The sequence below is a fragment of the Sorex fumeus genome, unplaced genomic scaffold (assembly GCF_029834395.1).
Source record: "Sorex fumeus unplaced genomic scaffold, SorFum_2.1 ptg000014l, whole genome shotgun sequence".
Lineage (NCBI taxonomy): Eukaryota > Metazoa > Chordata > Mammalia > Eulipotyphla > Soricidae > Sorex > Sorex fumeus.
Window position 1 is genome coordinate 11,817,783 of NW_026606071.1, and position 72,089 is coordinate 11,889,871.

A 72,089-nucleotide genomic window follows, 5' to 3' on the forward strand; every position below is an offset into this window, starting at 1 on the left:
ACTCATTTTGCTTAACATGATATTTTCCATGTAGTACCACTTGTATGTAAATTTCATGACTTTATTTTTTCTAACTGCTACATAGTACTCCATTGTGTAGATGTACCAAAGTTTCTTTAACCAGTCATCTGTTCTCGGGCACTCAGGATTTTTCCATAATCTAGCTAATGTAAACAGGGCTGCAATGAACAAACAAGTGCATATATCACTTCGACTATACTTCTTGGCCTCTCTGGGGTACATTCCCAGGAGTGGTATTGCTGGGTCAAATGGGAGCTCAATTTCTAATTTTTTGAGAATCGTCCATGCTGTTTTCCAAAAGGGTTGAAACGGTCAGCATTCCCACCAGCAATGAAGAAAGGTCCTATTCTTGCCACATCCACGCCAGCACTGGTTGCTTTTGTTCTTTTGAATGTGGGTCAGTATCTGTGGTGTGAAATGATATCTCATTGTTGTTTTGATCTGCATTTCCCTGATGATTAATGATGTAGAACATTTTCTCATGTGCCTTTTAGCCATTAGGATTTCTTCTTTGAGAAAGTCTTTGTTCATTTCGTCGTCCCACTTTTTGATGGGGTTGTATGTTTTCTTCTTGTGGAGTTCAACCAGTACTTTGTATATCCTTGATATCAACACCTTGTCTGATGTGTATTTGGAGAATATCCTTTCACATTCTGTAGACTGTCTTTGTATTTTGGACACTGTTTCTTTGGAGGTGCAGAAGCTTCTTAGTTTAAGATAGTCCCATTCGTCTATCCCTGTTTTCACTTGCTTGGCCAGTGGCGTGACATCTTTGAATATACCATTAGCTTTAATGTCATGGACGGTTTTGCCAACTTTGTCTTCAATGTACCTTAAGGATTCCGGTCTGATGTTGAGGTTTTTGATCCATTTTGATCTTACTTTTGTACCTGGTGTTAGGCAGAGATCTAAGCCCAGTTTTTTGGATGTAGTCATCCAGTTTTGCCAGCACCGTTTGTTAAAAAGGCTTTCCTTACTCCACTTCACATTTCTTGCTCCTTTATCAAAGATTAGGTGATCATATGTTTGAGGGGAGATGTCAGTATATTCAACCCTATTCCATAAGTCTGCAGCTCTGCCTTTGTTCCAGTACCATGCTGTTTTAATTATTACTGCTTTGTAGTAGAGTTTGATGTTCGGGAGGTTAATTCCTCCCATTTTCTATTTCCCAAGAATTGCTTTAGCTATTCATGGCAGCTTATTGTTCTATATAAATTTCAGGAGTGTTTGCTCCATATCTTTAAAGAATGTCATGGGTATCCTAATAGGGATCACATTGAATTTGTACAGTGCTTTGGGAAGTATTGCCATTTTGACAATATTAATTCTCCCAATCCATGAACAGGGGATATTTTTCCATTTCCTCACATCCTCTTTTATTTCCAGAAAGAGCGTTTTGTAGTTTTCTTTGTACAGATTTTTTACTTCCTTAGTTCAACTAACTCCTAGGTAGTTGATTTTCTGGTGTACAATTGTGAATGGGAATGTTTTCTTCATGTCATTTTCTTCTCTCTCACTATTTGCATATAGGAAAGCCATGGACTTTTGGGTATTGATTTTATAGCCTGCAACTTTACTATACAAGAGTCTATCGTTTCTAGGAGTTTCTTGGTAGAGGTTTTAGGGTTCTCTAAGTATAGTATCATATAATCTGCGAATAGTGAGAGCTTGATTTCTTTCTTTCCTATTTTGATGCCCTTAATCTCTTTTTCTTGCCTAATCGCTATTGCTAGTATTTCCAGTACTATGTTGAACAGTAGTGGAGACAGTGGGCATCCTTGTCTCATCCCTGATCTTAGGGGGAAGGCTATCAGTTTTTCCCCATTGAGGATGATGCTTGCTGTAGGTTTATGATAGATGGCTTTAACTATATTGAGGAAAGTCCCCTCTATCCCCAATTTGGTGAGGGTTTTCATCATAAATGGGTGCTGGATCTCGTCAAATATTTTCTCTGCATCTATTGATATGATCATATGATTTTTATCTTTTCTTTTGTTGATATGATGAATTACATTGATTTATTTCCGAATGTTAAACCATCCTTGCATCCCCGGGATGAATCCCACTTGGTCATGGTGCATGATCTTTTTGATGAGTTGTTGAATTCTATTTGCTAGTATTTTGTTCAGAATCCTCTCATCCGTGTTCATCAGGGATATCAGCCTGTAATTTTCTTTTCAGTGGTGTCTTTGTTTCCTTTTGGTATTAGAGAGATATGGGCTTCATAGAAACTGGGAGAGTTTCTGTTTTTTCAATTTCCGGGAAAAGCTTGAGAAGGACTGGCAGTAGGTCCTCTTTAAATATTTGGAAAAATTCACTAGTGAATCCATCTGGACTTCGGCTTTTGTTTTGGGGAAGACTTTTGATTATAGTTTCAATTTCCTTGATGTTAATAGGTCTATTCAGGTATTCTATATCTTCTTGACTCAGCTTTGGGAGATTATAGGAATCCAGGAATTTATCCATTTCTTTTAGGTTCTCTTGTTTCATGGCATACAAACTTTCAAAGTAGTCTCTGATGATCTTTTGAATTTCTTTGGTTTCTCTTGTGATATCTCCATTCTTATTTCTGATTCGGTTTATTAGGGTTCTCTCTCTCTCTCTGTTTCTTTGTGAGTGTTGCTAGTGGTTTATCTATCTTGTTTATTTTCTCAAAGAACCAGCTCTTGGTTTCATTGATCTTTTAGATTGTTTATTTGGTTTCCATGTAGTTGATTTTTGCTCTAAGTCTTATGATCGCTTTCCTTCTGCCCGTTTTGGGCTCCTTCTGTTGATCCTTTTCTAAGATCTTGATCTGTGAAGTCACGTTGCTTATGTGCATCCTTCCTTCCATCCTGAGATATGCTTGCAGGGCTATAAATTTTCCCCTTAATACAGCGTTAGCTGCATCACATAAATTCTGGTAGTTTGTGTCTTCATTCTCATTTGTTTCCAGGTACCTTTTGATTTCGTCCTTGATTTCCTTCCTGACCCACTCATTGTTCAGCAGTGAGTTGTTTAGTTTCCAGGTTTTTTATTTGGTTCTCTGTGTCTGTGTGTGATTCACTTCTATCCTCAGTGCATCGTGGTCTGAAAAGATTGTTGATACTATTTCTATCTTTCTGATTCTATTGAGGCATGTTTTGTGGCCTAGCACATGGTCTATTTTGGAAAATGTTCCATGAGCACTGGAGAAGAATGTGTATTCTTTCTTTTTGGGGTGTAAAGCCATGTATAGTCTATAAGTCCTTTCTCTCCTATTTCTTCATTCAAAGCCAATGTTTCCTTGCTGAGTTTTGTTCTTGTTGATCTATCCAGAGGTGATAAGGCAATGTTGAATTCTCCAATTACTATTGTGTTGCTACCAATGTCCTCTTTAAAGTCTGTTAGCAGTTGTTTTAAGTATCTAACTGTTCCTTTATTAAGTGCACATACATTTAAGAGTGTGATTTCTTCCTGTTGTACGTTTCCCTTGATGAAGAGAAAATGGCCTTTGCTGTCCCTTCTAATCTTTTTCAGCCTGAAATTAATGTTGTCGGATACTAGTATGGCCACCCCAGCTTTTTTGTGGGAGCTGTTTGCTCGAAGGATTGTTTTACATCCTTTCACTTTGAGTCTGTGTTTGCTCTGATTGTTCAGATGAGTTTCTTGTAGACAGCAGAATGTTGATTTCAGTGTCTGGATCCATTTTGCCACTCTGTGTCTCTTGGTAGATGCATTTAGACCATTGACATTAAGGGAGATTATTGTCATGGGGTTCTGTGCCATCCTTCTGTCGTCGTTGGTTGTGTTAATACGTGTTTTCCTTCTTTTCTTACAGGAGCTCCTTTCGTCCTTATTTTAGATTTGGTTTTGAATCTATAAAGTTCCTGAACTTCTGTTTATCTACAAAATGGTGTATATATTACCATTGAATTTGAGTGAGAGTTTAGCTGGATAGAGTATTCTTGGTGAGGCATTCATTTTATTGAGTTATTTCACTATATCCCACCATTGCCTTCGGGTTTGGAGGGTTTCCTCTGATAGGTCTGCTGTGAATCTAATGGGTGCTCCATTGCATGTAATTTCCTTCTTTGACCTTTCTGCTTGTAATATTGTGTCTCTGTCCACAGCATTTTTCGTTCTGACTATGATATGCCTTGGAGTGTTTTTTCTGGGGTCTCTTTATCTGGTACCCTTCTGGCTCCTTGGATCTGTATGTCTGCATTCCTTAACTCTGGGAACTTTTCAGCAATGATTTCTTTGACTGTGGCTTTTTTATTGGGGTTGTCTCCCTGTCCTTCTGGTACTCCAATGATTCTAATGTTGTTTCTCTTGGCATCATCCCCTAGGTCTCTGATTCTCCTTAGGCCATTTTGAGGTCTTTTCCTATTGCTTGTTGTTCCCTATGGGATATCCATTGCTCATCTTCAAGTTCGTTGATCGTCTCTTCAGCTGCACTTATCCTATTGCTAAGGGCACTTACTGAGTTTTTAATTTCATCTACTGAGTCCTTTATTTATGACACTTCTTTTTGCAGCTTTTTTTTATTTCTGCTTTCATTTCTTCCTGTATTTTCTCGACCATCTGTTCTATTGTTTCTCTCATTTCTTCTTTTATTTTTCTGGATATCTATTTTATTGATTCCTTGAGTAGATCCTTGAATATCCTCTGCATTTTGTCCCGGAATTCTTTATCAAAGAGAGCATAATTGTGGACAAGCTCAGTTGAGGATTCAGGATTCTTTTCTTCGTATTCTCCTTGTAGTGGAGATTTGCGCTGTTTCTTCATGTTGTTTTGGTTATCTAGAGGTAGAACCCTGTACTGTTCCCTCTTATCGTGGGGAAGGATTTTGGATAAGGTTGGTCGCTGGTAGTCACCCTTCTCCCTTTCTAGAGTCCTATCTTCTTCTCAATCAGGCATTATTCTTTGTTTTATAAAGGACATTGAATGAAGCTTTGGAGGAGGTGCTCTTTAATATTGAGCTTGTACCGCTTATTTCCTACTGGTCTTTCATTAGAAATGGAGTAGGCGAGTGGAATATTGTCGTATTGTAGTAGAGGTGGTCAGAAATTTTTGGTTGGTAATAGGTGACAAAGGGTGGGATGGGAGTCCTGAGTGCTCAGATTGGGAAATATAACTGCGGCTGCTTAAGCGGCAGCTGGTGCTTGAGAAGGTCACGCCCACTTATAGGAGGCCACGCCCCCTATGTAGTGGCCATGCCCCCTTCCCGATCCAGGGTCACTCCCACCCAGTATCCTGGAATTGAGGGGCCAGTGAGGTAATGGGTCCTCCCACTGTGGAGCTGCAGCTGGTGTCCCTGCTGGAGGGTTTCCGGTTGAGCGGGAGAGGGGCAAGCGGCTCTTGTTCGGGGTTTTGATGAAGAAATCTTACCATCTTGTAGGTGGATGGCCACACGTTCTTTTGAAGTCCAGTGGAATCCAGGCAGCTCTAGTCCAGTGGTTGTCTCTAAATTGCATTATGTGTCTGGACCATCTGATTTTCGATGCCTTGGTGAACAAGAGAGCATGCCTGATTTTTGATCATCAATGGAGGTTGGCACTCCAGATTCCTTCTCTCACTTGAGTGAAGCGTGATACTCCAAGCATAGCTCTTTTAATTCCTTTTTGAGACACCCGAATAATGTTCTCATCCTGTTTTTGAAGGACCCAGGTTTCTGAGGCATATATTAGTGCAGGAAGAACAGTGGATTCAAAAAGATATGCCCATAGCTGGAATTCTTCATCCTCTTCAAAACTTCTTCGAATCTCTTGAGTGAGTTCCACTCCACTCTCTTCCTCCTGTGCAGTTCAGGTTCCAGGTTGTTTGTCATGTCGCGTTCTTGACCCAGGTATACATAACTCCTGCATTCGGAGATGTTTGTTCCATTGAGGGCAAGTGGAATGTCCATTTCTCATAGACTTGGAATAGAGAAATAAATAAAATTCAGAGTAAGCTGAATTTTTAAGTCACTAGTGATAGCACAGTGAGTAGGGTATTTGCCTTGCACACTGCCAACCAGACCTACCCGGGTTTGATTCCTCCGCCCCTCTTAGAGAGCCAGGCAAACGACCAAGGGTATCTCTCCCACACAGCAAAGCCTGGAAAGCTACCCATGACATATTCGATATGCCAAACACAGTAACAACAAGTCTCACAATGGAGATGTTACTGGGTCTGCTGGAGGAAATCAATGAACAATGGGAGGACAGTGACAGTGATTACAAATAATTAGGAAACTAACGTGGTTGATATATTATTATCAAAGTTCAATGTTGAGGGCAAGCCAGAAGTTTGTTACCAAATCAGAGTTCAGGTACTTGCTTGCTGCTGGCAATCCAATGTTCGATAAATAATATTTGTTGCAAGTGAAAAATGGGTTCAGCAAGAACAGGTGCTAATGAACTGAGAATATGGTGGTCTTGTAGCCTCTCTCCCTCCAAAAATGTCTAACACAAAATCAGTTTGGGATGAGTGACTTGTTGGGAAAATAGATGAAAATTTTTTAAAAAGAGGTAGTAATCAAGGGACAGTTAAAAGACCTTTTCTCTATGCAGTCGCTTGAATCAACAATTAAATGAATCATGACATTGATGTCCTTATGAAATTTTGATATAAGTTTGAAAACTGGACCCTGGAAGACAGACCTTAAAGATCTCTACAGAGGACATAACGTTTCCTCTTTCCTTTCCTGCTCTTTCCCCATTCATTGTTAAAGATACAAAGAATGAGAACATCCTTTAGGAGAGGAGAGAGGGCAAAGGCCACAGCAAGTGAGGGGCTATAGGAAATAATATGTGGAGATGAAGATGAAATCTCTCATGCTCGTTTGCTTGCTAATCAAGAACACAGAAGTTGTAGGGTTGCTACAAGGAAGGTTTTCTATTAGAAGTATTTTTATTTTGTTTGTCTCATTTGTTGAGCATTATACTCAATACCAATAAAGAAGTGATATTTTTGCTAGAATTCTAGAACTATTTTTCATTGGTATGATCTCAAGTGGAGTGCTAGGTTCATTTTTAAGCATTTCATCTGGGAAATTTAAATACATGTTGAAGTCAGTAAACTGGAATAGAAAAGGTTGGGAAACAATAAAATGCAAAAATGTTGCAGGAGGTTAAAAGAAGCTAATAAGAATCATATAGTTATTTTCAATATTTGAAGAAGTATCATACAGAAAAAGGATTATCAGAGCTGTTACATGGAATACCACAGCACAAGTAGTTGGTCATTATAGCAAGGTAGATTCTAGCTAAAATAAGGTTGCTTTTCAAAAAATCAGGAACCATATTAATTAGAAGAAATTATATTTAGAAACTGACTTAAATGGAAGAAACTATATTAAGATACTGAATGGCTACATAAAGGCTTACAATAACCCATTAAATTATTAAAGAGGGAATATTTGCATGAGTAGAAACTGGAATAATTTACTACTTGGTACTGGAAACTAAGGACACTCTGAATTCTATAATTTTTCTCAGATATTTTATGAAGTTTTCATAATGGGGTCAGAAAGGTAGTAGAGAAAGCAGATTGGGCACCAGCTTGCATGCGGTTGACACAGGTTTGACCTCCACCAGTGCCTATGGTTCCCAAAACATGGACATGAGTCATCCCTGAGCACAGAGCCAGGAGTAAGCTTTGAGCACAGCTAGGTGAGATCCTTCCCCTCATTTTTTTAAATAATTAAGTAGACAAGAATGAGAGTGGCCCCATGGTAATGAATTTTAAACCAAAATCATGAAGTCAAAATGCTTTCTGACAAGGAGTTTCTACTGTCAGTTCATAGGTGCAGAATGAGGGTACCAGTTCAAAATATAAAGCCAGGACCCTCCAAGACACTTAACCAACATCAGCCAGAACAGAGGCCCTAACAAGAGTGAGAGGCAAAAATGTACACTAGAAATGACATCTTCACTTGTATGTTTATTGCAGCACTATTTACAATAGCCAGAATCTGGAAAAAAAAACAAGTGCCCAAGAAAAAATGACTGGTTAAAGAAACTTTGGTATTATCTACACAATGGAATAGTATGCAGCTGTTAGAAAAGATGAAATCATGAAACTTGATATAAGGGGATCAATATAGAGAGTATCATGCTAAGTGAAATGAGCCAGAAAGAGCAGGACAGTCACAGAATGACTTTACCCATTTGTGGAATATAAAGTAACACATTAGGATAATAACTAACACCTAAGGATAGTAGAGATAAAGGTCAGGAGAATTGCCCCATGGCTTGGAAGCCGATCTCAGTGCTGGGAAAAAGGCAGATGGGAGGGAGATGAGACCACTATTTAAATGATGGTTGGAGGGATGGTTCATGATGGTAGATGCATGCTGAAAGTAGACTATGGACCAAACATGATGGCTGCTTAGTGCTTATATTGCAAACCATAATACCCAAAAGGGGGGGGGGGAGAGACAGAGAGAGAGACAGAGAGACAGAGACAGAGACAGAGACAGAGTGACAGAGAGAGAGAGAGAGAGAGAGAGAGAGAAAGAGTGAGAGAATGTGTCTGTCACAGAGGCAGGGGGAGGGAATGGTGAGGGTGGTGGGAGGAAGGGATACTGAGGACAGTGTTGGTGAAAAAAGGGCACTGGTGGAGGAATGGATACTCAAACGTTGTTTAATTGAAAAATAATCATGAAAATTTGTAAGTCTGTAACTGTATCTCACTGTGATTCACTAAAATAAAAATAAGTAAATAAATAATAAAAATCTAAAATTGGAACCAGAAAAAAGAAAAAAAAGAGTGAGTGATGGATGACTCTAGTTCTTCTGTCTTGATAATAACATGTATGATTCTTATCTAAATAGAATATCTCAACTCTTAGAAGTAGTGAAAAAACTACTTTGCAAAAATCAAATTGTGTATATCCCACAGCTGATTGGCCACATCTCAACCTGGAGTATAGAATTCCTCTTCTTTAGTTTTCTAGGCATTCTTCTCTCTCTGGAAACAACTATGATCTTTCTTACACATATTTCTCTTTGCTTTCTCCTCTAATAATTCCTTCCTCCTAAGTAAAATAATTTTCCTTTTCTATGAGTCTTGAATTTTTTTCTGCAACATACAGACAAAAAGCCTATCTGGATGGTGGCTGATATGGACTGAACTGTGAAGAACAAAACCTCACTTCAGCCTAAGAATACAATACCCTTAAAACTTAGGAGGTAAGCACTGGTTCCCAATCATGAAGACAGCAACCTCTGTGGGGCCGCATAGAATCTCCTACGGATTTTTATCAGTCTCCATGGGCACTAGCAAGGTCAGATGGCCAAGCTGCAGGGAATACCAATTTATCTATTGTGGCTGCCTCTTCTCTCTATGGCTCACCACTCACCTTAGGAGCAACATAAGATTTTGAGCGACTTGTGTTTGTACTCAGTTATTTGATCATAGTTGGATAGCATTCCTTTAATGAAGCAGACAATGCTGATCTAAAAGAAAGTCTATTTCTTTATTTTAACCACCCATACTACATAACTTTGTTGTAAAAGAACCCTCCAACTTGTTATTCAAGGGAAACAAGTGCACAAATCAGTTAGAAACTTGGTTTACACTTATATTTAATTTGACAGCAAGTTTGAGAACAAACAATATGAAAGAAGAACAGTTAGAGAAATTATATGATTTGTTTATATTGGACCTTATGGCAAACAATCTGAATTTCAATTAAAATAAATAAGAATAAATATGTATGCCTTGAATAAGGCTGGACCTTGGTTTAAGTCCCAGCACCACATATGGTCCCCCAAGCATTGCCATTAGTGGTCAGATTAGAGCTAGGAGTTAGCCCTAAGTACAGTTTGGCATCGTCCCAAAACAAAGCCAAACTAAACAAAAAGAAATAAATATGCATCACTTTAAAATAAAGCCTGATAATAAAGCTAAAGAAGTTTATAGACCAACACAAACACAAAACATCTAAAAATAGGCACACGTATACTACTTTATGCATATGTAAAACATCTATACATACATAAATGTATATGCACAGTAATTACTGATATTTAATGAAAAGGCCAAGTAATTCACTAAAGATAGTATTCCATGTGTTATTTGAAAAGCTAAGCATTTATCTTGAAAAAATCCTTTACATTTTTCTTCATTTCATAAAAAATGAGATAAAGTATAGAGCTTAATTTTTCAGATATAACTATAAAACTATTAGAAACATAGGACAAATTTTTGCAACCTATAGTCCAGCTTAGATTTCATAGATTGAATAGAAAAAACACAAGTTACAAAAAATAATAATAATTGAGTTTTAAAAATCTAAGATCTGCTTTTCAAAATAATGTTTTTTTTAAATGAAAAGGCAAACCCTAGACTTGGAATAAGAACATGCATAATAATTTTGATAAAGAAGTTGCATTAAGAATAGTAAAGTTCCTTTATATTTAACAATAAATGTAGTCTGATTAAACAAATGGGCAAAGATCTGAATGCATCTTATTGTAGAAATTGTACTATTGGCAGATAAGTTCATAAAAAGTTGATCAAAATTATTCATTTATAGGTAAATGCTAACAGAAATAATCATTTTAGTACTCCATATCTATTGATGGTGACTCACACACAATCCTTAAGGCTATTAACTCAGCAAGAATTAAAGCAATTAGAGATCTTTATTCTCTTGATTTTCCTGCAAAATAGTAACACTCATGCTTTGGAACTATATACCTAGTTAAACATGCATTTATCAAACAACCTAGAAGTCACTTCTCAGTACTTAAACAGGACATTAACAGACATTCTAGACCAAAAAAATAAAATCTGTAGATGAATATTTGTAGCTGTATTATTCTTAGTTAGCAATGACTGAAGATAATTTAAAAATCCATCAAACAGGAAAAATATAAACACACAGTGGTAGAACCATGTAATGAAATACTGCTTATATAAGTAAAAATAAATGAACCATTTTCGGCTGCAACAGTATGAATAAATTAAAAAAGCGTTATGCTAAGTAAAAGGAGCTACACAACATAACTATATGAAAATGAATCCTTTGTAATGCACACTGTGAAAAAATATAATAGAAAAATAGAAATGAAATAAGTGCCTGGGAAAGCAATGGCATTGAAGATGAGAGTTGACTGTAATGGGAACAAGCTATTTTTTTGGGTAAGTAATAGACATGTTCTGCATTTTGAATTTGGTAGTGTCTATACAAGTATATACTAAAAATCATCAATCTAAATTCCCAAAATTGCTTGTTATGCATATGATATGTCAATAAATCTATAAAAATAAACTGAGAAAATATATACTCTATACAAAATCAATGGATAGAAGCATTGATATATTATGATGAACAATGAATGTATAAAAGTAATAGAATAACATCTCTCAAAATGAAATACACATAAACCTGCAATTATTTAAGCTATCACTTGAGAACGGGGCCATGATATTTAATGTTAGGCAAATAGAAAAGTTTATAAATAGATACCCTCCAATGAAAGAATTACTAAACTGTAACAGCAAGTATAAAACTAAATGCAAGAAGAAGAAATCCGTTCTAAGATAGATATGAATGACCATGGAGAATCACAGAAAGTAAATATTCTAATAAAGATTAGAATTTTCATATAAAAAATAAAATAGATACATTATTGATAGGTGGCATACTTTTTCGTGCATAATTAAGTTATAATGCCAAAACACCTACCAACAAATGAGAGTAAAATTTCTAGAAATACATAGCAATATTGCAATAAATTTAGCAGCTTAAAGCAACACAGATGTTTCAGACTTTCTGTGGGTCAATAGTCTGGGCACAGATTGCATTTTTTACATCACAGTTTTGATAAAAATAATTCAAACTATTATTCAGAACTGGTTTATAACCGAAGACTCAATTAGTATGATATATTCCTTCCCAATATTTTTTCTGTTTTGTTTTGTGGCCACATATGGTGAATGATACTCAGGGACTACTACAGACTTGGGGATCATTCCTGTCTTGTCATGTGGAAACCATGCAGTGTCAGGGATGAAACCTGGCATCACACAGACAAGGCACACACTCAGCTTTGAGATACCTCTGTCATCCAACTGTTATATTGACTCAGGTCTTTGTCCTCAAATAGTGAAGATTGAAAGTAGAGGACTGAAGATGAAACAGTCAAATTCAGTGGCAACTTTATTTGAGAAACTGTAGGAAAAGAATTGTAGGGAAGATGGGAAATGAGTCATCCTTGATGAGGGGTGATAATGGCAATAATGTCAGGTCTTAGTGTTGGACCCTGGCTCTTTAATTCCCAGGTTCATTGATATTTTCAAAACTAAAATTATTTGGTACCAACAAAGCTCATATTCATAGTCAGAGAGACAAAAAAATATTGAAAAGTCAGAAAGAAATACCTAAGCTAGGAAAAAATTTAGTGTAGAATTAATTAAATATGGCCCCCATTTTTTTGTTTGTTTGTTTTCCAAACAGGAAAACTGGGTCTTTGTGTTACTTGTCAAGAGACAAAAACATTACACAGAATGTGAGGATTTTATGGAGTAGTCTGGCTAGTTCAGGCCATTTAGGTGATTTGCTTCACTCTTTGCAGTGTTCCCATTATCTTTGTCTCTTGTGAGCCTAAGGTCTGGAGTTGAATCTTGTGATTCTAGGCAGTTGACTTCTCATTCTCAAAGAGTCCAGGAATTTCAGAACTACAAACTTGTGGACTGGAGACAGCTAAAATGGAGCTACCAGCAGTAGCTGGCAAGGAGAAAAATAAGTTTTCTCTGTCATCCTAAAGTAGAGAGTTTGGAAAATATAGAAAATACCTTGTATATGTTTTCCTTGTGGGAGGGGACGAGGGTAGGGGGCTCGGAGGAAAGTGGGGGGAGAAGTGTTGGGTGGGTTAGCACTCTGCATTAGGCTTAAGATATGCAGGATGAAAGAACCAGAAAGATAGTGCAAAGGGTAGGGTACCATGCAGCTGACCTTGGTTCAGTTCCTGACATCCCATATGGTTCCTTGAACAAGTACCTACTGTACCAAACACAGCCTATGTCCCAAATATATTACATGCATGAGAAATGTGGCTTTCCTCTGGAAAGTGATTGGAAGATTGATTTCTGGTGGTCTTTTCTTGAGTCCTATTGAAACAGGTGCCCCCTCCACAGGTGACTTATGTGATATAGAAGGAGAGAAATGGTCATTTCTCCCTATCTGCCTCTGCCACGTCCAGGACATCTGGGAAGGTTAGGACTGATAAAGTCTACATTGAGCCCCTGGATGACACGGAACAGAGCCCTCTGTGCCCCGTCTACCCCCGCCAGCCCCACCAGGTCAAGCCACACCTGACATCTCCTTGGTATTCTCAGTATGGGAGTTGATCCCCATCACCTGATTTCTCAGGGAACCATGGACTCAGATTGGGGTGAGGATTTGCTCTTTGTGGGAAAGGAGAGTCAGTCCTAAACCTTACCCAGAGTTTTGGAGTTCTTGTTTCACCTTGTAGAAAAAAAAATCTTTCATGAGAAGGAGAGCAGTAAAGTAAAACAGATTTTATTTGGAGGGATTTAGCAAGAAAAAGGAGAAAGTGAGGCAGAGTAATGCACTCAAGAGAGATTGCCCACTACACACATCCATCTCAGCATTAGATATGGAAGCATGAAGTACACATCTCAAGAGGGGAGTTGCAGATGATGCATGTGCTCGGACACCATATGTGCTTGGGCATGTGGGAACAAGCAGCTCATGGACTTGGGCAGCATATTCATGACTTCCTTTGTTCAAGGTGGCTTTTATAGAGTTTTTCCAACTTTCCCCCACATGGGGCTTCTACCTAGGTAAAAGTCAGTTGCTAGGGCAATTGTCAAGGGGGTAGAGTTGGGAATGTAGCCAGTCTTCTTTGACATTCCTTTCCTAATCTTTGATTTCTGCTGATTCTTCTCTTGGGAGGGGAATCTAGCATTCTCTGGATCTTTTACTGGCAACAGGTGAAAATCTTATTAGGCCTAGGAATTTCATTATCATGAGTCCTTCCCTGTCTACTTGCCTACATTAAAAGATGTTCAGGTCTTTGAGCAGTTTTTAGCTTACAGATTTTTTTTCCCAGTATACACCACCAGGGCCCACCTATGGCTCTGCCTACATCAAAGTAAATACATGTAAATAATTTGGACAGATAAAGAACAGAAGATAAAACAAGTACTAAAATGATAGATTATGAATTAAAATACATGGAAATTATTGCATTTTAAATGATGGAAAGAAGATAAAAGGGATAAATATTTTACGGTTCTTATGTTTTTCAGTCCAATAGATACACTGATTTATGTAAGTATAAGAACAGAAGGATGGGAAAATAATGTAAATCCAAAACATTTATAAAGAATACAAATATAATAGCATAATTTATTTCTAATGAGAAATAAATTAAATTTTATTATGATGTACTTGATTGCTACTTCAGAAAGTAAAAATATGATTTTGAATAAAAATACATTACAAAAGTTTATAATCAGGGTGGTGGTTCTGGGAGGTGGGCCACATCCAGTTTGCTTGAAACTGACAAAATGCCAAAGTTAGACAAGGACAATTAACTTCCTTATCTTAGATAACCCTTCCCCACATCTCAGTTTATCCTTCCCAACATTAACTTTGTTTAGATTTGCAGATAAGATGGATTGTGCCTTAGGGCATCAACCCAAAAGGGGATTCATTGTTTATGCTGGTACCTACTGGTCTGTAACCCACCATTTCAAAAAACTTCCATCCCTGTTCTCTTTTTCCTGAAAAGATTAATTCTTATGGTTGAGTGGACAAGATGGTTACTTTGAGGAGATACCTAGTTTGCCATTTTCCAACCTGCTGGCTTGATTCTAATAAGCTCTTCACAGCCTTCATTTTGTCTCTTGACTGATCCTAGAAGCAGCAGCGGAATTAGACTTAGTGATTACATATCTAGAGAATATTTTTTAATAATAGAATTTTAAACCTGGAAATATTCACTTCTCATAAAATTAATGGCTTTATTGGGGGGTATCAAATTTTATAGATTTATATGTATGATTTACTTAAGTCTAATATAACTTTTATAATTATTGAAATTTTCATCTATGTATATGCCATATGTTTGCTAAAAAAAAGAACAGTACGTTGATAGCAAACATTTGTTACTAAAAATGTTTAGTATATATTCCACAAATTGTGTTTTACTACCACTCTCATGTGCTTTTTGGACTATAAAATAAATTTTTAATTTTTCTAATTTTTTTCTATTTGACTTATTTTCATTTGGTACCACAAGCTATATCATCACTAAACCAATGGAAATATATTTGACAGGAAGATTGTATGATATCAATATTTTAAATATATTTCAACATAGAGAGAATTTGAAGTTGATGTACTTCCAAAGAAGGTACATTAGAATGAAAAAAGAGTAATTTTTTATATCTGAGGAGTATACTATCTAGAATACTATAAGCAATAATCTGGAAAATATTTATATAACTATTAGGCTAATAGTGTCCTTAACAAAAAAGAAAAAAAAATGTGAGGTGATAAAGATGAAAGAATAGCCAGGGTGAGATTAAAGATATGGTCTTAAGGGAAATAATTTCTAGCATGGAATGTCAGGAGAGTTGGAGGATGGGAGTCAGAGGTGCCTGATAATCTAGATGACCCAAGCCCTGGGGCCTGAACTTCAGAAGACAATCATCTCAACATCCTATCCCTTGTTGTTAATGGCCTGAGCTCATAGTACTAATAGAGACATGCTCATCCACCAGTTGGATTACAGCTCTAAACACTCTAGGTTTAACATCGGTTTCCCTTTCCCCTCCCTCTTCCCCCATTGCAGCGAGGTAAATTTATTGAGTCATAACCATCAAAGTGCTCCTGAGGCACAACTAATTCCATCAGAAAATCCCAATCCTCTGTGTTTATCTTTAACCTCTTCTTTCTGTTCTTCTTCCCCTATCATAACATCCCCAAATCAGATCTTGTGATTGGGAAAGTCAAATTCTTCTGCAGTCTCTGGATTTTGTATATGTAAGTGAAACATTTCTTTTATCTTTCCTTTATGTCCTTTGCATAGTTTATTTTAGAGCAATGTCCTTTTTTTGGCTGGAGCGATAGTACAGTGGTAGGGCATTTGCCTTGCACGCAGCCAGCCCGGCTGAGCCTGGTTCGATTCCTCTGCCCCTCTAGGAGAGCCAGCAAGCTACCGAGAGTATCTCACCCGCACAGCAAAGCCTGGCAAACGACCCATGACATATTCAATATGCCAAACACAGTAACAACAAGTCTCAAAATGGAGACATTACTGGGCCCACTCAAGCAAATTGATGAACAGGAAGACAGTGTTTGTTGTTTTGTCCTTTTTTTCTATAGACACAGGAAGACAGTTAATGCTATGACTTTGAAACTTGGGAGTTAATTGAGTCCAAATAATATTTATTCCTGAGTATCCTATATATATATTTATACACACACACACACATATAGTTTTGCTTTTTGGGTCAGGGGTCACTCAGGAATTACTCCTAGCAGTGGCAGTGGTGGGGGGACATTTGGGACACTGGAGATCAAACCTGTGTCAGCCACATGCAAAGCAAATGCCCTACCTACTGTAATATCACTCGGGCCCACATCCATTATATTTACTTGACTTAACCCACATCTATGTGTAATTACTATCCCCAATCCTTCATGATTTCTCTATAACTAATGCTGTGAGACGATACTTGAATGGACGGCAGTGATTACCAATCAGGCTGGTGGCCCATTTCCTCCTTCTTCTGTCTTTTGTTGCTGACCAGCCAGGGGCCAGGGGGAACAGCAATGACCATTTGGTCCCAAACACACCAGAGTACCTTCAGATCACTTTGAATGGGCCAGTGACCTCACCCCATGGCCAAGGAACAAAGGCATCCACTTACTTTTATTAAAAAGGTCTAAAAGAGGAAGGTTTCAGTTTTGCCCAGGAATCCTGCTTTAGGAGACCCCTACCATAATCTGGGAGTTGCCCTGGATTTTTTTTCTTTCTCTCCCTTGTCCTAAATAAAGCCTTTACTGAATTTGCTTTTGATGAAGGAGCAGTGATGATAGGCCTCTGTTTATCCAGGATTCCCAGGTTCTTCAATATTTTCCATAATGAAAATATTTAATAATTGTTGGGGTTGAACTGAGCCATCAGACTGAGCCCCTGTAAACTGTACCGTACAAGGGGCAGGAATATAGGGACCCATGAAAATGGGTGAGATTTTTCCTGTGTCCTGACTGGTTTGGAGGAGGCTGAACACCTTTTTCCTTTAAACTGCCTTCAGTAAATAATTTCATAAATGTCAGAGTCAGTTTTTCCTTTTCTCACAGAAGCCCAGCCTGATCTTTGACATATAGATTCTGGATTTTGGCCCTTTCTCTTTCACTCTCAGATTCCATACTTTCAGTTTTGACTACGTGGGGATGAGGTCCTAAATGACTGCACTTGCTACAATGGGGGACACCCACATTAGAGATACACAGGGTTCCACCACTAAACTTAGGGGCAGTTTCAGCCTTTCCCCAAAGCAGAAGCTTAAACAATTCAAACCTGATTGTCTTGCTCAGAGCTAGGTTATATGAATAGAACACCCTGGTCCTCACTAAAAAAAAAAAAGCTGGTTTTACCTGAAAGTAATTTTTCTTTTCTTTTGCTAAGTCTTTTGCCATTCTTTTCTGATTATAAAAAACTTATGAAAATCTCTTGCTGAGTTTTTGATTTGCTAAATGAGATGCTGTCAATTTGATCTCTAAATTTATTCAGATAAATTTTCTTTCATATAATGTGAATTAAAGATTTATTAGAAAAAAATTCTTGTCCAATATTATTATGCTCTCAAAGGCAATGAAATGCTACTAAAAAAAAAGAAAATCAAAAACACTCACATTAGCTGCTAAACACCACATGCATACGATCAAGTGACAGTCAAACTTTTGAGAACAATTAGACCAACAGATTTACTTATGCTTCAACAGCTCAGATGATGAGCAGTCCAAGATATTGTTCTACCTCAAACTCTTGAGAACAACTAATGAGAATAAATAATGCTACTTCTTCTCAGTTACCAAAAACTGAAAAAAGGGGAAAAAAGCTTCTTGTAAATTATTGCATTCTTTTTAGAATCTTAAGTTCATATTTTTGTTGTGAATCCCAGCTAGCTGGTAGGTCCTTAGGGACCTTGTAAAATTATCATAGAGCACCAAATGCAACAGCATAAGCAGGTTAATTTCAGTTCTGTTGCACTCTGCTGTAGTCTCATGCTATCTGTCTGTAATGTCCAATGTTCTGAGTTCAAGTCTCGCATTGCCAGTGTGTGATACCCTGGCTCCAGGACTGCGCTTTAGAACTTGGTGTCCTGCAGCTGTGAAGCACAAGAACTGCCATTTGCTTCTGTTTTCAGCTTGTCAGTAGATCCAGGGCAAGAAGAGGAAGTTACTTAGCCAGTGAGCCCTGCTATGCCTCTCTCATTTCGTCCTTTAACTACTTTTGCTGTTTAACGTGTAATACTCCACATATATAGGTTAAAATTAACAAATTGGATTACTTTGATTATCTGGTAGTGCTTGCAATGACAAATAAGAAGCTGTATGTAATGAGAATTATGAAACTGTAATGAAAATTAAGAAAATGTAATGGGGACTGGGAAACTGAAACTGACCCCCTAAGTTAAACAAAAGAAGGGAGGGAGAAGCATTCCTTTTATGACCCCAATCAACCAAGTTAAGGGTCTACCAGACCATCAGATTGATGGGAGCACACTGGGCCCAACAGATTTATGAGACTGCAAGGGAAATGGTACCTGAAAGTTACACTAACACTGGTCAATATATATTGACACTATTTTCCTTTGGAGCACCTGAAGGCTATACTAGGTGAGAATGATACACTGATTAGTTTTATTTTACTTATTACCTCTGTATCCCCTGTTTCACTAATAAGAATGTATGTAGATTGTAGTCCACTTTTAGAGGATAAAAGAGAGACCCTCTCAGCAAACAGGACTCCAAGTCTCTTTCTCTTCTGAATTGGGGTTCTCAGCAGTGAGCTTCTAAAAAACTTACCATCCTATCCTGAGCTCTCTCTTTCCCTCTGTTCATTTATGACTTGCACGAGCACAGAAGTGCACACTCCCACCTCAATAATGTGACAAAAAGAGCTTTAAAATAAACAATAGTATCTTTAAAAACATCTCTCAAAACTAAGAGATTATATTTATGGCATATAAATATATAATTATATCACTTAATCACTTAATCACTTAATCCCCGTTATTCATCGATTTATTCGAGCGGGTGCCAGTAACGTCTCCATTCATCCCGGTTGCGTGCTAGCGTAGCCCAATGGTATCTGTTCGTTTTAGGAACATGTAGAGCCTCAAACCGATCATTTAGGGTCTTGATGAAGAAGTCTGACCATCTTATAGGTGGCCGTCCACGTGATCTTTTGATGTCTCATGGAATCCAATCAGTAATGGCTCTAGTCCAGCGGTTGTCTGTAAACCTCATTACGTGTCCAGCCCATCTGATTTTTGATGTCTTGGCAAATGAGACAGCGTCCCTGATTCTTGAGCGTTGACGAAGATCTGAACTCCGGATTCTATCTCTCATTTGAGTGAATCGTGATATTCCAAGCATAGTTCTTTCGATTCCTCTTTGAGAGACCCGAATAGCGTTCTCATCCTGTTTTCGTAGGGTCCAGGTCTCTGAGGCATATGTTAATGCAGGAAGAATAGTGGAATCAAAGAGATGTGCTCGTAGCTGGAGGTTCTTTGTCCTTTTAGTTATTTCTTCAATGCTCTTGAAGGCATTCCAAGCCGCTCTTTTCCTCCTGCGCAACTCAGGTGCCAGGTCATTCATCATGTTGATTTCTCGACCTAGGTATATATAACTGTTGCATTCGGAGATGGTGGTTCCGTTGAGAGCGAATGGAGCGTCAGGAACAAGGCTGTTTCTCATAAACATTGTCTTCGTAAGATTCAGCTGTAGTCCGACCTTTCCACACTCACGGTCAAAGTCCGCCAGCATTTGTGCCGCTTGGCTGATGTTTGGTGTTATTAGAACGATGTCATCAGCAAAGCGGAGGTGGTGTAGTTGCCGACCATCTATCTTCACTCCCATGTTTTCCCATTCTAGTCGTCGCATGATGTTCTCGAGGGTGGCACTGAAGAGTTTTGGTGAAATGGTATCACCCTGCCGAACCCCTCTCTTGATATGGATGATTACATCTTTGTAGAATGGTGAGATCTTGGTAGTGAATCCGCAATAGAGCTCACGAAGGATCCTGATGTATTGAGTTTGTACGCCCTGATTGGCTAGGGCTTCCATGACCGCTTATATTATATTAATTATAATATAATTAATTAAAAAAATTAAAAATAATAAATATAATTATATATGTTATATAAATATAATCTATATAAAAAGGACTATTTACGATATGAGGGTAGCATTAAGGGTAATATTAAGCAGAGTGAGGCCACTGGGGGTCATTTCTAGAAATCTTCAGTGTGGTGTGTGGTCTAGTGGTGCCATCAGTCTATCAGAATTCAACTGAGAGCCTTAGACATGGTCCATATGTGCGTGTCTACCCACTTGACCACTCTTGGTGACACACAATCTAATTTTTATGACTCAGTCACACAATGTATATGGAATAACGTAGTATTTAGTGTTATTCCATTTTTAAGTAAGTACTGCCAAAATTTGAAAGGCTCAGATCACAGAGAATTTTCTTTTATATTTAGGTCCTAATTAAACATAAAAATGTGTATCTTTCCACGGCACTATTTTTGTATAAATGGATTTTATAACCCTTATATCTGTTCATATTTAAACTACCCATTTACATTATATATGAGTGAATATAAGGGTTATAATGTTATATTTACACTATGCATTAAAATATGACCAATATAAAAATACATTGAGAGCAAATTTATTTAAAAACTTTATCACTGATCTTCACTATTTTAAACACTATATTCCTATTATTTTTTTCAAATAATGATTTTTGTACAATTGGACTCTTTCTGAATGAAGACTTATTTCACTTTGTCTTATTTTTGGCCTTCCAAACAGTGCTCATGCCGATCAGGGGCCCCAGGGATGTTTCATGGTCAACCATGTGGGTGGTGTTTTCAGTACTAATGTGAGGATACAGTGAAGCTCAGGTCTTGTGGTTCTAGGGTTTAACTGAGACATTCAATGATTTTCAGGAGCTTCCAAGGCCACAACTATGGATGGGCAGGGGCATTGAGGTATGTACCCAGTGGTGCTCAGGGGACCATGACTGCTGGAATTGAAGTGGGTGGATCACACTATGCATGTGCTACTACCACATAGTATTTCCCAGCCTCTGCTTTACTCCTTTTTAAAATTTTCCTCACATAATTAGAAATTAAGTTGTATACACTAGAAAATTTATATGTGAATCTGTTTTCCATCTTAATTTTATACCACATTATTTGTGTGAAGTTTAAAAGCTGAGACTGCTTTTAGACAGGGGATCGTTACGAGCTCACAAGGCATGGGAAAGAAACACCAGCTTTGGGGAGAAGAATGTCTTACCATTTTGCCAATTAGGCAAACTTTGGAAATTTGCTCTTTCTTTCTCCCCAAATACCATAACTCACCCACTGTTTCATCTATTATCTCTTCCAAATATTGATGACAAGGACAACTCACATGTGGCAGAATCACCACGGGATCTAGCACTAGAAATAATTGCATCACAAAGCAGGTTCAATCCCTGGTTCAAAAAGGGATCAGGATCATACCACTATTGCCCAGAAGTAGCTGCTTGCAGTGAAAGCACTTTATTCCCTGAACTATCTCTCTAGTCCTTGTTATGCTTTGGGGAGTTCCCTCTTCTCTTTTTCCTCTCCTCATCACGACTCTCTTCTCTCTTCTGTTTCCTTTTCATCTTTTCCTTAGAATCAGTAGTCTTACTTCACAAAATCATTTTACTTCACCAAAGGAAACAAAAATGAAGATAGCTAAATCCTTTAAATAAGTGTTTAATTTAGGAGAGTTGGGTAGAGGACATCTTGTCTTGTGGCTGTGCAAGACAATGCCTGTGAGTTATTAAATAAAATTTAATAACCTATGTTTCTTGGTTAATAGAACGACCACCTACTTACTCAGGAGCAGTAGCAGCAGGTCCTTGTGTTCATCCCTGGTTCCCAGGTTCATCAACATATAAAAAGTGAAAATATTGAGTAATAATGATGCTCAGATGCCCAAGAGTTAGAAAATAGAAAAGTTTTATTGAGAAGTAGAAGAGAAAGAAACACGACAGTCATGGAGGAATTTAGGACTAAATTAAGTGTGGTCGTTTTGTGCCTTTAGTAGAAACACTACGTGTTATGTTGGGAGAAAAGCCCCTTTTGTTCTGCTTTAAAGTGCCATACTAGTCCTTGGGCTCGGCCCTGATGGATGTTCACAGAGCATTCAGAAACCTGTCACAATGTATATTTAGGATCACAGGTCAATGCAGCCATGGGACAGGACTCTGGGACAGTATATGTCTGGCAGATGTGCAGGTAACATCCTATCCATTATGATCAAAGGAAGAATATAACCATATCTATAGAACTATAATGAAACAATGTAACCCTATCTATAGAACTATAATAAAACAATGTAATCCTATCTATAGAAGTAGATAAAATTCTATTTGTTCTAACCACTGTAACTATGTGACTGAATGCAAATATTCAAGCCTACATAATCCTTGCTTTTTTCCCCAGACTCCTCCCCTTAGCTGGAGGGAAGCTCGACATTGTCCTCAGGACTCTGAACAACTGCCCCTTGCTGGACGAGGAAGTGCACTGAACAGGGTCCAGAGACGACCCCAACAGTGTTATCTGTAAGGTAATAATAATATTGCAGAGAATACAAGTATTATACAGGGTGGCCTTTTCAGTAGATAGTGCTTCTTAGTCTTAATGAGCCTAAAGTCTGGGACAGGATCGATGATTTGGGGAACTGTTGACTTGTTGTTTATCATAAAATATCACAGAATTTGAAGAAATGTTAAAAATGTAGGATGGGGACAGTTAAAAATGAGACTACTCATAGACACTGGCAAAGGGAAATTGAGGCTTCCTCTTTAGCTACCAATATAAAAATATGTAAGTTATCTCTGCTTTTACTTAGATTTGTAGTTGACCTTATAAAATGTGACACAATAAATGATCAAACACAGTGCTTAAGTGCTCTGAGCTCTCTCCCACTAAGAAAGTATTTGCTTAAACCTCAACCTTATTTCTAACACTTTAAACACAGTAATAGGTTATATTTCAAAAGTGTTAACTGCCTTTTTCACATGGAAAGGTTTCATAACTCAAGCCAATTGTATATAATGACAACATAATTTTATTGGAGAAATACTGCATTTCCACTGTAAAAGCATTTCAATAATAAGTAAAAGAATAGAGGGAGGAGTACAAAGTACTTAGACCAGTTTGGGGTATTAGTTGATAAAGTTGGGTAAAGTCTGGAGAACTCCTTTGTAGTTATGTTGCCAGCAGATAGGTAAGGGGACTCTGAGATCTGGGGAAATAATAAAATTTAAGAAATTGAGAGCACACAAGTAGCTCAAAGGCAAATAGACCAAACTACATCTCATAGTGATACAAATCCAAATACCCTTTGTAGGTTGAGAAGTTGAGGAACCATCCAGAAACTGAGGCACAGCTAGGAGAAAGGTAGATCCTTATGAAAAGGAGAACAGTTAGAGTTATAGGTCTTGATGATATAACCCAGGAATCCCAGTACATCTGTAATTTTTCTTGTGACAATGCTCAGATTAACTTTTCTCTGTGCAGAAGGCTCCAGGTCACAGAACTAAGAATAATTGTGCAAAATCTTGTCCCCAAATTCATTCTTTGTGTTATCCCCCAGGAGAAGACATTTACTCCCTGAACACACATATCGCTTTCTTTATCTACCCTCACTTTAAATTATTTTAAATAAAAATGATTACATTCACTGTTTTGCCTCCTCCTAAAATTCTTTCCTACAAGGGACTACTATGGACCCAGAATGCCAGTTTGAAGTGAGGACTGAATTTCCGTTTTATGCAAAGAACAAGTTTTCGCTACAGCCAGTGTCTATGGCTCTGTGAGCCCCATTCCCACACTGTGCAGAGCAAGTGGATATTAGGTATACCTTGATGGCTGCCTCTTGGCATAACTTGAGTGTCCATCCTGTGTAGGTGTTCAGAACAGAATTTGCCAGTTCTGAACTATGCCATGCATTTCCCCGGAAGACCAAGGTGGATCAAGCAGAGACGTGGAAGTACTCTTTTCTGGAGGCTACCTGCCTTGCTCCTGATATTACCACAAGTTGCCTGCAATGATATCTGTAGCAGAAGGGCAGAAGTCTTTTGCTCCTTAGTAGCCTCAGTGATCCTAAGTGGAGAAGCATTCAGGATTGAAAGTAGGGCTCAAAGACACCTCAGGTATGATCTTTGCAGGGAAGGACAGATAGTACATGGAGGGAAGGTACTTGTCCAGGCAGACCAGGATTCAACTCCCAGATCCAGACATGGTTCCTGGAATACATCCAGAAGTGAGCATAATCAAACATGTACTCCCATATACTCCCCCAAAAAAACCTCTAAGATGAACCAAAAGCCATATTTTTTTTCTCTTACTTCAAAGATATGTTATCAGTCTTAATTTTGAATTTAGATGTTCTGTTGGGTGATCAGATCTCTATCTAGCCTTGCCTTTCACATGCCTTCTGTTATCAATGCCACTCTTTCTACTGCCTCTATCCTTACATCAGTGGGAAGCTGCTCCATCTCAATAGCTCCCACCTTTTTATCAGTTGGGCTACAGCAATATTTCAATGGCCTTCAAATTTTCATCAGGTGGGGCCATTATAATGTAAGTATATTTAACACTTTGATCTATCTGGATCATTATATCATCATTATATCTATCTATCTATCTATCTATCTATCTATCTATCTATCTATCTGAATCACATAATCAGAGGAAACAATTAAGACCTAAAGGAACTCAACAGTGATCAAAGAAAGATAACCAGTAGGGAGAGACAAAAGGATTATTAGAAATCAAAGAATGAAACAGTAAAAGAGAAAACAAAACAGATGGCAGAGAAGTGCTCAATTGGTAAGAACAGCTATGAAACATCTGACAGAAAAAAATGGCAGATTAATCGTATACAAGAAAGAAAGATTTGAGAAGTAAAATTGATAACTAAGGTACAGAAAGAGCTTGCTTATATTTGAAATGAGAACCTTACCACAATTCATTTTCTCTATTTTTAGCTTTCTGTTCACGAGGACTTTGAGCATAAGTGTACATTATCATTAGTTACCAGGACAGTTTGAAGTCTTAATAACTTTCAAGAGTGTGTAAGTGATAATTTTCTTTTATACACTGATATATTGATATAATGATTCTAAGTGATTGGGAAATATGCGTCATTGAAATGAAGCATTCTATGCTATCATTTAAAGCAGCCACTAGTTTATAAGAAGAGAAAAACAGACGTGCAGGTGAGAGGCAAGGATAGGTATGAGTATAGCTGTGCAGAGTACAGAGGAGTTGAATTAAATCTGAGACACTTTTAGATTCTAGGACTGTGAATCTCTGGTGCCTTTTCCAGACCTTGGCAAGGGCAGCAAGTGTTTCATTCAGAGAAGAGGTCAGTTTCCACCCAAACAAATCCCTACTCTAGATCAGGAAAATTCACAATCCAAACCACATAGTTTTTCAGACTTATCGTCTGAACCTCACTTTAGTAGTTTGTATCCTGCTCACTTTGTTTTACTGTCAATTAAAATGTTCAGATCCAAATCACATATTAAACATTTCTTACCAGAAAATTCTATTGCATTTTATTTTGAATGTATTATTTAATTCTAAGTAAATCTAATTTTTAATAAATTTTTGATAAGTTTATCACTAGATAGGATTAATCTTGTTTTTTTGTAGTGGATGATTTATATTGTGAAATTAAGTTTTCAATCTTCATTGTTTGTGTCTTTTGCAAATATAGGTCAAAATGTGCTTTTGACAAATAAAAGTTTTTACATTGTCTTATCCTGATTTTAGATACATAAATGCTACTTAATATAAGCCAATAGAAGATTACTTTAAGGTGAATATAACATTTTCATGAGTATCTTTTATCTCTCAAAAATAAATTTTATTAAAATCACAGAAAAGATATGGCTAAAATTTAACTGAACTACAATGGGAACTTAAGAAAATTGTATACATCTTGAGAGTGATTATAAAATGTCTCCTTAAAGGTGAGCAGTTTACAATGATCTCATTTGAAATCAGTTTATTTTAGTGAATCTGTTATCATTCAATATTTTGTCTTCAGTTGAAAAGAATGGCTTATTAATATTTTATGATGACAACAACTATTTCATTATTAATATATTGTTATTATAATACACATGGTTAAATAAAATTTTGGTTACTATGCTTAACTATAATGACAAGGACAATTTCAAAAATTCCGTTTTAGTTTGTTCCTATTCTTTGGCAAGCTGCTAATTTGTTGGAGAAAAAGTAGGTTTACAGAGTACTAATTTCTAAGGTTGATCTTTCAGTGATATAAATTTATTACAAAGGACCATAGTATAATGATTCCAAGTATGGAAACTATTTTGCATCAAAAAGAAATATCCATCTTACCTTTAGCAGAACTCAAAATGATTAAAATCCTTCTCTGGGACTACAGAAAAATATTTACTGAGTTGTCCTTATTAATGACTAGTAAAAAGCACTAATAGCTGTTTTTTCTTACAGGTCATTAAGAAAGAAACTTTAAATCCACTTCTGCTGATGATTATGTAATTACCTCATATAGCAGCATTCTAAAAATCTATTTGATTTATCAAAAAAATTTAAACCAATCAACTTTAGCTTAATTAGGCCACTCCTCAGTACCCTCCACTTTCTCTGATTAAACACCTTTGAAACTCATGCTATGAACCAGAACCATGATTCCTATTCTAAAGCAAAGGCTTCTTAATTATTTTGTGATCTTGATTATTTCTAATATTTTAGAAGTTGTAATAGATCAAGAGGATATTGCTGAAACAAAAAATACTTTAAAGAAGAATTTTTAACTAAAATCGATCAAATCATATTAAAGACATCCAATGGCTTTTGTGATATTATAATTTTCACTGTACAAGAAAAAAATTAAAAGATTGAATCATTTTTCAACCTATTGTTACATGCTGTGTTTAAACAGATGTTCTCTAACATCCGAAATAAAAAATGCCAGTTTGAAGCGAACTCCACTTGTTAGTGACTCTCAAGTTGTATGTTTTCAGTTTCTTTTCATCTGAAAGTTAGGGATAGAGATCGATGGCAAAAGCTGGTAAGAGTTTGGCGAATGTTAAAGAGTGTGTTTTTAGGGTCAGAAATTCCAGGGAACGAGCCCAAATGTGTACAAATATAGCATACACAAGATTTTGCCTATTTTGAAAACATTTCTAGCAAACCGATAAAATAGAGACTCACATTGCTTCATTTTTTTGATGCTGAGTTTACTAAAGAAAAAATTTTTTCCACAGTGATATTTTATGACTTGAGTGACCTAATTTTATGATAAAATCAAAGCCATAGAAAAATATATAATGTTAAATATAATTGGAACATGCGGGTGGAAGATGTTTATAAATGGCATTACTGCCTTAACTCTAACAACATGAGCAGAACTACTATAATCATGTTCAGTGGTAATATGGAACCATATGTAGTGAAATGAAATACAGGACAAATATACAAATACATCTGCTGCTACAGACTTTCAGTCTTTTTACACTCAGTGATGTCTGTTTGGGGCCTGACTCTGACTATATCTGAGTGTTTAATGTATTTTTCTATAATTTTGTGAGTTTAACAGAGCCAATTTGCAAAAAATTTGTTAAAATCTGTTAATTCTTCCCTTAACTTTTATAGTGTTGGGACACTGCACTCATTTTCTGAATGAGCAACTCTCAAAGACAAACTGTTTCAATACTGTCCTAGATTCTAAGTCAAATACATTTAAAGTTCTTTACTTGACAGTTCAATGTCTGGCCTTCCTCAGAAAAATTTTCTATTTTATTTATTTTTTCTTCCATTCTATTGCTGTACTGTATAAACATAATTTTCTTATTTTTAAATGTCAATTTTTTTGTTGGTTTCAGTGTTTTTTGGGGGGAATGAGGTGGGGATTGGACTACGTCAGGCAGTATTGGGGGCTACTCACTGCTCTGTGCTTGTGTTTGCTCCCTGTGGTGCTCAGAAGACCAGGCAGCGCCATGGGTCAAAATGGAGTCAGACACATGCAAGGCAAGAGCTTAAACCTCTGCCCTTCTCTGTCTCTGGTTTCATTTATTTTACGTAACGGCAACTCCTGATATAGCTCTCTCCACTTTATGGCCTACTGCTGTTATTATTTGCCTAGTTGACTTCACTCACTGGAGCAGTGAGTTTTATTTCTCTTGTATTATGCAGCCTCTGATGCTATCACTCAGAGGGCACAGCCTTGGAATGTGAGCAGACTCCTTTAACCATGGGGATGATTGTCACTTTAGCCAAACTCTCTAGTTGATAGCTTGCTTTGATGATCCCACTAAGCTTCTGGCTGGTTTTCTCTTTTACCAACTCAACTGCTGGCCTCTGCTATTTGATATATGATCACTCAATTGTGTTTGACAATACCCAGCTATATCAATTGTTCCATATCAGATCCAAATAAAGTTGAGCCCTTTTTGTAGGTGCAAGTTGTTAACACTTTCTGACAACTGCTATGATTTGAAGATACATTTGTCTTTCCTGTTTCTTTCCCTACTTGCTTCTATTAAATGTCTAGCTGCTCTACAATTTTTATTGCTAAATAGAATCTAGAACTACTAATCTCCTCTGAATTACTCAGATTAGGTTCTTTGTTTTTCAATTCAGCCCTTAAAATAAATTTCCTGATGATCTGTTCCAAACAATATCATTCTCTTTTTTTCAGCAAGCTTTGGAATTACTATTTTTACAAACTGTTTCTCTGTTTAGGCAAAACTTTGAGCCCCTACACTATAGGAATAGTATCTTACCTTTCCTATGCAGGATAAGTGTGAGAGCACCGTTCTAAAGCTGATTCTCCTAGTGTGAAAACTGTGATATATGAGCAAGCTGAGGCAGGAGCAAGTGTGTCTGAATATTCTGATAAATCTGCACCTAGAGAGACATTCTGTCTTTAGAATGGTGGATGGATGGATGTTAGAGAAGACGCATTTCCTGCCCACCCTCTCTGCTGCCTGCAATAGAGGTACTGCAGTACAAAACTGAAGGGGTATGAGTGATGTCAGTGACTGGTCCCTCTTGGGGGGAAATCATATCCACAGTTTGGAAACTGGAGGGTGGATGAGCTTTTTTTTTTTAACCACAACCACCCAGAATAGATTTTGTCATCCTAGTATAAAACAGAGAGGGGAGTAAAGAGAGAGACTTATGATTCAAATAGCAGAGAAGTTCAATGTTGAAATAATAGGTGATTTTCTGGACTAAACATCTCTCCATTTATTTTATGCATATAAGAATGGGATCAGACAAATTTTTCAAAAGTAATTTTCACCATTTAAATGGCTTTTTTTTCTGGGGAGGGCTACATGGAGCACTCTAGAGCCTCTAGAAGTTTAAGACATTTTTAATGAGTCAATTTTCACTTGTTGGTCATGATTTTATTTATATTAGAGATATAGGATCCATGGAACAAAACCAGAGTATCATAAATCACAAGATGTTGATAGCAATCCGAAGCCAAATAAACCTGATCTCTGTGTCTACAAATTTTCTTTATCAAATTTTCTGAAGAATCCAACCTATCTTAGCTTGACCCAAGAAGACTCTATTGCTTGTATCCAGTGTTAACAAGTAACTGGCTAGAGAGGGATTTTTAGAAGAAATTTAAAGTGTCTCTTGTAGATAGCTTGCAAGCTGGAGAATACAGTTCTGGGTCAGAACTGTTGCTGCCTAACTGAGGAGAAGTAGAATTTTATTAAAAAAAAAAAAAAACAGCAGTAAAAGTTGCAAAATGGAAGCTTAGATTCTAATTGGTTAACATCTGAATCCAAGTCATACCTGAGTCCTCCAGTGGTCTTCAAGGTCATTTTTTTTTTTTTTGAGTAGGCATCTGTAGCGGGTCAGCAGTTGTTTTTTCTTTTATTCTGACAGTGAAAGGTATGTAATCGGTGCGAAGTCCTGGCATGGATACCTGACTCCATTTTATTTGTGACCCCATTAGCCCAGCTAAATCCAATTTCAAATTTTTCTGGTCCCTGGGGTTTTCTCTCAGCTTTTTGTCCCTCCTTATGCATGCTGTCTCCTGGCTACGCAAGAAAATTCTGTGGAGCAGTACCTCCATTCCTGACCCCTGTAAACTACAGACTGACTCACACACACCAGGTTCCATTGACCTTCTAAATGATATATCTACCCCAGAAAGTCGTTTGGTATTTGGATGGGATTGAAATATAAGTAGTGATGTGGACATTCTAAACTGCCATCTACACAAAACCTCTCTGAAGTGCTTACTTCTTTTGGGCAAATGAATGTTACCAACATGCATGTAATTGAAGAACAAGCTAAGAAAGAGATAAAAGTATAACGAAAGAAAAAAGCCATGAATGATAAGAAAATATCTTATTTTAGATTCCTAAAGTAAATTTAAACAATAACTTTCTTACTTGCTTAATAACAATTTACAATCTTTTGCAGGTGGTAAATTTATTTTTTCCCATTGGGCTTTTATTTTGAAACACAATTAGGAGATTGTGAACTTTATTCAATTCCAAGCTTAAAATAAGGTACATATGAAATAATGTATCTAATCACAAGTTTATGAGCAAAATCCATCCATCAAATTTTTAGACAATACAAAATCATTATAATAATATAGCATTCATTTTTTGTAGATAAAACAGGTCAAATATTTTACTTCTTGTGATGATTTAAGTTATCATATTTCTTAGTCTGTAAATACATAAATTTTGGTTATTCACATAATTCTAAAAGTACTACATACTCTGAGATATATGTTAAAAAATAAAGTTAACTTAAAATGCAGTCAAATTTTTTTCACATTTTGTTAATGCTCAAGTTGTTTTCTTTCATATTTAAAATTAACTGATAAAATCATCCTTTCATTAAGCATTTATTTTTCTATGTTCAGCTTACCAAAAATTTTAATGTATAATACTAAATAAGATAATAAAACTCTGATTCTACAAGAATTTTTATGGCATTTTGAATATTTTTATACTGATTAATAATAATAAAATTGTTTGGCAAAAACTGAAGTTTAAGATAAACTGTATGAAAAGAAAGGAAAAACAAGACAGTTTTGTGACAAAACTATTGTTTTTGGATATTTATATGATCAATTTTTTTGAAATATGAATAGTAATAAATCCCTTCTAATAAGAACTCAGCTTCAGAACTATATGGCTATTATAAATACATAAGAGATATGAAAATCAATGTTTTAAAATTTATTGCAAAAAAGTAAAAATGTCACTTTTAGGTGACATTTCTTAACTGTGTTTATGCTCTAACTTTAATTAGTTTGCAATCATTTGAAATACTTAAATATTAAGATTAGTAAAATGCTTTTTAAATCTATTTGAAGAAAAAAATAACAGATTGGTCAATAAAAGCCTACTTTAGTTACTTAGTCATATATATTAGTGTTTTTAAAAATTCACACATAAAATGTACTAAAAATACAAAGTGGGTTGTAGCAAAAGCTCCAGAGTAGAATCACATGACCTCATGACTAAAATAAAAAGAAATAAACGTCTGAATTTTACTTGCTTAACAGCAAGGTTTAATTTATGATTCTGACTATATCTCTTTTTATTACCCACTGTCTGGAAGAGCTTTTCTACACTGACCTTCAACTACTATTTTAAGTACCTGTGCTTCCCTGGCCATAGAAGTTAGCTCAGTTCCGGCAAACAGCAGGACTCAATAGCTGTGAATTCTTGGCCTCAAGAACTCTTTTCAGAAAATGAGGCTGGAGTTAAGAGATGAACACCTGAGCTTCCTTTTCCTTCAGTGGGGAGTTCTGCATTATCTTCTGCTCTCAAAAGTTTTCTACAGTGATTGAACTCAGTTATAAATAGCAAGATGATCATGAATAAAACCTGCTTGGCTTCCCTCCCTTTCTTAAGTTACCCACCTTAATCCCTTAACCAGCTCCTTGGAGTAATTTCTAAAAATTATTCCTTGTACTCCTTCTTATGTCTCACCATAATGTTGACATTATCATTTTTGGTGCTTTGTGATGAAGTACAAAGGAAAAACATGGTTTCAATAATAGTTGAAATAGTTATAGGACCAGTTCTGTTTCCTTTGAAAAACAAAAAAAATAAAAAAATTTTAAAAAGCCAATATTTAGCTTCAGTCAGCAATTAACCCACAACACATGAAAATCACGTCTCAATGTCAAAATTTAATGAGACTTTATCTTGAGTAGCACAGATTACACTGAAAACAAGATAAATATTTAATTGTAAGAGTTATGAAATTATACAGGGTGCATTCACAACTTCATAATTACTAAACTGAAGTTAAGAGATGATTTGCTGGAGAATATAAGTGGAGTTGAATTTGCTTTGGAATAGTATTAAGAATAAGGGTACATACATAAATAAAAAATTTTATGGGGGCATTTGAAACATTTTTTAAATGTAGAGGTATACTATGTTCCTCAGAGGGAGATCAAATACTGCAAGTATATAAATTTGTTCTTAATTTATTTCTAATAATTGGCAAGTAGCTTTTCAAAAACATGTTTATTATTTATGTTTATTAATTTGAATTTATTGCTTTACATATACTAAAGACATATAGTAAAATATATGCAATGCTTATTCTTATAAATTTCATATAACTTCACACAATAGAGGCTGGAGAGATAGATCAACAGGTAGGGCTCTTGCTTTGCATGAACTGACCAGAGTCCAATTCTCATCACCCCATATGGTCCCCTGAGTCCTTCCGAGAGAGATTCCTGAGCACAGAAATAAACCCTGAGCAGAGAAACAAACAAAAACTACACAAAATAAGCAATTGTTTTTATACGTTTTATGTAATCTCACACATTTTCATTGACTTGCCAAACTATTATTCTTACTTGGGGTTTGGGATGTGAAATAAATAGTTTTATTTAAAGACATTTACATAGAGAAATGCATGGCGGTGAGGGGAAAGTAGTGAGATACCTGTTCAAGAGGGAACAGAAGCTTCTTCAGAGGGACTAAGAAGCTGACAGTACACATCTAGGTTGAGATTTGGGCCAATCAACAGTGTGTAGAGTAACTTCTGCTTGCTTTTTTTTTTCTTTCTGGGTCACATCAGGCAATGCACAGGGGTTACTCCTGGCTCTGCAATCAGGAATTACTCCTGGTAGTGCTCAGGGACCATATGGCTGCTTGCAAGGCAAACACCCTACCTGCTGGCTATCACCCAGCCCCTTTGCTTGCATTTTTAAGGTTGATTTTGTAATTCTTCTGAACTGTCTCAGCCTGGAATTCTCTGCATATGAAAAAGTTAATCTGGGTATTGTCACAGGGAAAGAACTTTAGACTTCTAATGTTCCTTCTATTTTTTTCTCCCTCCCTCCTTCCCTTCCCCCTTCCCCTTCTCCCTCTTCCTCCTCCCTCCCTCCCTTCCCCCTTCCCCTTCTCTCTCTTCCCCCTCCCTCCCTTCCCCCTTCCCCTTCTCCCTCTTCCCCCTCCCTCCCTTCCTCTCTTGCCCCCCCCCCCCTCTCTCCTTCTTTCCCTTCTCATTTCCCTAAGTGTTTAAGAATTAGGGGAATACACAGTGTGCCGGGAATAAATCTGGGTTTTCATTATTTAGATTCACTTGCAGTCTATTCTTTTCTGAGTGGTGCTTCCTCTTTGAGTGGTGCTTCCATTTTAATATGTGAACTTTGACCAATTTTTTGTCCCTGTCCAAAGAGCTCAGTATTTGCATCCCAAAGGGTAAGTGAACTTGATGCCTTTAGACTACTTTGCTCGAGCGGGCCCAGTAACGTCTCCATTGGAGACTTTGTTGTTACTGTGTCTGGCATATCGAATACTCTCGGTAGCTTGCCGGGCTCTCCGAGAGGGGCGGAGGAATCGAACTCGGGTCGGCCATGTTGGCCGCTTGTAAGGCGAACGCCCTACGCACTGTGCTATCACTCCAGCCCGTTACTGGGCTTAGACTACTTTACAGTTAGGTATTTCTGTACTATTATTATATCAAAATTTTAAGCATACTTAGCTAATCAAACACACACACACACACACACACACACACACACACACACACACACATGGCTGAGGGCTGGAGAAATGGGTTTTATTCCCAGTCACTTTGAGATGTCTGTTTTAAAAGATTTGTTTCAACCTGAGGATCTTCGGGCTGATAGAGGTTCATTTTAGTTAAGTGTCTTTTCCAAATATGGTACAGTAAAAGCACAGCAGAAAGCAGAGGCTTTCCAACCCAGCGCCAGATATGCCCTACTGAGCTTACAAGAAGTGAACCCTGAGCACAGAGTGAGGAGTAAACTTGAGCATGACTGAGTGTAGCCCCCAAACCAAACCATAACAAAGCAAATATATCACTGTATCACTGTCATCCTGTTGTTCAGCAATTTTCTTGAGCAGGCTCCAGTAATGACTCCATTCATCCTAGCCCTGAGATTTTAGCAAGTGCCACATTGGAGGCTCTTTCAGGGTCAGGGGAATGAGACCCATATTGTTAATGGGTTTTGGCAATGCGAATACACCATGGGGAGCTTTCCAGACTCTGCCTTGCAGTGCAGGCAGGATACTCTCAGTAGTCTGCCGGGTTTTCTGAGAGCGAGAACTAGACAATAAGAGGTTTCTTCATGCATGAGGCTCATCTGAGCGGCAGAGGAACTCTACATCAATTCTTTAGCTTAAGCATGTGCTTGGTTCCCTGAGCACTGCCAGGTATAGCCTGGGTGTCCCTCCAGCACTGCCAGTGTAAAACTGGTAGCTCCCTGAACACTAGTCAGTGCCAGTCTTGCAGCACCAGAGGAGCAAGGAAACTGACCCTTAGAGTCCCTTAATACTGTTGGTTATGTCCCCTTGAAAATATCTAGATTTAGTGGATCTAAATATGCTGCTTTCACAGAAAAACTCAAAAGTATGCAAAGTGAAAAATACAAGGTATATTAATAAATGAACCACATCAGTTTATGTAAACTAGGTAAATATTTCTTTTTGGAACAGTATATACAAATGTATGCACACTTAATCACTTAATCCCCGTTATTCATCGATTTACTCGAGCGGGTGCCAGTAACATCTCCATTCATCCCGGTTGTGTGCTAGTGTAGCCCAATGGCATCTGTTTGTTCTAGGAACATGCAGAGCCTCAAACCGATCATTCAGGATCTTGACGAAGAAATCTGACCATCTTGTAGGTGGGCGTCCACACCATCTTTTGATGTCCCGTGGAATCCAATCAGTAATGGCTCTAGTCCAGTGGTTGTCTGTAAACCTCATTACATGTCCAGCCCATCTGATTTTTGATGCCTTGGCAAATGAGACACCGTCCCTGATTCTTGACCGTTGACGAAGATCAGAACTCCAGATTCTATCTCTCATTTGAGTGAATCGTGATATACCAAGCATAGCTCTTTCCATTCCTCTTTGAGAGACCTGAATAGCGTTCTCATTCTGTTTTCGTAGGGCCCAGGTCTCTGAGTCATATGTTAATGCAGGAAGAACAGTGGGATCAAAGAGATGTGCTCATAGCTGGAGGTTCTTTGTCCTCTTAGTTATTTCTTCAACACTCTTGAAGGCATTCCAAGCCGCTCTCTTCCTCCTGCGCAACTCAGGTGCCAGGTCATTCATCATGTTGATTTCTCGACCTAGGTATATAACTGTTGCATTCAGAGATGGTGGTTCCGTTGAGAACGAATGGAGCGTCAGGAACAAGGCTGTTTCTCATAAACATTGTCTTCGTAAGATTCAGCTGTCGTCTGACCTTTCCACATTCACGGTCAAAGTCAGCATTTGTGCCGCTTGGCTGATGTTTGGTGTTATTAGAACGATGTCATCAGCAAAGCGGAGGTGGTGTAGTTGCCGACCATCTATCTTCACTCCCATGCTTTCCCATTCCAGTAGTCGCACGATGTTCTCGAGGGTGACAGTGAAGAGTTTGGTGAAATGGTATCACCCTGCCAAACCCCTCTCTTGACATGGATGATTACTTCTTTGTAGAATGGTGAGATCCTGGTAGTGAATCCGTAATAGAGCTCATGAAGGATCCTGATGTATTGAGTTTGTACGTCCTGATTGGCTAGGGCTTCTGTGACTGCTTCTGTCTCAACAGAATCAAAGGCCTTCTTTAAATCAATGAACGTTAGACAGAGCAGCATCTTGAACTCCTGAGAAACCTCAAATACACACAAATAAATAAGACTATGCAAAAAGTGTGTAATTTTTATTTATTTATTTATTTATTTATTAGTGAAACACCATGAGGTACAGTTATAGATTTAAAAATTTTTGTACTTGGGTTTCAGTTATACAATGATCAAGTACCCATCCCTCCACCAGCGCCCATTCTCCACCACCACGGGTCTCATCATTCCTCCCACTCCCATCCCCCCCATTCCACCCTGCCTCTATGGCAGGGCATTCCCAAAAAGTGTATAATTTTACAAAATACTATCAGTATGCCCACTAATGGTACACATAAAGGATTAGTTTTGCTTAGTACCAAAATTTCATAATATGTTCACTATTTGATTTCTATAAGTACTATATTATGTCTGAAACTAAATTTTTTAAACAAATATAAAATCTAGAAAGTTATTCTTCAATTAGACCCTGTTTTATTTAACTTATTTAACTAAGGTAAATTTATAGTTTAACTGAGTTTAATTAAGTTAAACCCTATTTAACTTAGTCATACTGTTATGTCTAGTGAGAATTGAGAAAAAATGATCATTTCTAAATCCAAACCTAAATGTTCCCATAATAGCGTTTACTAATTTTTTACTACAAAGGACATTCTCTAGGCAGTCACATCATTTATTCTGGCAGTCCTAGAATAAATAATCTAGTCATTTTCTCGCTTGAGTCTTTTTCTAATACCCTATTTTCTTTCCTTTTAAAAATTATATTAGTAGCTATTTCTATTTCTTAATCCAGTTTCAATTGGTCATACATTTGGATTTAAAAGAAAAAAATCAGTTTGAGAAAATAAGTTAATGGGCTTGAGTGCATGCTATGTATTCTGGAGTCCTGATTTTCATTCACAGTACCACAAAGTATCCTGAACAATGCCATGAGCAATACCAAGGCAAAAGTAGCCTCTGAACACCACTGTGTGTGTAAATAAAATGTATTTGTGATCCACAGTAAGTTTTTTCATTTTAGTCATTATGATGTACAATATTATTAATAATAGAGTTTAATTCATCCGTGTTCCAACACTACATCCACTACAAGAGTGTCTACTTACTTCCATCATTGTCTCAGGGTCCTCTTGCTTAAAACTCCTAAAAGCAGTCACCCCCACCAACCTCAAGCTCCCACCACCTTTTACATATTCCTGTCATGATAGAATCAGTTTTATACACCAGATCTCATGTTCGGTTGACTTTAACTTAAGTATCTTGGAATTGAAAGGTCTGGGGAAGGGGCTTAGAAGGGAATAAACAGGAATCAAGAGGAAAATAAGGTTGAAATGAAGTTTATTGGAGAGAGAGTGTTGTTGGGTGAACCTTACAAGCCTCAGAGGGGCTAATGAAGAACTCGTCCTCCTGTGTTTTAGGATGTGTTTATATTGAAATAAAGGAGGACTAGGGTGGGGGTAGGTGGGGGAGAGAGAAGGAGGAGATATGCAGCTAACTCAGAACCAGATCCTGTTTCTGCCTGGTGGGGATTGGTTAGCTGGGGTCAAGGTCAGCTAGGTAGTCTTTTGTTGTGGTTCAAGGAATCCCTCATCCCTGAGTGGTGGGAGAACTGCATATGCTCAAGGTGTCTTTCTCTGAACCAACCCAACAAGAATCAGTTCAACAAGAGAAAAGAACTTATTTAAAGAAACCTACAGTACTCACTATAGCAGCACACATGCTAAAATTGGAATGATACAGAGATTAGCATGGCCCTTGTGCAAGGAAAGCATGAAAATTCATGAAGCGTTTCATGTAAAAAAAAACCCCTGTAGTCAATGCTAAAAGAAATAAAAAAAGACACAAGGAAGTGGAAACACTTCTTCTATTTACTTATTGAAAGGATTAATGTCAAAATGACAGTCCTACCAAAACAATATACAGATTCAATGCAATTCCTATTAAAAAAAATACCCATACGATATTTCAAAGAAATAGGCCAACCAAATGCTGCTGAAATTTACATGGAGTCATAAAACCCCTGAATTACCAAAGCAATCTTAGGGGCAAAAAAGCTTTGCTTTTCCCAGCTTTAAATCATACTACATCACTATAGTAATCAACAGTGAGGAACTGGAAAAAGGATGGATTTGTAGACCAGCTGAATAAAACTGAGAAATAAGAGGCAGATCTGTTGTTATATAGTTTGCTAGTATTTGATTAAGAAGATAAAAGTATGAAGTAGAAGAAAAAAAGTGTCTTCAATAAATGATGTTGTGGAAACTGATCTGTTACATTTTTTTTTTTTTAAATAAAAGCAACCAAGAGGAATTAAGGCACCAATCTCATACCAGGGACAAAAGCCATTTCAAAATAGATTAAAGAAAGATATACAAACTGAATCCATAAATTAATTTGAGGAAAAGGTAGGCAGAACTATTCATGACATTGGATTTAGAGGTGTCTTCAAAGATTCTGTATCAATGGCCAAGCAAACAGAAACAAACAAGTAGACAACAAATAAACAAAAATAGATCTACATTCAAGTTAGATGCTCTAGCACTTAAAATAAATGATTACTAGAAAAAATAGGACCCCCTGCAGACTCATAGAATATATTTATCCATCACCATCACTCACCTGACAAAGGGGTAATAACTGGACAAAGGGTTTATATAAAGATTAATAAGAAAAATAAATTCAATCCTATCAAAATACGGGGAGAAGAGATTAACAGAAATGTCCTAAAAATCATGTACAAACAGCTAATAGTTGTATGAAAAAAAAAAAGGTGTTCTGCATATCTTATCATCAAGAAAATGCAAATTAAAAGAACAAGGAGATATCACTTCATACCAGTGAGTCTGGCACACATCAAAAAGAACAAAGGAATGAGTATCTGTTTGCTTGTGGGGAAAAGAAACCATCATCCACTACTGGTAAAAATGTGTACTGGTTTAACCTTTTTGGAAACAATTTGGACACTTCACAAATTGAACTTCAATATTACACAGAAACCTCATTGTTGAGCATCTGTTGTAAGGTCCCAGAAACTCAATTTAGAAAAGATATTTGTTCTACAGTGTTCATTATTGTCTATTTATTCATAATAATCAAAATCTGTAAACAATTCAAGTATCCAAGAGTATCTGAACGGATAAGAAACTATGGCACTTATACACTGTGGAATATGACTCAGCTATAAAAAAAACAAAATATGCAATTTTGCTGCTACATGGATGAAACTAGAAGGCATTATGCTGAATGAAGTCAGGCAGAGGAGAAAAACGGATACAAAATGAAACTCAGAAACAAATCTCGGAACCCAGCAGCTTTTGGCAGAAATGCATCTGGACTCTGCATTAGGTTACCAGCCCCGGGCCACCCCAGGTGGGAAAAGATGTCGTCCCTCAGCCTGTTCCCCCTGGAGACTCGGGTTCCATCAGCTCCCAGAGGCCAATGGACAGTCAGATAGGGACCCATTGTGATGAGACACATGGGCCTCATGGGATGGGGTGGAGCCAGCCCTTTCCTCCCCGACCTCAAGAGACCTCCAGTTACTGCCCAAGAATGGGCCCTCTGGCTACTAATCAAGCTGCTTAAGCCATGATCCCAGAGACTCAGAAACAATTCTTGGAACCCAGTGGCTTTTGGCAGAAATCCCTCCAGATTTAATTATTAAAATTTCAGAATTCAAAAACCATGCGTTGCTTCTTTGGCTGCTCGACATCATATGCTATTCATAATCAGCAATAGAAAACAAATTGTCTAATGTTGCCCTTTTGGCAGGTCTGAGTGTTGGAGTAAAATTCCAAATAATAATGGTGGGTCTGGTGTCGAAATATTGAATATCATCAAAGTAGAGAGAGAATAATGTGGACATCATCTGCCACAGAGGTAGGGGAAGGGTGTGGAATGGGGGGTATACTGGGGGGTTTTGGTGATGGAAAACATGCACTGGTGAAGGGACGGGTGTTTTATCACTGTATGTCTGAGACTTAAACCTGAAAGCTTTGTAACTTCTCTCATGGTGATTCAATAAATAAATTTATTAAAAAGATGATCTCTCTCTCATATGTGGAATATAAAGAATTATAGCAATTGAATATCCAAACAAATTTTCATTTTCTCTAAGAGACGCTCCTTAACTCTGATGGCATTACACTCTATGAAAAGCAATATGAGGTTTGTCTTCTAATAACAGATCTTTCCTTTTCTTTTATTTTGTTTGGGATTTATATCCATCAATGTACAAGGGCTCATATGCAGGTCTGGGGATTGAACCAGGGGTCATCTCATTCAAGGCAAGCACCAGAGAGGTATAACATTTAAAGGGAAGATATATTCCCTTAAAAGTTTCTAGTTAGAGGTTTAGCTTATGTTCATGTTCTTGTATAGATTTCTGAAAATAGGAAAATATAAGGGAACTTTTTTTTAAATTTTAATAGCCCTAATCTTCAAAAAAATCACTTGTTTCAATACTGAGTCTAGTTCTTAGCATGTTTTTTAGGTGGTTTCAAAAACAAACTCAGAACTATTTCTGCATTTGTTGTATTTGTGAGTTATATGTAAAATTATATAGTAGCTTTCCTCTGCAGAATTTCTTAATATTTTATAAGTATCTCTTTCTTAGTAAAGTCACATATAGATAACCTAAGGTTATTTTTCATGTGTACCTAGTTATGAAGACACCTTTTTTCCCCTTCACTTTTCTCACTTGCAAGGCATGCTTTTACGGAAACAGCTCACTTAAATTACTATAGCTCTCCAATTCGACTCTGCTTATTTTCTTTTATTCATTCTACACTGTTGTTATTATTAAGGCTATCCTTTGTAAGACCTTTTTTGTCTATCTTACTTCATTCTCTTTGAATGAAATTCACATTTTCTTCTTAGGTATTTATCTGTCATTTTAGCTAAGTTCCTTGACAGTGAACTAGTCTATTTTGTGTTTAGTTTATTGGATCTTTCCAGAAAATTGTAGTACTATTTATAGAAGAAAAAGGAGATACTCACAAATGCATCCCAGTTTTTCAAGGCAATATAGACTTAGTATTGCTTCTAGAGGTTACTATAAATAAAATCCAGTTTTTACCTGTTTTTATTCCATCTCATATATCATAAAATAATAAACAGTTTATTAAACCTGTCTCTACTATCAATGATGGAATTACAAAGATTCTGAAGGGAAAAAAAGCCCACAGACTTCACATTTAGAAGCAATGATGTGGAAAACATAAAGGAAAAATTAAGCATGCACCTAAAAAATGTATACCTAAGAAAGAAATTCATATATATTCTTCCATTGCAGAGTGTCTTGTCAAGAAGAGAATGTTATTTGATCATTATTCTGGGCACCTTGGAAATGAAAAGATAAGTTTTACTCATAATGATTATCATTCCATGGCAATAGTAGTTTAAATTGGTGAGAAGCAATCTGACAGATTCAGACTCACAGTATGTTGCCGTTGGTGCAGCCGTGCTTAATAAGCTTGCATCAGGTCCTCAACTCTGTCAGTCTGCAATTTTAATCCCATTTGTTCATGTAGGAGTATCTTGAGACACAATGAAATAAAATCACACTAAAAAGAACTCAAAAGAATTAGTTTCTTGGGTCTTTTTTCCTTCGTTTCTACATTCCTTAAGTTTTAGTCACATTAACTTTCCAATTATTTTACAAATGCATAGCAGTTGTGGTTCTGTTGCTCTTCTCATGCTGTATACTCTGTCAATACATTCTTCCTTTTTCTTGTTTGATTTTGGGCCACACTCATGATCAGAGGTGACTCCTGGCCAAGAATTATTCCTGTCAATGCTTGGGGGACCATATGAAGTCCTGGGGATTAAATTTGGATTGACTGTGGCTAGGCAAACACCCTACCTGCTGTGCTGTAGCTTGGTCCAACTTCCGTAGTCTTTCTGCCAAAACAAACTCTTACTTATGCCTTATATCCATAATATAAACCACTGTATAAAAGTTTTGCTTCTTCAAGGATAGACTCTATTTTTAGTATCTCTCAATTTGACATTCATCCCTTGTTTACCATGTAGAATCATAGTAGATACTTGCTTCTGGCACATGGCCTGGACAAGTTAATTTATAAAGGAGTCTAACTATGTTTATGTTATAATAATAAAAACACTTGTTTTTCAGTAACTTGAATTCTTTTCTGTGGTACTGCTCACACTGTTATTCCTAGTATAAGAGTTCTAACGTAATTATTTGTTACAAGATTGCCTAGCTAAAATTTGTGGGAAGTTTCACTAGGTAAGGCCTAATCTATGACATTCTGTTTGACCTGTTTTAACCATGAAGGTGACATTTGACTTCCCCTTGGGTCCAACCAAATTGAAAGAGTTTAGTGGCAACATGCCAGCAGATTGGAAGATGGTGAACTCCTGTCCTCAAAGCAATTACCTTGTCTACATGATCCCATTAAGAGCTTTGTATAGAAACTAAAATGTGAAAGTACATTTTTTTAGGAATTTTGGGGAAGAGTAGGTTATGGGTTGGTAGGCACCATGGTGCTAAGTCCTCTGTCCTTGTGGAAAACATAACTCTCTCTCTCTCTCTCTCTCTCTCTCTCTTTCTCCTCTCTCTATCACACACACACACACAAACACATACACACACATGCACACACGTCATGAGGATAAAATAACATAAAAATGCATTGTAACTTTCATTGATTTAAAAATTATAGCTTTTTAAAAATTCTATAATTATTGTATCATTGTAAGAATACTTACATTGTGTGCATACATAGCTTTATTTAGGATTGTGTAACTTATTACTTAAAAAGATTGTTGTTGTTTAGGGGTCACACTAGCATTTCTCAGGGTTTACTCCTGGGCTGGAATGATAGTACAGCGGAAAGGCGTTTGTCTTGCATGCAGCCAACATGGCCGACTCGAGTTCAATTCCTCCGCCCCTCTCGGAGAGTCTGGCAAGCTACTGAGAGTATCTCGCCCGCATGGCAGAGCCTGGCAAGCTACCCGTGATGTACTCGATATGCCAAACACAGTAAAAAGTCCCATGATAGAGACGTTACTGGGCCCGCTCGAGCAAATCGATGAACGACGGGAGGACCGTGACCGTGACTCCTGGCTATGCTCTCAGGGATCACTCTTGGTAAATTTCAGGTCCATATTTGGTGCCAGGGATCAAAGGAGGGTCGAACATAAGAGAAACAAGCACTCTACCCCATGTACTATCTCTCTGTCCCTTAAAATGTTTGCTTTAAAGTGCATAAGATTTTTCTGGATTATTGGTGAAAGGACTTTAGTGACATGCAAATGTTTTTTTCCAGTGACTGTAATACAGCAATCTTACAAAAATATAATAATCTGGACATTTCATGTCTTTGATTCATTTTAACTAATTGTATTTTTTAATATTTTTCACCTTCAAATTGCTAAGATTATTTTTATTTTTAATCAATGGGGTGTCAGTTTGAGCCACCTGCCAGCACTCAGCGGCTACTCCCCATGGGGTCCTTAGTGTCAATCCTGCTGCTACTTGGCATATATTGTGGGAAGCCAAGAGCCCTCTCATAGACCCTGGCCGTGGTTCCCATGTTAGGAACTGCTGGGACAGACATTGGTGACAGTCTCCCAGGACTTCCTGATCTCAGCAGATACCTGATCTATAGCCACACATCAGGCTGACAGCTTATCTGGTCTTATCTATAGTAACCTCCAGGATGCATCTACTCCCTAAGCCCCTTTGATATACAAACATAAAGCTCAGGATGCACCTACTGCCACAAGACCCTTTGATGTACAAATGTCTGCCTTGAATGTTAGGTAAAGCTCTTGTTGCTGACCTTACCATATATGGTTATATTGCTTCTGCTCCTGACTGAGCTGTCTGGACCCTATATAAACAGCCTGTATCCCTCAATAAAGCCTGTCCCTTTTTCTCTCTGTTTCTAAACTGTACTCTGTCTCTTGTGTCTCGTGTTCATTCGGTTGGTCCCTCCTTGCACCATCGGATCAATTCTCGGGCCACCTCCGTGGGCCGGAGAGTGGTTACTGGGGCCCCCTGCAATATATGATATCACCACTATACATGTTGCCAAGAACCTACTCTGGGCTTCCTGTGTACAAAGCATATACTATAACCTATTGTGCTATCTCTCATTCCAGACACTTGTTTTACTCACTTGCTATTAATTCATGGCTTCATATTCAGAGTTATGCTCTTTTATTTAGTTATATTTTTCTTAGTTACTGAATATGTGCAAGGCTTATTCCTGCTTTTGTAATTACAGATTACTTCTTGTAGGGCTTAGGAGTCCACATAAGGTACCAAGGAGGAATCTGGGTTGCTTGCCTTCAAGGGAAACACCCTAAATGTCATATTATTTCTGCTGCCCTTACATCTAATACTTTACAAACTTTGGAAAAATTTCAAAATTAAACTTCTACACTGAGTACTTGAGTGATTATCAACTTAGGGAAACTTTTAGACGATTAATAATGATTGATTCTTTTCTTTTGTTAACATTTTCACAAGGAAGGCTCAAGAAATCTCAAGTTAAAAAATGCCAAAAGGAAAGGACTTTTGAGAACTTGTGATCAATCCCTAATTATCTTACTGAACTCTGACCACTTCATCAGCTTATCCTCTAGATTACCAAAGACAATTGTCTTGTAGATGCATCCTCATGATCTTAACAGACACTGTATGCACACATTTGGTCTTTGGACTACCCTCAATATTGCAGAATGATGTCCCCTTAAATTTACACCTTAAGATAAATTAGAGGCAGTGATTATTCCTCTTGGACCGGTCCAGACCTGTATGTGTGCTATGATAAATGTCTGTCTTTTTTCTTCAATGTGGTAAATTCCATTTCCAACACAAATATGGCACCACTGAGTATTTTTCACATTACAAAGGCAATTAATTTTCTATTAGCTTAAAAGTCCCTAATATGTTGTATAAATTTCAGTGTTCTTCAATATAGCTACTTAATCATTATTGTTGGTGACACATGTGGTTACTACTATCACAAATGTTACCAAATATACTACCACATGTGATACATGCACTACCACGTATACTGTCATGTGTACCACATGCACTAACTACATGCATACTTGATGTGCAACTTAGTGCAACTAAACTTAGTTTAAAATTTAAGTATAATAATTTTAAATTAAACTTAAAATAATTATATGACAAGCAAACATCAGATATTTACAGATTTGTCTAACTCAGTTATAAAACAGAATAATGATTCCATTTCTTTGGTCATATTCTCAAAAAATATTCTAAAATTATTTTAAAAAAACTTATAAAGCAAACACCCATGTGAAATGAAAGGTTCAAATGAAACTTGTAAGCTATGATATTTAGAAAAGGGTTAAAAATACAAATCCTCTAGAAGCTATTTTAATATTGTACATTATATACTATACTGGGTAAAATGTACTAAATATAAGGTTGAAATAGACAGATAATAAGACAAGCTTTTTAACTTGTGACATTCACAGTCTAAAAGGTGGTATGCATTAGAAATAAATTAAACATATACTATTCCCATTTAAATCCAAGGCTAAAATGGTTTTCCAACCATTTTAGACCTACAGATGAATACTAGTCAACAGACTGATGGTGATAGAATCCAGAGTATTATTTGTTTTGAGATATCAGAGATGATATAGAACAATTTAATGATTAGTTTTCTCACACTTTAACTACATGCTTAAATATTTTTAATTTCTTGGATTATAGTCATTCAAAATATTTTGTAATTGGGCATGTTTAAAAGTAAGCATTTATAATTTAATCAATAAAAAGTATCCTATTAATATTTTGATTTATGCATGATGCAATCATGCATAATATTTTAAATAAATAGTGCTTTTTAAAGTTAAAAAGTCTCAAGTAAATTTATTTATACATAATTATTCATGCAAAAAGCTTCCTATGATGAAAGTACATTCATTTGATATTTGGATTTTTTTTTCTAATTCTATTTTATAGTCTAGTAGATAAATCCTCTTAGCCATTTGTTTCAATGGAGCTTGAATAAAGGTCACTTAAAATGACTCACCTTTATTATCTCCCTGGTGCTTTCCGTTCTATAATCCCTATTTTCATTGCAAAAATAGCATGACTCCCTTCTCAGTATATCTTTTCACTGTAAGAAATGTTATTAACATTTCATTAAATAAACCTGGGTCTTTTGGACTTAATTTCACATCTTTCTATTCTTACTCTGTGTATTTTATTTTTCATAATAAGCATTGAGTTTTTTTGTAAGCTCTAAGGATGCTTACTGAACTTGATGATCAATTATTTTGCAGTAATTTTGGCATATAACTACTATAGTTAAAGTCTAATATGATGAAACATTCTTTCACGATCATGGTCAAGTCAAGTTTCATTCCTTGCTAAGTTATCTGACTTTCCTCAAAGGATAACTCTTGATCAAATTCCTTAGCAAGTTGAGTTGTAAACTATGAAATAAAGTACTTGTTAGTAGTAAATAAGTTCGTTTTCTCACTTTCATACAAGAAAATATTGCAAAGTATTTTTTTGTGATTCTTCTAATGAAATTCTTACTTGTTATTGTTATGATAAACAATAAATGTGCAATTCAGGACAGAAAATTTATTTATACTCTGTAATATATACAACGGTATAATGAATATATAATGAGATATCAAAGCAAGAATAAATATGGCATTATATTACTTACTTTCAATTTCTGAATCTGGACTACAAATTCTAGTTTTTTTCTCAACATTATAAAAATGTACCTTTCTAATTGACATGGATAAGTACTATAGAATATGAATTCTACATGCATCAAAATTATTAGTATCTGTTTATTTTCCCCTTATCTCTTAGGGCTTTGATACTACCTTATTCCAGTATTTCTGACCACAAAATCTTGTCCATGTTTTGGTACTTAGCTACATTGTGATTGTTATCAGAAAAACTACTTTCATCTACTCAAAAATAACTCATTCTTTGCTGGCAATACACTAATTTCTTTACTCTCTGCATAGTCATGATCCTTATTAAAATGAGATGCAAATGGTTCAAGACAAACAATATCAGACTATTATAGTTTGATAATTCTTATTTAATCTGGGCATATGAGGTACTATTACTGAATGATACTATTAGAAAAGACTTTCAGAATGCTTTCTTTGACCTTCCTTTGCCACTAAGAGTGTGTGATTCTCAGTGCTTCTAGAGGCATCTTTTAATTCTGAGTAGCCAAAAGTAGTAAGACTTGAACATGAAGAGTAGAAAGATGAATAAGAAACCGTTGCTTTCTTAAGCTTATGGTTATGTAAAATAATATGTTCTCCTATTTTTCAATTATTTTTATATTTCAAAAGACATTCTGATCTATATAAGAAGCCATTGTACATTTGCTCTGATTTTCATGGGACATGCATCCCAGATACACAATTTTGTACCAGATACCTTTGAAAATATGGGGCCAAAAAGATGTGCAGTGTGTAGGGTGCTTTCTGGCTCACAGTCCACCTGAATTCCATCCTGGAAATACATGTGGTCCCAGGGATGTTCCCTGAGTAAAGAACCAGGAGTAAGCCCTGAGTACTGTTGAGTGTTCTTCCCTCCCCCACTTCCCAAAAAGGAAAAAAAAAACATATATATATACATTATTAAGGGTGATATTATAATCCGGTAATACTGAGTATGCTCGAGCGATAGCACAGCGGTAGGGAGTTTGCCTTGCACGCAGCCAACATGGCCAACCCGAGTTCGATTCCTCTGGCCCTCTCGGAGAGCCCGGCAAGCTACCGAGAGTATCTCGCCCACATGGCAGAGCCTGGCAAGCCACCCGTGATGTATTTGATATGCCAAACACAGTAACAACAAAATCTCCAATGGGGACATTACTGAGTATAAAAAATATTAACAGTATATAGAAAGAACAAAGATGATATTCTCCAAAAAGTTCCCTGAAACTAAATTCATGGGTTTCAGCCACGTGTTGTTTACTTGGTTTGTGTGTGTGTGTATGTGTGTGTGTGTGTGTGTATGTGCTGTGTGTCTGTTTAATTGTCTGAACTATTGCTTCAGCCCCCAGTCCTGAATTTTAAAAAAGGAAACAGTATGTCCAATATAGACTTCAGGAAAGGTTCTTAGGATATCGTATTTTACACTATGCTTGTGAGTGGGCAAAAAAACTACACACTGTTTCCAGCTTACTGAGAATGGCCACCAAAAGAAGAGAGTTGCTCAGTTGTTGGTTTCTGTCATATGAGGATTTTTATTAAACACTAAAAATAGTAATAAAATAAGAAAAAAGTAAATTTTCTAAACCTTAAGCCAAATAATAAATGCAATGAAAGAAAACACCAAAATTTGTAACAACAAACTACAGAAAACTTAATCCAATAAAATGAAAAATGTTTGTGAACACGATTATAAATTGATGTTTAAGCTAAGATCTTACAGTTGATGGAAAAACTAAAGTGGATAAATACATGTTGGGAGGGGTAAGAAAAGGTTTCTCAAACAAAGACAATAGGTGGTAGAAAGGCACAGAGGTAGAGGGGATATTATATACATGACAATGTGAAGAACTGTGGGGTGTTAGTGTCTCTAAAAATGGAATAATGAAGATGAAGTGAGAAAAGTCACTTGAAAACTGTTCATTCCAACTGCTTTTGAACTCATATTGGCTTTAGAGAAGTATTTGGAAATGCAGATTGTATTAGGGTGAGCAGAATATAAGCTATTAGGTAACAATATGAAATGAGCTATCATATTAACTTACAAAGAAAAATGTAGGGAAAAAGTCAATAAAAGTTCATTTATCATTTATATGTGAATTCAATGAGAAGGTATAATATTTTTGTAATAAAATTTATATACCATTCATTGTGATAGTTGACACAGGATTTGTATTATATTTGAAGAAAATCTTTTTAAATCATTCATTTTTAAGTCACTTTGAAACATCCAAATAGAAATATTAGGCCAACTTTGAGATATGTATGTTTTGATTTCAGAGAACACAAAGATCTAACTAGAACAGATGTCTCATGTGTCAACTGAGAAGAAATAAAAATACAACATAAAAATTGCATGAGTAGGATTTTTAATGGCATGAATAGAGTATCAGAGGAAGTAAAGTGTCAAGGCTTGATAGGAAATTTAAAGTTCAGAAATAAGTTTGCATAAGCAAATAATTATTTATAGAGACTCAAATATTTTTAATTCAGACATGCTGAATTAAAAAAAGATAACTACATGATTAGTCTATTAAAATACCAAGAGACTGCTAACGTGTTTATTCAGAAATAAAATGTTGGTGTAGTATTTATCATAACATTCCATTACTGCATATTGGTAACTATGAATGAGGAATAGGCTATGGATTATATCCCTTAATCATGTCAAATCCATAATTATTTTTCAATTTTAATAGATCTTTGCCCCATTTATTCATGTTTTTATGAAGACTTTTGGGAATTTCCCTTTACTGGAAATGGTATACAGTTTTCAGTTATTGAAGTTTTATGGATTATGATAATATCCATATTATTGTTTCATATCATGGTGCTAGGTAGCACCCTGATCAACAAAAGTATTACTAACTCCCCATGGAGCTGACATATTGATGGAAGAAAAATATATATATTGTCAAATGCTCTAAAGGCAATCTTCAAAGTAGTATTATCCCTTTTACTACTTAACACTTCACATGATTCTTTACTGCTTTAGCTATTGCTATGCCAAAATTTAAATTAAAAAATTTATGAAATAATATGATTTTTGGAGGTATGATTCTCTATTTTCATATTTTCTACTATAAAATGAATATGACTATCGGTCTAAAACATCAAATTATTTATTGGCTCCATCAATATTAGTTATTTACAAATTTATTGTGAAGAATAAAGTTCACTGAATGAAAGTTTCTCATTACTCAGAACCTTACCTCTCTTACTGTTTGTTTTCTATTATTACAGAATGACACTCAAGTTCAAGAACTAGTACTTTTTCTCTTATCTGCCGTTTCACAGACTGTGAGATGTCTTAATATGAGTAAAATAATATGTTGCATGGAGTAAGTTCTGGAAAACTTTTTGAGAAGTATACAGACTTCTTTCTTAAGACATCTGAGAAATAACAACTGTAAAGTAATCCAACTGTTAGTTTGTGGCTAATTACAGTATCTCATGGTGCCTGCAGAATAAGCTATTTTCTATGTATCTATTTATCAGTACATATGTGCTTTAAACAATAACTATTCTGAGATTGTGCACAATAAAATCACATAGCTGGATATAATTGATTTTGGCTATTATTTGTCATTTAGATTTGACCTTCTGGAATAGTGAGTTACCATGGATGGGCTTGGTCGACATGATGAACTCAGACAGTCTCTCACCCTGTTTGTTCCATTCTAGAAGGCTGAATCTAAACGTTGGACATGGGAGTCTCCCAGTGGATGGTTCCACAATGAACTTAACCACATCATATTCAATCGACGGTTTTGCCTGACCTATGTCGCTGTTGTCCAAAAATTCCAAACAAAATTGGACCAATGTCTCCTTTGTGCAGAATTCTACTTCACAGAGCGGGGAGAAAGGGCTGCAAACTTTAAGAAGAGAACTCCCAGAACGACCACCAACTGGGAGCTCTTTGGTATTATTTGCTGCAACATAGGAAGATGCCATCGTTGACAACATTGACGAGGAATATGATCGACTGGTTCAGCACCTCCATGATTGTGTGAGGAATGCCAAGAGAGAGATAGCCACAAAAATATGCCTGTCTTCAGAAACTCTTGAGCTTATTCACCAATGTGGTTTGGCGCATGCCTCAGGCAACTGCAAGTGAACGTCCGAGCTCGCAAAGCAGTCCAGAGATGCGATCAAGGAAGACCTCAAAGAGAGAAGAGAAGCAGTGCTGGTAGATGCGGCAGAAGCCAGGAAAAGCATTCGTAATGCCCACCTGTACTTCGCCAACTATAAGACCAAGATGACTGCCCTCCGGTGTCCTGATGGATTTATCACATCTTCCAGAAGGGCAGTGAAGAAGATTATTCGTGACTTCTACTCTTTATAGCCACATCCACCTGCCCACGTACCAAATTCTGTAAGATGGATATGTCATTCCCAACATTCTCTCTTCAGAAATCCTACATGCCATTTCATTGGTAAAGAAATGAACAGCACCTGGCCCAGACAAGGTCAGTACTGAACACCTGAAGAACCTGCTGACAGTACTCACAATGCACTGGCTTGGCTCTTCACGTGCTTCCTGTCTGAATGCAAGGTTCTGTCCAAGGGAAAACCAAAAGGACTGTACTACTGTACAAGAAGGGATACATCCACTGCATTGGCAACTATCACCTGATCTGCCTAATGTCTGTCATCTACAAGCTGTTCACTCAAGTCATCCTGAATAGGATTGGCAGAACACTATGGACAACAATGCGAGCAACTTGGGTTCTGCAAAGGATTCAGAATGATCGACCATATCCACACAATAAATAACCAAGATCATTGAGGTTTCTCGGGAGTTCAAGATACCACTCTGTCTAATGTTCATGGATTTAAAGAAGGTCTTTGATTCTGTTGAGATGGAAGCAGTCACTGAAGCCCTAGCCAATCAGGGCGTACAAACTCAGTACATCAGGATCCTCCGTGAGCTGTATTACAGATTAACTACTAGGATCTCACCATTCTACTAAGAAGTGATCATCGATGTCAAGAGAGGGGTGCAGCAGGGTGATACCATTTCACCAGAATTCTTGAGTTCCACTCTCAAGAACATTATGCGACGACTGGAATGGGAAGGAATGGGAGTGAAGATAGATGGTCGGCAACTACACCACCTCTACTTTGCTGATGACATCGTTCTAATAATACCAAACATTAGTCAAGCGGCACAAATGCTGGCTGACTTTGACCGTGAGTGTGGAAAGGTCGGACAACAGCTGAATCTCATGAAGACAATGTTTATGAGAAACAGTCTCGCTCCTGACATTCTGTTTGCTCTCATTTGAACGACCATCTCTGAATGCAACAGGTATGTGTACCTAGGTCGAGAAGTCAATATGATAAATGACCTGGTACCTGAGTTGTGTAGGAGGAAGAGAGAAGCTTGGAACGCCTTCAAGAGCATCGAAGAAATAGCTAGGAGGGCGAAGAACCTTCACCTTCGGGCACATCTCTTTGATTCCACTGTTCTTCCTGCATTAACATACGCCTCAGAGACCTGGGGTCTATGAAAACAGGATGAAAACTCTATTTGGGTCTCCCAAAGAGGAATCAAAAGAGCTATGCTTGGAGTATTATGTTTTACTCAAATGAGAGAAAGAATCCGGAGTTCTGACCTCCGTCGATGGTCAAGAATCAGGGATGCTATCTTGTTTGCCAAGGCGTTGCAAGTCAGATGGGCTGGACGTGTAACGAGATTTGGAGATGACCACTGCACTAGAGCCGTTACTGACTGCATTCCATGAGATGTCAAATGACCGTGTGGCCGCCCACCTGCAAGATGTTCAGACTTCTTCATCAAGACCCTGAAGCTCTTCGTGTTCCTAAAACGAACAGATGCCATTGGGCAACACTAGCATGCGACAGTGACAAATAGAGATGATACTGCTGTCCGCTCAAGAAAATCGATGATTAACGGGAAGTCAAGTGATCAAGTGATCAAGTGATTATTTGTCATAGGAGTTATTACTAAGGATTTTATTTTATAAAGAAAAACATTTCCTAGGTCAGAGAGATAGTACAGCAAGTAGAAAACTTGCCTTGTACAGGGCAGTCTGGGTTCTATCCCTGGAATACTCATATGATCCCTTTTTCCCACCAGAAGTGATTCCTGAGCAAAGTTAGGAGCAAGTAATGAGTACAGCCAGGTGTGACCCTGACCCTTCTCCGCACCCTCAAGCCCCTAAAAGGAGAAAAAAATCTATTTCTATGACTATCTCTTCATAAATACACAGACAATAATCAATTATACTCAATAGCTTATATATTAAATTTTCTTTTTATGATAGTATATTTTGTTTCCATTAACTGCCATAATTATGTTTAACAAAGTGCCAAGTATTTTCATACTGAGCCACTTGATCCTAGAAGAAACATGGAGTTGGATTTTGTAAGTATTTGATTACTATGCTTTATTGACCAATGAATACATAACCTTGCTTTTTTAAAAAAAAACTTCATGTTATATATATACATATATATGTTATTTATTGACATTGAACTTTGCTAAGAGCAATACGATCACATTCTGAAGCAAGCTTAGGTAAAATATGAATTCTTTTGTAGGAACTTCACAGAATTTTTTGACTTAAGAACATAGGTCAGAGTTTATTCACTCCACTGGGCCACTGAGGGGCAAAGGGAAGACATGGATAGTATTTTAAACAGAAAACCATCAAGCATAGTATAACATTTTTAAGAGCTACACTAAAAAATTAATACAAAGGATATGTGTAACATGAGAGCTAAAACAAGAAATCATCATTATCTTGTGTTTTGGTCTAAGAACAGAAATCAGGAAACTCAACTTCTCTTGATCTCTCAGGTTTGCACATGATCTTAAAAGTGTCACGGATATTGATTTGGCAGTTACAAATTTGAACAATCAGCCTAATTTGCAAATACAGAATCTGAAAATAATAGGATCCACTATAAGTAGACAATGAAAGATGTGCCTCCTTAAAAATATTTATTGTCAGTCATATTATTCAAAGACAGAAAACAGTGATAAATGGTTTATTTCTCATGTAGCAATGAAAAGAAAATATGTATTAAAAATGACAGAGTAAATCCCCAGGTAGAACTAATTTGTATGTTGATTTTCAGTAGCTTTACATCAAATTGAGTAAAAATCAATTACAACTTTAAGGTTTTCCTGAAATAAGCAAACATAAAATTGCTTATTCTCTCCCTATGGTCTCTTACAAGCTAAAAAACTTCAGATTTCTGCCTGTGTACCTGTTCTTATTTTATGTTGTTAATATTAAATCACATCATTCCTAAATTCTTTTGGAAATATGTATTTGTCTGATGTTACCATAAAATAGGGATTATTATTCATATTGTATGTATTTAAATATAAAACAAAATACTGAATAGAAATTGTTAACAGGGCAGTTAATTCAAGTCTATGTATCACACATAAGGAAACCAAGGTCAGGTAAAGTGTAGTGATAAACATTACCATATAGAAATTTATAATTAAATATGTGGTTAGCTTGAAAATGAAATATCTTACATTGAATTAAAATATAATTTGAAATTAAATTAAATATTTTAATTAAAATATAATTGAAATAAAATGAATCAAAACAATTATTTATATGGAATACCCTAAATTACTTTTGGTTTTGAAGCAGTGCCAAAAACATTAGAAGCCCAAAGTAGTGATAAAACTGTCATTCATCTTTTTGAAACTGCACTAAGATTCAAATGAATTCCATGCCATTCTTTCTTATTTCCAGGTTCTCTACCTGACATTTCTGCTTTTTTCCTTGTCAATGCACATTTCTCTCAGCCGTGTATTTTTAATGCAGAGCTATTGCTTTGAAAAAGCACAAACTGGAACAAAGCAAGTTGATACTCCCTAAAAGATTGGATGTGAAAAATAATCATGGGTGACTGCTTGGCTTGCCTTGAAAATAAACTGAGAATACAGTTCTACTTTCTGTTCATTATTAGTTGCAAGGTGACTCTGAAATAAATACAGGTCTGTTACTTTCTCATATGCTCTGATGGTGTACAAGGAAGTTTTTTGACCTTCTGATGAATAATAGTAAATTACAGGCATATAGAAGTTATAGAAAAATATTTGTTAAATAATTGTTAAATTACTGAATGTTGGCATTGATTTAAATAAGAACTTGGAGTATTTTTACAGGCACATCTGGTTTTTCTTTCTCCATCAAGTTTTTAATTCAAATTAATCACTTGAGCCACAACCTGTCCAAATTAGCAGAATATCCAGTTTCTCATTTGGGTGGGGACTAAACTGAACAAATAATGCTAGAATTTTAATCAACCCAATGCCAAGTCTACTTCCAAACATGAAAAAATCAAAATTTGCTTTGATAATTTTAATAATATAAATGCAGACATCACTTTGTACCTGTCCTTGCACTTTTCCATGCTATTGAGGTCACATTTTAACATAATTCTTGTTAATGTGTCTGTTCTTCAGTTAAACTGTATTCTCTCTCTCTCTCTTTTTTTTTTTTTGCAAGTAACCAAACTTTTATTGAAAGGGATGTCTGATAACTAGCATTTGACTATAACATTCTTGGGATTTTATTTGTTTTTCTTTTTTTTACATTTTTTATTAGTGAATCACTGTGAGGTACAGTTACAGATTTACATATTTTTGTACTTGTGTTTCAGTCATACAATGCTCAAGTACCCATCCTTCCACCAGTGCCCATTCTCCACCACTGATGATTCCAGTATCACCCCTCACCCCTAAACTGTATCCTCTTAAAGATTCATATCCAAACTAGACTATAAAAGGGCACAGAGGTTAGTAAGAAATGTGATTCTCATCTGTATTTAGGGAGTCTTGTTTAATTTGAAATAGGAACATATTTTCATGCCCAGCCTTCGCTCCCAGTATGTTCTACCTACTGAGATGCCTGGCCAAACAAAGAGGAAGATTTCGGTGTTAGTTTTAGAGTGATAAATCAGAGCTCCAATGCTGCCAATCGTATTTAAATATTAAGAATATTGTAGTGCTCACCAAGCAGGCATTCCTACATAATAAGTTCCTTATGGAAATATGGGTATGTTGATGGTCAACTAACTTAAGTTTATTATTAGAGATAATACCAAACCAAAAAAGACTTTAGTTAGGTTCTATCTCTTTCCTATTAAGGAGGTAACTTTGCATCCAGACAAAAATCATCACAGAACAAAAAAGGCCTATCACAAATGCAATCTATGACCTACCAATCTCATATATGCATAAATAAAGTATAAATATTCAAAATTGTTCTGAGTTCAGAGAGATAACTCAATAGACCAAGTGCATGCTTTGCAAATAGACCTGGGATTTTTATTGTTGTTGTTGTTGTTATTATTTCTGAGCCACACTCAAGGTGCTCAGAGTTTATCCTGGCTCTATGCTCAAGATATTACAATAATATCTTGAAACCATATAGGATGCTGGAGATCTAACCTTCGTCAGCAGGGTGAAAGGTACTACACCATCCTTGTTATACTTTTGCTTCTGTCTCCAAAGACCTGGGTTTGTTAGTTTATAGATGCCAAAGCAATGCTAGGAGCAGCTCCCAAACACAGAGCTCAGAGTATTACCAGGCACATCTTGGTGTGGCCCTAAACCCAACCCAACCCAAATCAAACCAAACCAAACCAAAAAACTCTGGTCTAAATGAAAGTGATCTGGACTGCTAATTCACTCCATACAACTGGGTGAAAATAAGCAGACAATTTTAGAGTAGCAAATTTCAAAGTCTTGACTATTTTCAATGCCATATCTCATAAATTTCACTGAATAATAAAGTGTTACACATTTTTTTTCAGTAGGATTGTTACAACCAAACCTAATAGTCTTCAGAATATTTTCTGCTGTTCTCTTTACTATTTTTCAGAATTGGGTCCTACTAAGCAGTGGTCCTGGAGTCTAAGACCCACATCTGAGAATTCTTGGATGAATCTTCAACTGCACTTGAAAGTTCAATGATAGGTCTTGAGAATACAGTGCTATTTAGGCTCTGCAGTTCCCAGAATCACCATGTTCACCCAGTGGTATTCAGAAACCTCTAGAACCACCAACAGCTATACTCAAGTGATCATGTGGTGTCAGGAATTGAATTTGGATCAGTTTTGTATTTTGTTCTCAGTCTAATTCACCCTTTTTTACATTATGTTTTCCTAGGTTGAATCCTCAACACCTTTGATGAAGATTTGGTGCTAATATCTGCATTGTCTCAAATAAAATCTTGTCTAGAAACTGACATGTTTCAAATAAAATCTTGTCTAGAAACTGACATGTTTATACAAAATTATGTTAACAATAATATATAATGGAAGTAGATACAGACTGATGATGAAGGAGAAAGCTTGATTCTAAATTTCTAACATTTTTAATATGTATATATTCACATATTATAACTTGCTGGTATCTATAATACAAGAAATCTAAGGGTTTATTTAATTATTTGTCTATAAATACCAGAATAAAACAGAATGAAGAGTCAAATTTTAAGAAGGTAGCTCTACATTGGAAAGGCTCTCTTGCCAGTCTTAAACAAGCAAGTGCTAATGAGTTTTACAGCAGAAATGTATTTTGTCAAATACTATTTAAATTTAGAGAAATATCTTGAGAGTAGAATAAATCTCCATTTATTCTAGGAAAACTTCTGAGAAAAAAAAGCGGAAGGTATTTCAATTCCAATATTTAAATCATACTGCAGTGTTACATAATCTAAACTGTGTGGTACTGAAATAAAAAGACATTCTGAGACAAAAAGAATAGAGTCGAGGTTTATCAATGATTTAGTCCTAATTTCTGACAATGGAGCTGGTACATAAAGGGGATAAGGAAAGATTTTTCAACTGGGTAAAAAATTGGGCAACCAAAATAACAAAAAAAGAACAAAAACAAAAAAATCAAAAAATATGGGTTCCATATCTCATTTCATACACTAAAATTAACTGAAGTGAATTAAAGACTCCTAAATGAGATCACATTAAAATACGTTCAGGATATTTTAGGGAAAACTTTACAGGGTATAAAACTCAGGGAAGTCTCCAATGTGTTCAAGCTATTGGCAAAGATAACAAAAGTAAATAAATGTCACTACACCAAAATATAAAGTGTTTTCTGTTTTTTCCAATATGGAAAAGCCTGCATACTCTTTTAAACACAAATACACACAGACACATGCACACGCACATGCACACAAATGCACATGCACACACACATGCACACACAAATACACACACATCTTTTTCCATTTTTATATATGCTATATAATTATATATAAAGCACTCAGAAAACTTAATAAGACAAAATACAATAAACCCCATCAAAAATGGAGAATTAATAGTTCTCTGAAAAAGACATGTATGGCTAATAGGCATTTTAAAATGAATTAGCCTTCTAATGAATAATCCCCATCATTTATATGCTAGCAGGATAAAAGAAAGATAGAAAAAACATATTTGTATATCAATAGATAATAGATAAGATAAATTTGATAGATAGAGTCATTTTTAATAAACTCATGGATATAAATCTTTCAAGATTACTAGTATAAAATATTTCAATTACTAAAGGCACATGTATGAAGAACACAAAAGCACATTAACCCTAAACATAATAAGTGTATACCAAACTCAAATATATATGAGAATTCAAAATTACAAGTAGTTAGATCAATTTATTTTCTTCCCTTCCAGTTCCAACCATGTTAAAAAAAGGCAAGATTTCATCTTTTCTTGCAGCAGGAGTGTTCTATTCTGTAGAGTTAAGAGAAATAACGCAAAATCAATGAAACCACATGCATGGACTCTGACTACAAAAGTGGACTTCACTTTTAGTAACTATTGAAAGGAGGAGGAGGAGGAGGGAAGACAGAAGTGAGAAAGTGTAGTGGGTTGTGCTGGAAAGATGTTAGTACTCAGTGGGTTACTTGCAACTACATATATTTTGATCAGTTGTGAAACATATACAGATATATGAAACAATGTTATTTCAATAAAATATTAAAAATTATAAGCAAAAATTTAGAAATAATATACACTTATAAAAGCATAATAGCACTGCACTGTAGCACTGTCTGCCCTTTGTTCATCGATTTGTTCAAGTGGGCACCAGTAACATCTCCGTTGCGAGACTTATTGTTACTGTTTTTGGCATATTGAATATGCCACAGGGAACTTGCCAGGCTTTGCCATGCAGATATGACATTCCGGTAGCTTGCCGGGCTCTCCGAGAGGGGTGGAAGAATCGAACCCTGGTCGGCCACATGCAAGGCAAATTCCCTATCCACTGTGCTTTTTCTCCAGCATAATGTAATAGCAAAAATAAAGAAGGTAATAATTCCTTTTATTTGACACTCATAAAATAATTCATTCATATCTCTAGCTGTTTTTTTATTTAAGGAAACACTAACTTGAACTTTTAATTTTGTGAGGTGTTAGTTCTTCTAAGCAGCTCTGATATATTTATTTGTTTTTCTCACTCTTCCTATATGTCAAAGAAATTTTATCCTTGCCTAATATCCCTATTACAGTATTCACTGAATATGATCTTGGAATTTTCAATTGAGCAACACAGTTTACAAATAAAAAGGTAAAGGTAAAGGCCCTCCCGTTGATCGTCGATTTGCTCAAGCGGGCCCTGTAACGTCTCCATTGGAGACTTTGTTGTTACTGTGTCTGGCATATCGAATACTCTCGGTAGCTTGCCGGGCTCTCCGAGAGGGGCGGAGGAATCGAACTCTGGTCGGCCATGTTGGCCGCTTGTAAGGTGAACGCCCTACCCGCTGTGCTATTGCTCCAGTCTACCAAATATATAAACTTATATCAACTTTTAACTCACTTCGTTTTCCTTATCATTTAAAACTGATATCAATAAAGTTTCCTCTTAGAACTCTTATGCTGCAATTATAGCAATTATTGATATAATTATCAAATATCTAATGTTTTAAAATCATTCCATATATATATGACATCAAACACTCATAATAAGTTCCTGTTGAGTATTTTCTCAATAGCAAGTACTTGAGGTTCATATGCAAATGTGGGGAATGATTAACATGTAAATGAAGCTTTTTAAAAATGTTACATGAATTTCAAGATTAAAAATCATTATAATTTCTTAGAAAAGAAGTACTTTAAATATCTCAAGCAGATATATTGTTAACATGCTAGAAACCATAGGAAAGACATACATATCTCATGAGACAATTAATCTCCACCTAAAGGCTCGTTGTATAAACTTGTATTTCATTTTATACATGAGGAAAATCTATAGATGATGAATACGCAAATATTGAGGACAAATAAAATCAGAGAATTAGTTCTTTTTCTTCTCATTTTCTATTGTTTACAAACAGTGAACAGCAAGCCTTTAAATAAAATTAAATTTTTTTGTTCCTGTCATTCCCAAAGCAGTGCTTCTCTAACTGGCAAAGCACTTGAAGCTATTTTAAGGGTACTGTGAAAAAAACCAAGTTGGATCACTTCTCTGCTGGCAATGCTGAGCTGCTCTACTCAGCATTCAGCTCAGACAGAGGGAACAGAGCTTATTCATTCAATCAGGGCTAGATTCCCAGAAGGAAGCTAATCTACAAGAGAAAGTCATTAAATATTTTGCTCTTAAATATTATTCACAGACACAGAAAAACACACAAGTTTACTTTTCACTGAGTATTTAAAGTAGCTTGAATTTTGAAGAAATGGAGGATTTCTTCAGCTAATGAAACTCAAACCCTGGCTTTGAAATTTTATTCTTTTCAGTCACAACTATAACTCACTTTTATTTATTTTTTGGGTCACACTCGGCAATGCTCGGGGATCACTCCTGGCTTTGCATTCAGGAATTACTCCTGGCAGTGCTTGGGGGACCATACGGGAAGCTGGGAATCAAACCCTGTTCGGCCGCGTGCAAGGCAAATTCCCTACCCACTGTACTATTGCTCCAGCCCCTATAACTCTTTTTTAAACACATATATTATCTGCCATACTATTTTTTGGGGCTTTCACAGTGGTTATCTTATAAAAATATGTCTTCTTAATTTTTATTGGGTGGTATTGGGGCATTACACATGAGAGACTTCCAGCTCTGTGCTTGGGATCTCTCCTGATGGGTGCTCAAGGGAATATGCAGGCTGAAGATCAAACTAGGTTGTTCACATGCAAGGCAAAGGCTCTCCCCTCTGTACTATATCTCTGCCCTCCATGCTTAATTTTTAGTAGTACAAAGCATCAATAGATTATATTTACCACATCCTAAAATTTTATCTAAAAATATATTAAAATCTTAAATTTCACCAGCTATTATACATATTTCTATCGACATTTTCTGAAAATAAGTATGTTTTCAGTCATTGATACTGACAAGTTTTACAAAACTGAGGAGTGCTTAGAGACATTATACTGAATGAATACGTATTGATTCAGTGTAAAGCAAATAAAGAAGAAACCTGAAAAAAACAACAACAAAACCTGTTAGCATGAAAAGCCAATTAGAGATGCAAGCTTTGTGATAGCAAATACATAATGATTTTCCCTGATTAAAAATTAAGTAAACTCTTGGGTCTTGAAAGGATTTCATGACTATTTATTAGTTTTCTATAAAATACCATGTTGATTTACTAATAATGAGTTGTTTATCTTTAGAAAAAATTGAGTCAAACTTAAAAATAATATACTCTTGTTTGACAAACAATTTAACTGTCATAAGCCATTATCAATAAAAGAAGAAAAATAGTGCTCTTTAGGTTTTGTGAAATTTAAGGTTTATTTTTTTAAATTACGGCATATTCACTAATGAAATAGAACATTTTCAATCCAGTTGTAATGAACATTATCATATTCTGTATGACAAGGGAATAGAGCTGAGTTTGCCAGCATCCCATTCTTGGAAGCTCTGTCAATTCAAAAATAGTTTTATCCCCTGAGTACTATATTTAAGAGGTTTAAGCATTCTTCAGAGAATTACTGTAAGTTGCTTTATATAATAAGCAGTCAATTGTGAATTTGATTGCATTACACTGTTCATTCTCCATGTGAAAATTTTTTTCTGCTCCTGTGACTGTCATTCTGCTGGGCCATTCAGTTTTGCAGAGGAACTATTTTGTGACCATCTGCCACTTATCTCTTTGGTTCCAATCTCCTCTTCTTAGATCACTATTTCCATTTTTCAAAGGGACCCACTGTAAGCTAAATGTAGCTATTATTTTATTTAGGTTAGAAAGAGTTTTTGCTACTATAAATTGTATCTGAATTACTAAGGAATCAGTCAAGAAGAACCAGCAAAATAAAAACATTTCTTGTAGCCTTGATACTTTTAATTACTACAATTAAATTTGTCTCTTTTATAGCATCACTAGTCCATATTTTCTATTTAAAAAATAAATTAGTGGAACAAATTCCCACATTTAAGTCCTAAGCAAATACTTTTAACACAGCTGGTCTTTTCAAATGCATCAATTATCTGATTTTTAAACTTTGTGCCCTTTCTGGGCTGTAGCGATAGCACAGTGGTAGGACAATTGCCTTGGCATAGCCAGCCCAGCCAAGCCGGGTTCGATTCCTCCACCCCTCTCGGAGAGCCCAGCAAGCTACCCAGAGTATCTTGTCTGCACGGCAAAGCCTGGCAAGCTACCCATAACATGTTCAATATGCCACACACAATAACAACAAGTCTCACAATGGAGACGTTACTGGACCTGCTCAAGCAAATTAATGAGTAACAGGGGACTGTGATCATGACCGTGCCCTTTCTATTTAAAATTCAAATATCTCTCAGTAAAAAGAAAGTTTAACATAAAGAAATATTGGAATTAAAAGTGCATTATCTTTCTCAAATAAAAACTATTAAGACATCTTATTGTTGTTTTGATCTGCATCTACCTGATGATTAGTGATGTAGAGCATTTTCTCATGTGCCTTATTGTCATTTGGATTTCTTCTCTGAGAAAGTTTGTGTTTATTTCATCGCCCCATTTTTTGATGGGGTTGGATGTTTTCTTCCTGTGGAGTTCAACCATTGCTTTGTATATCCTTGATATCAACCCTTTGTCGAATGGGTATTGGGCGAATATTCTTTCCCATTCTGTAGATTGTCTTTGTATTTTGGTGACTGTTTCTGTTGAGGTGCAGAAGCTTCTTAGTTTAAGATAGTCCCATTTGTCTATCTCTGTTTTCACATGCTTGGCCAGAGGCATGTCATCTTTGAAGATACCATTTGCTTCAATGTTTGTGGAGGGTTTGCCAATCTTGTCTTCAATGTACCTTATGGATTCTGCTCTGATGTTGAGGTCTTTAATCCATTTTGATCTTACTTTTGTACGTTAGGTAGAGATCGGAACCCATTTTTTTTTTGCATGTAGCTGTCCAGTTTTGCCAGCACAATTTGTTAAAGAGGCTTTCCTTGCTCCACTTCACATTTCTTGCTCCCTTATCAAAGATTAGATGATCATATATTTGGGGGGAGATATCAATATATTTAATGCTGTTCCATTGGTCTACGGCTCTGCTTTTGTTCCAAAACCATGCTGTTTTAATTATTACTGATTCGTAGTAGAGTTTGAGGTTGGGGAGGTTGATTCCTCCCATTTTCATTTCCCAAGAATTGCTTTAACTATTCCTGGGTGCTTATTATTCCATATGAATTTCAGAAGTGTTTGCTCCATTTCTTTGAAGAATGTCATGGGTATTGTTACAGGATTGTGTTGAATTTGTACAGTGCTTTGGGGAGTATTGCCATTTTGACAATGTTAATTCTCCCAATCCATGAGCAGTGGATGTCTTTCCATTTACCCATGTCCTCTTTTATTTCCCGAAGTAGCGTTTTGTAGTTTGCTTTGGACAGGTCTTTTACGTCCTTAGTTAAGCTGGTTCCTTGGTACTTGGTTTTCTGGGGCACAATTGTGAACAGGTTTTTTTTATGTCACTTTCTCCTCTCTCATTATTTACATACGAGATACTATCTCACACCACAGAGACTGGCCCACATCCAAAAGAACAAAAGCAAGCTGCGTTGGTGCAGATGTGGCAGGTGGCAATGCGGACTGGTTCAGCCCTTTTGGAAAACAGTATGGACAATTCTCAAAAAATTAGAAGTTGAGCTCCCATTTGACACAGCAATACCACTCCTGGGAATATATCTTGGAGAGACAAAAAAGTACATTCAAAATGACATCTGCACTTCTATATTCATTGCTGCACTGTTCACAATAGCCAAAATTTGGAAAAAAAACTCGAGTACCCAAGAACAGATGACTGGTTAAAGAAACTTTGGTACATCTACACAATGGAATACTATGCAGCTGTTAGGAAAGATAAAGTCATGAAATTCACATACATGTAGTTCCACATGGAAAGTGTTATGCTATGTGAAATGAGCCAGAAAGAGAGGGACAGACATAGAAACCCTGCACTCATCTGGGGAACATAACATAACAAAATGGGAGTCTAACATACAAAAATAACTGAGATGAGTACCAGGAGGTATGCTCCATGGCTTGGAAGCCAGCAGCACATGCTGGTGGAAAACGCAGCTCAGATACAGAAAGGACACTAAGTAGAGGATGTTTGGAGTGCTCACTTGGGATGTGAGATGTGTGCTGAACATAGACTATAAACTGAACATGACGGCCACTCAATACCTCTATTGCAAAGTATAACACCCTAAAGGAAAGAGTGAGCAAAGGGGAATACCCTGCCACAGAGGTGGGGTGGGGTGGGGGTGAGGGGGTGGAGGTGTGGAGAGCTACTGGGATCATTGGTGGTGGAGAATGGGCACCAGTGTAGGGATGGGTACTAGATCATTGTAGAATTGAAACCCAAGCACAAAAGTTTGTAAGTCTACAACTGTGCCTCATGGTGTTTCACTAATAAAAAAGCAGATTTCATGAAAACAGCCTGATGACCCAAAATGCAGCATAAAAATAAATAAATAAAACTAAGTTTAAAAAAACCTATTAAGACAAATATAAAAAATGATGGTTAGTTTGTGAAGGAAAGACAGAAAAAAAGGATAAAGAAAACAGGAGATTTTTATTTAGTTAGGTGAAATTATTCTGCATGATGTCACAAAAGTATATATATGTAGATATGCATTTGATTAAGCTATAATATTTGTACAAAGTAGATGTAAACCTAATGCAAATGATATATTTCAGTTAGTAATTACATTTCAATCTATAATGGTGCATCAACGGTAGGGAATATAGCACAACAATGAAAATAGTTACTATTAGAACAAACTGAGGATTAGTGAGCTATGAGATAGAAAGTTAGAGTCTTTGTATTTTCTTGTGAGATTTTTGCTAAATCTAACAGTAATATAATAAACAAAATATTAAAAATATTCACCCCATCATTTGCCTCCAAATGAGTCACAATGAGTTATATTCATCCCCAAAATATTAAGATATATCGTGGGTAGTGACTGGGGGGGGGGAATGTTATAGGAATAAGGGTGTATGTCTGGCATATACCTGACCATGGTTCAATTCCTGGCACCTTCAAATTGTACCAGGAATACTGAACTGTCAGACCCCTTTACCATAAAAATAGTTTAAGTCTTCTACTGAAGGAAATAGTCAAAATAAATGTCATGGGAAATTCAAGTTGAATTTCTGTCAACTCAGATTATCATATGCATCATGTTGATTTGTCTATTTAATTTCATTGTGTATAGAGCAAGGGTGGTGAGACTGAAATTTCTATTTATAAATTCCTGAAGGAAAGGAATCAATTGATGATCAGATAGCTTGTAAGAATTAATGTGTTTTATTTGAAACAATTGATGCTTATTTACTACTGAGTACCCTGCACAGCCCCAGGATGTAAATGACCAAGGAACAACTTTATGGTTGTTTGTGGCCTCAGCTGTTTTAGGTCCTTTTAGTGTCATCTCATTTTAAAGGAACTCATATCTGTTTCAAATATCAAACACGTGGTTTTACCATATCTTTTAGGGTTATTAAAAATTGCGATGAATGTATGCTAGTACAGAAAGTAGAAAAGTGGAAGACTGTTAGAACTTATAATTAGTTAAACTATATGTGTGTGGGGGGGGGGAGAATATATAGGTGGTAGGGCATTTGCTCTGCATGCAGCAACCTGGGTTCGATACCTGGCACCCCAAAAGTTTCCCCGGAGCACATCGGGAGTACTTCCTGAGTGCAGAGACAGGAGTAAACTCTGAACATTACTAGGTGTGAATCAAGAAGCTAAAAAAAAAAAACTAAACAATGATATTGTTTATAACATATGTGCATGCAAATATACAAGTTGAAATTGTGTACACCTTCTTACACTTTTAAATACTTAAATATTTGAAGGAATGTGCTAACAATTTTATTTACAGGGTTTAAATTTCTAGCAAGAGAAGGAAATAAATAAGAAAAAAGATTTTTTAAAAAGTCCCTATCCACCGACACTTACAATTTGCAATGTGCCAGTTAAGTACACTTGAATGTGACTTACTTATAGGAAAATAAATAGGACTTACTTATTCATGAAAGATGTTAGTGAAATAGGGACTTCCAGAAATGTGACTAAATGTGTTTGTTCCATATTTGTAATAGCTCTGGAGTCCAAAGCAACACAGTTATCTAATTGTTCAAATCATACAGTTTTCTCTGATAAAGAATTTCTCCTTATAGGAGTAGAATATAATATAGGGATAGAGGATAATATTTTTCTAGCACAAAATTTCTCAAATTTTTACAAAATGTCGTCCTCTTCTGGTCTTTTTTCACACCCATGGTCCTTTATAACTTTCCCGTTTGCCTACTAGGTTAAAGCAGTGCCTCCATCCCCTCCCATGCCCACTCCCCATGCCCATCATTTACTCCTTATTTACTTACATATTTATTCACTTACTTCTACCCCCTCCTTGGAATATCATGAGAGTCCACAGGGCCATATGTCCCTTAGTTGAGAAATGCTGCTTTATTGACTGCATTGCTTTACTGCTTCCATTTCTTTTGAATGGAAGATAAAGAAATACACTTTTAGTTGAACTAGGAACATACTGTGCAAATGGGAATGTAGCAATCCATTATCTCTCATACAAGGACATGGAAAAAAGTCTTGCGACAGAAAGTCCCCCACATTTTCATCTTTCTCAAGTTGGGATATGAAACTTGTTAAAATATAGATATGTAAAGCTTTGCCAATATGTCAACCACCTCAGTGCCATCCAAACCTCCTGCAATCACTGCATTTTTCTTCTGTAAAAAATGTCAAGATTTCATCAAAAAGTTTTTTTATTTTTTAGAAAATTTGGATAGTCTCCATACAGTTGTCTGGCTATTTTCATTCACTGGTTTGCAACTTCTCTTATACCAGTTGTCATTTCTGTAACCTTTCCAACAGCAACTGTGCAGAACTGGGACCATGATGCAGAATATCTCTCTCAACAATCATCCCACAAACCATCTGTTCCTAGAGACATCAATAACTGGTGGCATTGGGAGAATGCAAAATGTAGAGGAAACTGTTCAAATTGATAAAGAGAAACTCTCTCAGAGACATAAGTGTTTATAATCATGGGCAAATAATTAACATATAAGACCTGTATCATTTAAATAAATGAATTCAAATTAAAAATATAAAACAAAGCCAAAAGACTCACTCTTCTGTCTATTCAAGTCACACAGCAGAATACTAAAGTAGCACATTTTAAGTACTGAGACTCTAAGAATTATGCCATATACAAACCAAAAAAATCTATTAAAAGTGTGAAAACCTTCACAATATTGATTATTACAAATATGTACATACATATTTACATATATTCACCTATAAAATATACATGTATTTATACATAGCAGTATATAAATACACAAACACATATATAAACATCTACATTTATGTGTGATTTTTTGAGAATTTTTCACTCCCAGCCCTTAAATCATAAAAATCACCTAACATTTTTGTGATTAATCATCATTTAAAACAAGTAACAAAATAAATTAAAAGTCCATTCTTGATTATAAAATTTACCCTATCCTTTCTGCTATTGATGTGAAAAAAATTAATGTTCAGGGAAACTATAAGTAAAAGAAAATTAAACATGTGCATTATTTCTCCTGAAAAATACTTCTGGTCTTTAATGGAACTTGAGTATCTTTCTACATCTTGATTTGGAAGTCTTACTCTTTTTGAGTAATGAAGGTTTATAAAAAATTACTTGGTTAATTCACTCACTTTCAGGGAACAACTAAATCATTTTGAGAGAGTCTCTAGAAAAGACTAGTTTGAATTCTGATAATTTGATTCCTTAAATATAAGTAAAAAAAAGTAAAGTAAAGGCCCTCCCGTTGATCGTCAATTTGCTCGAGCGGGCCCAGTAATGTCTCCATTGGAGACTTTGTTGTTACTGTGTCTGGCATATCGAATACTCTCGGTAGCTTGCCGGGCTCTCCGAGAGGGGCGTAGGAATCGAACTCGGGTCGGCCATGTTGGCTGCGTGCAAGGCAGACGCCCTACCCGCTGTGCTATCGCTCCAGCCCATACCCTTAAATATAAATCATATATAAAATCAATCTTATTATAACTTCAAAATATCCTTGAGAAATAGTAGAAAAACGTTATTATTACCAACATCAGATGTACAATTGGTGAGTGTAGTGTGAAGCTTTTTTCTTTCTTTCTCTTTTGCAATGCAAGTGCCTGGCTTAAACATTGATTCCAAAGAACCCACTTTAAAGATGACTGGAATAAACAAGCTTTCCACACTGAAATTCTTTGTTTAAGAAATCTTGATCAAATCGATAATTGGGTGATTGATTTTTTTAAATGTTTAAAAAAATTCTTAATTTATTTTGTTTTTGTTCCTATTTGGGGAGCAATACCTAATTATACTGGGTGCTGCTCTCAGTTCTGTGCTGTCTTCTCTGCTGAAGGGTACTCAGTAAACCATGAAGTGTCAGTGATCAAACCTAGTCCTTTTCCAGTTCTTAGCCCATTGAGTAGATTTCTTTTAGTCCCTATCTTATGTTTAAAATCAACAAAGAGTGGATCTATAAAATATTAGACCTCCATTTTCAAATCCAACTGAGTTTAGAATTCTGAGTTCCTATGCATTCTTTCTCTTCTTTTTCACCCCCTCTTTTCACTAACTTCACTGTGTAGCCCCAGGTGTGCTGGTATATTGTGAAATTTTCAACTCCTGAAAGTAATAAACTTTCATGTTTTTTAGTTTTTTTCTGATGATTATTACTAAAGACATGTTGCAATCATAAAGAATACAAAAGCCAGCACATATGCTGTCCCAGCCCAAGTGCTGCTTGTGCCCAAGTGGCTGATCACATGTGGCACCCACATCTCCCCTCTTGAGATGTGTACTTTCATTCTTTTGTGTCCAATTCTGGATGTGTTTAGGGGCTCTTTCTCTGCCCTTGGAAAAGCCAGTGTTCTCTCTTCTCTCTTGGACGCATTGTTCTCTCTCTCTCTCTCTCTCTCTCTCTCTCTCTCTCTCTCTCTCTCTCTTTCTCTGTCCACATCTTCAAAAACCATCCAAATACAATCTATATGCTTTGCTAAAAAAATACAAATGCCAGTTTAACCACAACATACGTTATTGGCAGGCTGATTACTGTTACATAATAGTGAATCATTGAAATCTATAAAAGTAATATAAACAGAACTTAGAAATTTACAATATGAATAAACAGTAAATTTTATGTATAAAATATTTTGTTTTGCTTCTAACGTGATTTTATTCCTTAATCATCTAGAACTACTTATCCTATTATCTGGGTATCTAGATGATAAATTGTTTGAATACAATATATAATTAATATCATAAGTATTTTAGATGTAGAAGTAAAAATGCCAAGATTTTAAAACCCGTTTCTTAAAGATCAGAACCCACATTTGGTTAGTTTTCTATGGACTATAGGAGCAAAATATTGTCATGACATTTAAGTCTTATTTTAAATACTCTGAACTATGTTGCCACACAGTATAAAAATTTTTGAAAAGTAACTTATAGACATATTATCATTCACAATGCCAAACTATTTTCATTTTTCTTAATGAATTCTTTTGTTACTTTGTCTTTATTCCCAGCTTGTTAAATTTTGTGTCACTAATGCATAATTGTGACTGTTTGGACCTATTTAAGGCCTAAAGCACTGGACATGATGATTAGCAAGTCTATAATAATGCTCTCTGTCGCTCTTTGGATCTCCAGTATGTGAACCAGAGTCAGGCCATGTTTTATCTTGTATGTATTATTCATCACTTTCATTCTCAGAGGAAATTTTCAGAGACATGAAAGTACTTCCAATTTTTCTCTTTTGAAGAAACATCCATGTCCAATTGAACTAATTACCACAGCCAGTTAACTCTCAATTACTTAGGCAAAACAAATTGTGTCATTTGAAAAGGTGAGACTGTTACAGCAAGTGATCTTTTTGTAAATGGGAAACTATGTCAGACATAGAGAATTTCTGTCAGAGGGATGAGTAATAATAAATCTCTCACCTGTTAGCAAACTTCCCCAAGGTGGTGATAAATGTTAGAAGTCACTTAATTATTTTACACTATTGGTTCTTAGCTGGTGAAAACTTTGCCTCTTCATATGTTTTTTAGCAGTGCCTGAAGACATTTTGGGATGCTCTGTTTGGGGGAAGCATACTGAGATTTAGTGTATGAAAGTCCGGGATGTTGCTAAATAAGCAAAAAATACAAAAGAAAACACCTCAAAAGTATAACACTTTGGCTCAAATTTTTAGTAATGCAGAGGTGAAATACCCTGGTCTAGATAAATTCATACATACGATGGTTATGAAAAATAAAATCTTGCTAATAATAATCCAAATCAATCTGTTTTAATTTTAAAATCTAAAATAAATTGGTTCATTAATGTATTTTCCTTGAGAATCTGGTGTTTAAATATGTTTTTCTATTTATGTATTATATATGGTTCTAAATTTCAGTTGCAGTTCCTTTTGTATAGTTTCAGTGCTCTACAAATGAGGGCAATACAAAATATAGATTATCACTTCTATATTTTCAAGTTGGGAAGAAAGATCTGTGAAGCTTCCATTTTAGATTAAGTTCATGAGAATTCCGAGGCCAGAGCAAGAATATAGTGGGTAGGGCACTTGTTTTGCACATGGCCAACCCGAGTTCAATCTCTGCATCTCATATGGTCCCCTAAGCACTGCCAGGAGTAATTTCTAAGTGCAGAGCCAAAAGTAACCCCTGAGCATCAGTAGGTGTGACCCAAAAAGCCAAAAACAAAAAAAAAGTCATGAGAATTTCAGCACACTGCTCCCCAATCCTTTCCACTCATGTTTCATGTTGAGAGATAAAACAATGATAAGTAAAAGATTAATAGTAAACAGATGCTAGATGGATGGATAGACAGATAAATTAATTGAATTTACACCCTAGAGTCAGACTTCTTAATGTTTATTCCTGATTTTTTATTTGCTGTGTGCCCATTATCAGATAACACCCTTGTAGTCTAAGGTTTTAAAGTTCTATGTAATTGATACAATAGAATAACACCTATCCATTAGGATTGACTCTAGGATTGAGCATACAAAAACCTTAGAACAATTTCTAATATAAAATTAGTGTCAAATATCAAACACATAAATTTACTTATACATTTACTATAAGTTCTAATGATTGTGCTTTAAAATAATTGTGAAGTACTAAACCTTGCCCTAAGCACCACTGGGAAATTCAACCTGGGACCTGAGTCTGTAGTATCTTCTTTGAGTACTGCTATGTGTGGCCCTCTATACTAAAGAGTAATAAAACAAGAAACATAATTTTATTATTTTTAACTACTTTTTTAAAAAAATTAGAGATTCTGAAAGCTATATATTTGAATAACTTTAAATGATTACAGAAGGTATAAAAGTTTGCTCTTCTATAAAAGCAATATACATTTTGGGGGAGGAACGTGGAGTCTATGGTCATACCCAGATTGAGTCATTCTTAGGACTTAATCTTGGCTCTGTGCTCAGGG

General features: G+C 36.2%; 1 non-coding gene across 1 annotated transcript; it reads left to right on the forward strand.

The window, feature by feature from the left end:
* Positions 1-38,102: 38,102 nt before the first annotated feature.
* On the forward strand, positions 38,103-38,206 carry LOC130021262 (U6 spliceosomal RNA). Its single transcript, XR_008792148.1, has one exon. It is a non-coding gene; the product is annotated as a U6 spliceosomal RNA (small nuclear RNA).
* The last annotated feature ends 33,883 nt before the right edge of the window (positions 38,207-72,089 follow it).